Here is a 58492-nt window from a genome sequence, read left to right as displayed (position 1 = left end):
TGTCTTTCTTCCTTATTAATTTAGATGTGCTTCTTTCTTTAACAAGTATTTCCTGACCCTCACCTTTGGACTGGGTTCTCTGTTAGTCCCTGAGGGTACAGTAAGAGCGAATCAGACATGAAGCTTACTTTCAAGTCAGGGGAATAAGTAGTACATATATGTTTACAGAAATAAATGTAGCATTATGAACTATGTTAAATAGTCTAAAGAAAAGCACACAGTGCTATGGAAAAGTATAACAAGGGAATCTCCTTGGGATTTTGGAGGCTGCCAGTTGTTACCATGTAAAAATGCAAGCCCAGTTTTGTCACACCCCTCAAGTTCTCAAGAGAGGCCTGACAGATTTGTGTACAAAATTATGGATACAAAATTAAAATATAAAAAAACTTTAAAGATATTTTGAAGGTCACAAAAACTAGTCATAGTCTAATCTACTTATGCTGTTTATTTTTTATCATTATTGCCTTAAAATCTAGGATAATGCCATCTTGGAAAGGAAAAGATCAAGTGAAGAGAAGATGTCAAGTGTGTTGGTCCAATGCAGATTAGGGCAGAAAATTTTGAAGCTTTGGAGAAACTTTAGCACATTTTATGTTTGTGACTTCCTGGGTTATTTTTATATTATTACTTGTCTCAATGAGGGACAGAGGGACAGTTCCATGCTTGGGCTTTGGAATCCAACAGACCTGAATCATAGATGAGTTTCTAAAGCTTTTTGATCTTCCGTTCTCTAGTCTTAACATGGTAATAAATCTGTCTGGCAGGACAACTGGGCAGACTCACAGAGATCACTCAGGTCAAGCACCTATTACAACACTTGAAACGTAGTAAGGGCTCAACAAGTGGTAGCCAGTCATATAACTATCACTGCATCTCATGAATAATAATTACTTATTCAAAAGAATTAGATAACTTACCCAATGTCATAATTAATAAATGGAAAAATCAGTGTTTGAGATCAGGTTTGTCCTCTACATCTGAACCTGCTACATCATCTAGGTAGACATTGGAAAAAATTACAGTGGTTGGGAACAGAGACTCCCTGTGATCCCTGGTTCCCTAAGAACTTTATGCTTACCAACAGGAAGCTCATATGGGCTGCACAAGGCTGTCATTCATTCCCCATGTGAGCTACTGTAGGGGCAGTAATCACATTGTGGTTATGTTTCTTCCTGTTCTATTTACTAATGAGATTGTAGATTTCCTTGAATGAAAGGGCTTAGATTGCACATAGGTACCCTCCTCTCCTCACAGTGCCTAAGAAGGGCTGACCATGTGTTATACAGATTCCATATTTACAACCCTAAAATCGAAAAAATTCCTAGAACTGTATTTTTAAAAATCCATTGACAGCTAGACCAAATCTGACCTTAATGAATTTAGAGGAAAAATACCACCTAAATTACTGAGAGGCTGTGTATGTATAGTCCTTCTTGATCTCAGGTAGGATATTCATATGTCTTGTGCTTAAGTATTAATAAACTTTATGAGAAGCTTCAACCAGAACTTGCCAGATTACATGACTGTGTACACGGTGGATACACCACCAGTGGAGTATTTACTGTGAAGCTGATGAAGCATAGGTTTCAGGGCTTTTGTATATAATTTTGTATTTAAAATCTTATCGTCTTTTACTTGAAGAAGCAGCCAAAATTACATAAGCTTCAAGCCTCAGCAAGGATCAGCCCTTGTATGCCACATTAATGTTGTAAAATTTGAAAAGTTCTCATCCAAAGTACATCTCACCTCGAGGGGTATGGATTTGTGCAACTTAGCAAAGACTAAGGCAGCAGGAGGACAGAAGGAAAGGAAGGCATGAAGGAAGGAAGTAAATAAGGTAGAGATACTTATGTCATTTTTAGTGAGAAAATGCTGTAATGAATAGGTTTTAAAATTAAGTGGCTGAAAACATAACACAGCACATAAAGTAGCTAATATTCTGCTCAGTTAACTGCCCAAAGTGAAGGTTTCAAGTCAGGGGATGCTCTGCTCCACTGGATCATTAAGGGACCCAGGATGCTGTTGTTAACACGTGGCTTCCAGGGCTACTCTTATCAGTATCCCACAGGCCATGGGCAAGTGGAAAAGCAAGAAGAATGCATGGCAGTGTGTGTGTGTGTGTGTGTGTGTGTGTGTGTGTGTGTGTGTGTGTATTTCCTAAAAGTGAGGTTAGAAGTGTTGCATTCTATTTCTTTTTACACTTCACTGACTACAACTAAGTTTAATAGCCACCTCTTCCTGCAAGGAAGTGTGGCCATGACTTGGAAGAAAAGGAAGAATAGACTTTGGTGGAAGGGAAACAATCTCTGTCACACCAGCTGGTCTCCAAATGGGGCTTTGGAGACAGTGCATGGCTTACTGCTTCTCGCAGTCTAAACACCCAGGCAATCACTCTGGTTTCTCTCATCTTAGGCTCCTGTTCAGTAGCCAAATCACCAGATCATATAAAAATAGAACTAGACAAGAAGAAAGACCAATTACATAGTGCTTGAAATGTTCTTTGAGTCTGTGCTGGCCCATTGGGATAGTTTCTTTCCTTATTTGACAACTTTCCAATCTTAAATATGTAATTAAATAAGTGAATGAATACATGAATGAATGCATGCCCCTCTTACCAGCTCGGGGTGTGGAGTATGGGAGAAGGCTACAGTCTGAGTCTAATAATAACAACAACAGTAATAATAATTGCACCACACATTTGACTAGCAAGTCAGCTTACAAAGCAGCGCCCTGTGTAATATCATTTTGATCTTCATCAGAGTTCTCCACTGTAGGCACACAGCCCATCTTGTAGATGAAGAAACTTAGGCTCAAGGGGTGATATAGACAGGCTAGGATTACACAGTAAATACCCAAAGTAGGAACTCATCCTGGGCCTTCTGATTCCACAAACAGCATCCTTTTCACATTGTTATATTAAATATGTCCTTGCATTTTTGGCCCAAGCAAGAAAACACAAAATCTAGCCTCTGGAGCAAAAGGTGCATACAATGGGCCATATTGGATTTTTGTTTGCATCCAGTGGGCATCATAGACAAGAACAGAGCACCAGGATGGAAGAAGACATTTCAGAACCAGGCTTGAGCTCAGGATTTCTAAAAAATATATTTTCCAATATTAATTATGCCAAGTTCCATGTTACATGGGCAGGGTAGAGCAGGGGTCAGAAACTACGAGCCGTGGACAAATCTGGCCCACTCACTCACTGCCTGTTTCTATAAGTTACATCTTATTGGTAACACAGCCACACTCATTCAATGACCCATTGTTATGGCTGTTTTTGCAGTACAACAGCAAAGCTGAGTGGTTGCAAAAGAGACCATACGGCCTGCAAAGCCTGAAGTATTTACAGTCAGGCCCTGTACAAAAAAGTTTGCTAAAGCCTAGGCTAGGGCAGTGTTGAGTGCAGGGGACAGAGAAACAGGAAGTAACAATTCAGTAGGAGAGCCTGACAGTGGAATTATAACACAGACACAGAAGTGGAGCAGAAGGCGGGGAGCTATTTGGCTCCATTTGTCTCCATTTATCTCCGTAAGAGAAAGAGCGACAAGTGGCCTTCCTAACAGGGAAGGAAGTGCCATCTGAGTTGCATATTGAAGAATTGATAGTAGTTTGCAAAGCAGTGGGAGGACATTCTAGACACAAGGAGCTGTTCATACAGAAGTACCAAGGTAAGAATTTAATTGTTCTACTTGGAACATCATATTAAATAAGAGCAAGAAGAATTAGAGAAAACTGAACTCTATTGGGCACCAACTATGGGGCCAGACAAGGGATGTGTACCATCGCATTCAATCCTGAAAACAAACTCACCAGGCAAGTCTCAACCCCATTTTACAGAAGAGGAGACTAAAATGAAAAGAGATTGAGTAACTCACCTCAGTTTTCAGAATAGGGATGGGTGAGGTTTTGTCCCGGGCTCCTAACGTTTCTGTCTGGCCCTCCCCCACTCTGCCAGGTAAATCAGCTCTGCTCTGGCCTGCCTTGCCTCGTCCCAGCCAGCCACCGCCGTGCCTGCTCACCTGTTTGGCTGCAAGCACCATGACAGAGGTGGCGCAGCAGCAGGTGGTAGGACCTCTCCAGGCCAAACCAGCCTTTGCAGCAGCTATCATGACCAGATTTAACTTCTGGGATGTTGAGGCTGGCTCTCTCCTGTGTGGGAATGAGCCTGGATTGATGTGAGCAGGGGCCGGTGACCATTAATCATGATGAAAAGCAGCCACAGTCTCAAATTCAAGGTGAGCTCATTTTCCTGCAGCCCGTGCTGTTCCCTCACCTTATTTCTCCCAGCAGCGCAGCTTTCAAAGTCTGCAATCAACTCAGGCCTTAAGTAGCTGTGGGAATCCAAGCAGGTTTCATTACATCCACTTCACCTTCACACTCCAAATCCAGCAATGAAAATGGGTGAAGGAGCTACTCCTGATTTTCATATTAATGCATATTTAAAGGACCATAAAGGGAGATGGTATCTAAAGCAACGGACAAAGAGGATAAAACTATTTTTTGAGAATCTTAATTAACTTGTTTAAGATTTAAAAGGAGATCAACTGATTATCTGAAAATTTTTGAAATCATCATATTAAGATAGGATATAATAGTTTCTTTTTCTGGAAAAAGGAAAAAGGGGTGATCAGGCAACTTGATAATAAGAACCACGTTTGATTTTTATGGCTGTTTATTGTGGTAGAAAATACATAACAAAATTTACCATTTTAACCATTTTTAAGTATACATTTCAGTGGCATTAAGTACCTTCACAAAGTAGTGCACCAACCACCATCATCCATCTTCAGGACTTTTTTCATCTTCCCAAACTGAAACTCCCAATGTATTAAATGATAACTCCCCTTTCTAGCCTTCCCTCAATCCCTGGCAACCACCCTTCTACTTTCTTTTTCTATAATTGACTGCTCTAGGTAACTTACATAAGTGGGATGGAATCATATAATATTTATCCTTTTGTGGTGGGCTTAGTTCACTTAGCATAATGTCCTCAAGGTTCATCCATGTTATAGTATATGTCAGAAATTCCTCCTTTTAAAAGGCCAAATGATATACTATTGTATGTATATATTACATTTTGTTTATCCATTCACCTATGGATGGACGCTTGGGTTGCTTCCACCCTTTGGTTATCATAAATAATGCTGTTGTGAACATGAGTATACAAATATCAATTCAATTTTCTGCCTCAACTCTTTGGGGTATATACCCAGCAATGAAATTGATGTATTAATATCATATAGTGATTCATTTTTTAATTTTTTTAAGTACCACCATACTGTTTTCTATAGTGACTTCACTATTTTATATTCTCACCAGCAGTGTACAAGGGTTTCAATTTCATCATATCCTCACCAACACTTGTTATTTGCTGATTTTTTGGTAATAACCACACTAATGGCTGTGAATTTTGATTTGTATTTTCCTAATGATTTGTGGTATTGAGCATAGTTTCAGGTGTTCATTGGCCATTTGTACATCTTCTTTACAGAACTGTCTGTTCAAGTCCTCTGCTCATTTTTAAATTGGGTTGTTTGGTTTTTCGTTGTTGAGTTGTAAGTGTTCTTTATATATTTGGAAAATCAATCCCTTATTATATATATGATTTTCAAATATTTTCTCTCGTTTCATGGGTTGCCTTTTCACTCTGTTGATAGTATTCTTTGGGTCACAAAAGCTTTTAATTTTAATGGAGTCAAAATGTAGCTATTTTTTTGTTGTTATCTGTGCTTTTCCTGTCATATTTCTTGCCTTATTCCTGATCTTACAGGAAAAGCTATCAGTCTTTCACCATTAATTCTGATATTAGTTGTGAACTTTTTTATATACGGGTTTTACAATGTTGAAGTAGTTTCCTTCTATTCCTAATTTGTTGAGTATTTTTATTATGAATGTTGAATTTTATCAAGAGTGTTTATTTTGTGAAATGCTTTCTCTGTGTTAATTGAAACAATGATGTATTATTTTTTTCATTTTGTTAATGTGGTATATTACATTGATTGATTTCCATATGTCACACTGATTCTTTTTAGCCAATGCAAATTTATTTAGGTAAACTTCAAACTACTTCCACAATTGTCCTTTTAACAATATTAAGTACAATTTTTGACAACCCAATATAACCTTTAAAATTTTAAATAAGTCTAATTGCTGAAATGCTTATGCAAAATGCCTAGTATAATGGTTTATGTTATGGAGGACTAGTTAACAAAATCAAAATGCAATACAAATATAATATATGTACCATCTAGATAATTGTAAAATGCAAATAATTTATAGAATTCTTTATATATCATCTCTATTTATAAAATACAGTCCCGTGAAGTATAATGTTATACCATTAAGGTTCAATTTAAATAATCGTACAATCACTTAAATACCAGTAGTTTAACTAAAAGGAAGACACTTCAAAATCACTTTACTATTACTCTGGTTGTAGACCTTCAGAAGGAGGCACCTTGGAGGGTGAACACAGACCTGCTGGAGGCTCACTTTCAGAACTTGGTGGTAAGTGGGGACATGCAGTGCTTGGCAAAATGACAAGAAAACTCCTGTAGATTAAATAACATCATACGGTGAGACCCTATTCAATAGGACTGGTGTTCTTATAAAAGAAGAAAGAGACATAAGTGCACTCTCTCTCTTTCTCTCTCTCTCTCTCTCTCTCTCTCTCTCTCTCTCACACACACACACACACACACACACACACACACACATATACACACATGCAGAAAAGGTCTTGTGAGAACACAGACAGGAGGCAGCTGTCTGCAGGCCAGGAAGAGAGGCTGCACCAGAAACCAGCCCTGCTGGCATCTTGATCTTACACTTCTAGCTTCCAGAACGGTGGAACCTAATTTGTTTTCTCACAGTTCTGTTGTTTAAGTCCCCACTCTGGTATTTTGTTATGGAAGCCCTTCGTGGGGAGAGGGAAGAATAACAGATCCTCTCCTATGAACGGTCCCCAGGGATTAATTCCTAGTGGTACCTCCTAATGGCTCATGGAGTGGAGAATAAATCCTGCTTCATCTGCATCACTTTCAATATGAGAGACAATCAGGAGATTCTAAAATATCAAAGGCATCATTGCCACCATTTTTTAGGATCTTGGGTGATTTGTTCTGCTAAAACTCAAGTGTCCTGCTGGTCTGGAAAGATAATTGAGGTTGGGAACAAGAGGGTAAACTCTGCTCTTCCTTTTAGGAAGAAGAGTTGTTCCAGGATGTGCTTGCCTTGGTGGAGAAATCTTCATTGTAGGATCTGAATTCTGTGGAAGTAACATCTGGTCTACATAATACACCTTGGACCATGGGTGCCTGGGCCATCCCAGCTGAACATGCCCCTGGCCTCAGTAATCTGGTAACCTAGAAGATTCCCTTATTCTATTAAGCTTCTGCCAGATACTGATCAACAATTACCAAGATCTTGAATATCTTTTATAAAAGCCAAAATTTAATATCTGCTTCTGGGAATTTTGGTCTGCTATGTGCACTTTCTTTTCTAAATTCATTGGGGTTTATTTGACCAGTCTTCCCAGCCTAAACTTTCAACCACTTACTAGGAGTTTTTCTATCAAGGGCAATCTTTTGGCATTTGAAAGAATTAAAGAATCTTTCCATTTCTTCTCTTAGAGCTGTAGCTTTATTACTGGAGTTCTCTAGCTCTTTAGGGGCAAGACTCATGCTTCAACTAGCTTGGGAAATTTCTCTGGTGTTCTCTAAACTGTTTCTCCCCTCTAGAGTTAATTTCTTATGAGATCCCCTTCATTTTCTTGAGAGAAATCATTCATTCATTTAAGTTCCTGCTGAAACATTTAAACCTTACTTTTAATCTCACATTTTGTGATTTGCAAAAATATATTCTTCCTCTGGAAAAATTCACTGTAATACCATATGATATTATCTTTAAGTATTAATACTTTTTAAATTTTATCTCCTCTAGCTAACTCAATATTTATTTGGTTACTTTCTTCTTTGAGTTCTTGTAAGGAAACATTTATTATAATCTTTCTTTATATTAAGTCATATTAAATAACAAGATTTATTATAATAAGTTTTATTACTTATTGTAAAGTTGGCTGTTAGCAATAAGAAAGCTGTAGCTGCCTGTATTGCCAGATCGCAGTAAAGCTCCAGCGACCCGAGCCTGGACTTCATGCAACGCTGCCCCATATTTTTGCTTGTCATGTTTGTGAATAATGTTATATATATTTTTTAAAAAATGTGCATATGAAGTACCATTTTAACCATTTTCTTGATCATCACATCAAGAGAATTGTGATCCATATTTGCAATTACTGGTGAAAAAATTTCTGTGTTTAAGAACAAAAATGAGACCCTGAGGCTGAGCGTTGTGCTGCAGCCTCTCCATGCATCTGCAGCTTGTCCAGAACCAGGGTGATTAGCTTCTCAATTTGACTCAGATGGAGGGTTTCCTTGGAATGAAGGATTTTCCATACTAAAACCAGAGAAGTCCCAGGCAGTTTAGGAGAACTTGGTTACCCTATTTAGAATTCATGACAGCACCTGGCAGCCAGGACTGATTAGCAGGGAGAGGTTCAAGGCAGGGCAGGGGTGACAAAGCACAGCGTTCTCACCATTTTCATGACACAGCTAGACACTGTGAACATTCTGACAAGTTCTGTGGGAAGTGGGCAGGGCTGTCCTGGAACAGAGGGACAGGCGCATGTCACCCGCTCTTTACTTGTTCACCGTGGAATGTTAGGACAAATGTCATTCTTCTTCATTCATTTGATACCCTCTGACTGAGAGAGCAAGGTCCCTGATGAACAGAAGAAATGGCCACGAAGGGGCCTGGCAGGTGCTATGCTTCTGGGGGCCAGGCTTCCACATTACCCCTTCTGCCTCTCTCTTCACTCATGCCCACAACAGACTCCCGGGACACAGACACAGAATTTCCTCTGGAGATTGTTTCTGAACAAACCCATAATAGAAGATTTCATGGCTGAGAAACTGAAGACCTTATAGCAAGAGACAGAGTTAGAATAATTGAGATTATGCCTGCATAGCTGTATAAAATAAGAAAGAAGCTCACTAAGACAATATACGCATTTTACTTAATGCATATTCATGTTACTTAAGGCATATGCATTCTACTTAAGGTTCACATAAAAGTGAGCGTTTTCTAGCATATTCTCATTACCATCCCTTGCTCATTTGTTTCAATGAGATGCTTGTGAATAATGTTGTATATTTTCAAAAATGTGCATATGAAGTACCATCTTACACCATTTTCTTGAATATCACATCAGGAGAATTGTGATCTATATTTGCAATTACTGGTGACAGAATTTCTGTGTTTAGGAATAAAAATTAGACAGAAGCAACTCAATGTTTCTGTACTCAAATATTCCCAAATCGCCTAGAAATGTAGGATTCCTTAAATACTCCCCAAATATCTCCTATAATAGCAGGGCTAATATTTGTGAAAATATCTTGGTCTTTCCGTGATGGTCACAAGATAATCACCATAGCTCCAGCCATTACATTCAGGAAGGAAGAGGGAGGAACAGAAGACATAGAGAAAGAGGGAATAGCTCCTATAATTAGGAAGCACAGACTTCTCCCAAATCCCCAGCAGACATCTGCTTGAGCGTATGAGTCTTTAGCTTCCCAGACTCCACAGGAAAGGAAGGGAGGGAAGGAAGCAAAAAGTTTGGATGAGTATTGAGTAACCTACTCTATAGGATCTACCTTGAAGAATAGTTCAAATGGAAGGTCTGACACCTTGTTCTTAGATATTTTCAGACGCTTGTTCCTATAGGGGAGTTTCAAAGGCTAAGTCCCTCCATAGATCTTGTTACCCATCTTGTTGTTGGGATCCCTCCTTTGTCTCTGGAGATCCCTTCCCTCCCTCTTTCTTCTAACTCTAGGCCCCTAAGTCTTCTCTCCAGAGGTTCTCAATGAATTGAAAATTCCTGTTGTAGGCTGACGTGTGTCATTTTAGGCCTCACTCTGTCTAGTTTACCTTGAATGGCTAAATGAGTTCAATAAGTTATCTTCTTAAATACAGGAACAATTTTATACATATTATAAATGATGTTTTCTGTATAGATCAACCAGTTTCTGTATAGACCAAACTGTAGTCAACTTTTATCTTCTACTTATACATATTTACCAGAATTCATAGCTGGCACGGTAGTGCCATACTGAGGGTAGTTACTATTGACGGCTCTCTCTTACAGAGAAAATCTATACTACAGCCTGACACCTCTCAGTTCATTCTGACTGAGCAGTTCTCAACCTCTGGGCTGTGAGAAGCTTGAGGAAGGAGGGAAGGAAGGAAGGAAGGAGGGAGGGAAGGAAGGAAGGAAAGAAGGAAGGAAGGAAGGAAAGAAGAAAGGAAGGAAGGAGGGAGGGAAGGAAGGAAGGAAGGAGGGAGAGAGGGAGGGAGGACAGATCAACAATTACGGGCTGTCAGCCTGTATGTACACAGTCATAACCTCAAAAGAATAATATATTGCTTTTGTATTTACTCATTGATTTTCAGAGCTAGAAATTTAAAGCATTTTATGAGTTTAATGCATTAACAATCTGTGAGTATGTGTGTGTTTGTAGCTTGAATAAAATTGCTTTATCTCTTCTTAGTTATTGGCTCAAGTTCAGTCAAGGGCAAAAACAAATTCCTTTGCAACTGACCAAAACAGAGTGTAAATCTAGTGAAAAACAAAATAGTAACTTTCACTAAGTTCAAAATCAATGGGGTTAATATAACTTACTGATGTTTCTTTTGATCTCAGGGAAGACTCTTTTTACCTCCCATAAATTGAACAACTATATTTGCCAGGGTTCTCCAGAGAAACAATCAACAGGATGAATATATATATATATATATTCATATATATATATATATGAGAGAGAGATTTATGAAGGGAATATATTCATATATATATATATATATATATATATATATATATATATATATATATATATATAGGAGAGAGATTTATGAAGGGAAGTGGCTCATGCAATTATGGAGGCTGAGAAGTCCCAGAATATGCTGTCTGCAAGCTGGAGACCCAGGGAAACCTGTAATGCAATTCAGTTTGAGGCTAAAGTGTAAGTCCCAGAGTCCAAAGGCCATAGAACCAATGTCCAAGGGCAGAAAAATGATGTCCCAGCTCAAGAAGAGAGACAACAAATTTGCCCTTCCTCCACATTTTTGTTTTGTTTTGGCCGTCAAAGGATTGGATGATGCCCACTACCATTGGTAAGGATGATCTTCTTTATTCTGTCTACTGATTCAAGTGCAAATTCTTGCAGAGACACCCTCACAGATACACCCAGACACAATGTTCTACTGTCTCTTAGTATCTCTTAGTCCAGTTGACATGGAAAATTAGCCATTATAACAACTTTGCAGGCACTAGTACCTAGGCTCTTCTTCTCTTTCTCTTCCTCTCTGTCTCTCTTTCTCTCTATGTGTGCATATGTTTAAATTAATATAGTTTATTATTTACAGAAATATTAGATTTCCTAAAAAATTGAGCAGAAAGTACAGAAAATTCTCATATGCTTCTCCTCCTCCTTCCTCAGTTTCCCCAATCATTGACATTGTGCGTCTGTGTGGTACTTTTGTTGCAATTGATGAACCAGGACCAATCATTATTATCAACTAAAGCCCATAATTCACATTAGAGTTCACTCTTTGTGTTGTACAGTTCTATGGGTTTTGACAAATTAAAAATGTTATTTAACCCCCAGTATAACACTCTTTGTGTTGTACAGTTCTATGGGTTTTGACAAATTAAAAATGTTATTTAACCCCCAGTATAACACCAAACAGAATTGTTTCACTCCCCTAAATATCCCATGATTCATCTATTTTCCCTTGCACACTCCTCCTCTTATTCATGGTAAGCACTGATTTTTTTTATTGCCTTTATAGTTTTATCTTCTCCAGAATATCAAACAGTTTGAATCATAAAGGCTTTTCAGATTGGCTTCTTTCACTTTGTAATATTCACTTACCATTCCTCTATGGGGTTTTTTGTTTGCTTGTGTGTGGGGGGGGGGTAGGGGGTGGCTTAATAGCTCATTTCTTTTTTTATCACTGAATAATATCCCATTTTATGGATACACCATAGTTTGTTTATCTATCCACATATTGAAGGACATCTTGGTTGCTTCCAATTTGGGGCAATTGTCAATAAAGCCACTATAAAAATTTCTGTGAAGATGTTTTTGTGGACATAAATTTTCAACTCAATGGAGCACAATGCCAGATCCTGTAGTAGGACTAAGCTTAGATGTGTAAGAAACTGCCAAAATATCTTTCAAAGTGGCTACACTAGTTTGCATTCTACTAGTAATGAATCAGATTCATTTGCTGTTGTCAATGTTTTGGATTTTAGCCTTTCTTGTAAGTGTGTAGGGATATCTCACTGTTTTTCACTTGCTTCTTATGATATATAATGTTGAACACCTTTAATATGTTTATTTGCCATCTATATATCTACTTTGGTGAGGTGTCTTTTCAAATCTTTTGCCTACTTTTTTTTTAATTTCAGCGTATTATGGGGGTACAAAAAGTTTAGGTTACGTATATTGCACTTGCCACCCCACCCCCCGAATCAGAGCTTCAAGTGTGTCCATCCTCTAGATGGTGTGCATCGCAATCATTATGTATGTATACACCCATCCTCTCCCCCCCCACATCTGCCTGACACCCGATTAATGTTATTCCTATATGTGCTCTTAGGTGTTGATCAGTGAAACCAGTCTGACGGTGAGTACATGTGGTGCTTATTTTTCCATTCTTGGGATACTTCACTTAGTAGAATGGGTTCCAGCTCTATCCAGGAAAACACAAGAGGTGCTATATCACCATTGTTTTTTGTGGCCGAGTAGAACTCCATGGTTTATAGATATCACGTTTTATTAAACCACTCATGTATTGATGGGCACTTGGGTTGTTTCCACATCTTTGCAATTGTGAATTGTGCTGCTATAAACATTCGAGTGCAGATGTCTTTATTATAGAATGTCTTTTGTTCTTTGGGGTAGATGCCCAATAATGGGATTGCTGGATTGAATGGTAGGTCTACTTGTATCTGTTTACAGTATCTCCATATTGCTTTCCACAGAGGTTGCATTAGTTTGTAGTCCCACCAGCAGTGTATGAGTGTTCCTATCTCTGCATCCACGCCAACATGTATTGTTTTGGGACTTTTTGATAAAGGCCATTCTCTCTACCATATCTCAGTCTGGTTCTGATGCTTGCTTTGTTTCTTCAGACTGTGTTTCTGCCTTTCAGTATGCCTTATAATTTTTTCTGTGGAAAGCTGAACATGATGTGTGTGGTAGAAGGAACTGAGGTTCCTTTAGTGTGAGGTTTTGCAAGTACGTGGCTGGCAGTCAGGCTGCTGGCTGCTGTACCTGTGCTGTAAAAGGCTAAAATTTCTTTTAGGGCACCCACAGTTTTTGTCTCAAACTGTTGTCATTGGGTTTCCTCAGAGAATCTTGCTGAATAACATCTGAGGCTTGCAGTTCCTCTAGTGATAATTTCTATTGTTCTGCAGGCACCCTGTGCATGTGATAATGAGGTATGAGGGCAGGGGAAGAACTGTAGGACCACAGGACCATAGATTAGGTTAGTCCTGTGATGAGGTTTCAGTTTTCAGTTAGCTTGTGTCCCAAGACTGTAGCCTTCATGAGTGCTTCTCAGCTTCCCTCTTCCTTCCTGCTCAGGTGAGACATAAAGGCTAAAAGCAGCTGGAACTGGGTATTTCCCTTCTCCCTGGCTGGTGGGCTCTGGTAAAATAGTCTCCCTTGAGAGTAGGGAGTAATAAAGAAACCCGAGAGCTCTGGGCATATTTCAAAATTTCTGCAATTTTATTTCTCCTGCTGGAAACATGAGGAACTTTTTCTCCAAAATATTAATATGCCCTGAGGACCTGTGGGCTTGGAGGTAAAGCTCATGAAAGTGTGAGTCTCCTTGAAGACTGCCCCCTCCCTAGAGTTTTTGCTTCTCAAAGTAGTCCACGCTGAGTCTCCAGCCATTTGTCAACTATAATTTAAAATGTTCCTAAAGATATTGGTTCCAGCCATGGGCTTCTGCCCTCACCAAGTTGTGATTCCCTTCTCTCTGTTATTTCAGTCTTAGGGGCAGCAGTTTGCCCTGTGACTTCAATTCTCTGATGGATCTAAGAAGAGCTGTTGATTTTCACTTTGTTTGGTTTATTTGTTTGTGGGGATGGAAGTGACAACTCCCAAGCCTTTGTACGTCAGACCAGAAACTGAAGTCCCCTGTGTGTGTCAATTACATTATTTTTAAGCATATAAATCAAAGTTTCTTCCTGAATTTGAGTTGTGAAAATAGAGCGTACTTACAAATGAAGTGTCTTCCCAAACTCAGAGACAAAGCAGGCTGCTTGGCTAATGAACACAGCAGGGAGGGAGAGGGGATTACTCTGGACTTAGAGTTGGTAGAATCAGGTTCACACCACAGCTCTGCCACTTCTCTTGGGGTGACCCAACTTCTTTGACCCACACCTTTTAAATCTATAAAATAGAGCAAAAAGGGATAGTGGTTTAAGGAGAGCTTATAATTAATCATATTCTTCCTTCCTGTGTTATGGATTTTTAACCAATAAAGAAAAAATATGAGTCTTATGATGATAAAATACGATAGCAATGTTATTCCTGGTTGAACAATAGCATTAACACAGACCAGTGTAAAACTATGTCTTTAGCATGTTTTGAGAGGGGGCAAAAGGAACAGAATTGTTCTTGTAAGACTATTTCTTCCTAGTAAATTCAGAAGAAAACCCCTCCCCTCAACTTCTATGGGGATATAAGGAAGAAAATAATGAGTACCATAGCCTCAAAACCTGCATTTTACCATCATTGTGAATACTAACTAAGACAAAGCACTGTGTTGGTGATGGCGATGGCTGGAAGAGCACGCTATTAATGTCAGGAAGAGCCCACAAAACAAGTCCACACGTTGGTAAAGTCCTGTTATGAGTCAGTAAATAACCACACACTGTAATTCCAGGCTTTTAACTCAAAGTCTACACAATATCTCCATCTCATTGGACTTTTGGACTTTCCTTTAAAATGCATATTTCACAACCAGAAGAAAAAATTAAAGTCTGTTTGGTTTAACACTTGAGAAGGTGACTGGGGACAGATGGATCCCATCCAACCCAAGTTGGAATCTAAGCTTCCCCTCAAACTCCTTTTAGGTTGGTGAGTAAATTGTAGTATGTTTGACACAAAATCAGTATCTGTCATGCACTCTTAGGCAAATGATAATTTTCTACTGAAAACTATTTCCTTAGTGATGGTAAATCTTCAACCACTCTTGACAGATTCAATTTTTGCAAAGTGCCAAAAAGTCTACAACATGTAGGGAAGTGTAATTCAGCTTAGCAGATATTATTGAGCAGTTACTGTCATTTGCTTGTTTGCTCTCCGGTTCACCCCCTCCCTGCCTTTCCTCATGAACAGACCCTCCACGCTTGACTTCGTGAGTCAAGTTCACCCAACAGAAAAACTGCCAAGAGATAGGAGAGCAGGAAGTTGGGGTAGACATTGTTGGTGCTCCGCTCAGATCCCTGGGGGTCCCTTTTAAGTTTGGGGTGCCCATCCCCCTGCTGATTTGTTGCTGCTGAAGGCTCATAGCTACCACCAATCTTCTCTGCAGGATGGGCCCTTAAAAGCTACAGCCATGTGTCTGGAGGTGCCTGGAGGTTTCACAGCCCCCTGGGAACACTTATCTGATCACTGACTTGTGTGGGGTCAATGATTAGATAAGGATCCCTCTCCATTGCCTCATGGAAGGACAAACACTGACATGCAATTTGTACTCTGGAGCTCCCTGCAGGATCTGGCTAAGGTTAGACATCGCTTAGAACCCCATCCTTGCTTAAATCCCTTCCTCTTGCTGGCATGCTTTCCTAGTCATACAGATCTCCCCCTGGGAGCTTCTCTTAGTAAATGACGTGCACACACTTCCCTGTTTCAGGATCGGATTCCAGGACACCAGCCTAGGACAGGGGGAGAAGCCAGGGTACGTCTTCCCGTTTTGCTCTGCTTCTGGTGGAGTCTAATGTACTGGTTCTGGCTTCCTCAGTATTCCAGCTCTCACCCTGGTGAGCTCACACTAATTCTAGCTCCCTCCTGGTCATTCTAAATCATGTGACATAACTGTGCTTTGTGGTTTCAGTTTCCTTCTGTAGATTCATCTCATGCCAGGTAGCACTGTGCGCTCAACAACTTGGCTGGATCTTTGGAGGCCCCTCTGCCAAGGTTCGGGCTCTCTCGGGCAGTGCCTGCACTTGGGTGTTGATAGCATCACTCTGCTCTTTGGCCTGCCAGCCCTGGGGGTGGCCACAGCTTCCTGCAGCTGCTGATCTCTGGGTTGCCTTACCTTCTCCTGGTTTCTGCTTTTCCAACACTTCTGTAACCAGTACCTCATGTTGAATTCCCTCTGCTGAGCTCCGTGGTGTGGATTCTGTGCTCCCTGTATAGTCCACTAGGACTCTTGCCTTGTATGGGACCATTTTTTTCAGCCATCCTTCCAATTAGGTCAGCCATAGACCGATTTTTGGGCAATGAAATGTGCACAGAACCTGTAAGCCCTCTGAGCAGCCCTCTCCACTTTCTTCACTCGTCTGCTGACAGATGTGTGGGGTCTGGGGGAACCCTCTGGGGCCCTGGGGGCATGGCAGATACCCAAATGGAAGGAGCCTGAATCCATGAGTGACTGTGTAGAGCAGAGCCCTTTCTCACCACCCCCACTGTGATCTTCAACAGACTGTGGCATGCATGAGAAATAATGTATTTTTAATTTGTGATGCATATCGGAAAACAATAGAAAGCAAAACTCAGAAGCTTTGTGTATTGGTGAGCTATTCCTGCATTAACGCTGCATGATTAAACAATCCCAAACTCAGTGGCTTATGAGCACATTTATTCCTATGTTCGTGGGTCTGCTGCCAGCTGCAGTTCAGCTCGTGTGGGCTGGTCTCTGCTGGCAGACCTGCTCCAGGCAGCAGGCTTGGCTCCAGGCTGCGGTTGGGTCTGCTCCGCCTGTCTTCATTAGGGGGCCCAGCCTGAAGGTGCAGTAACCTTCCTGGGCTTGAACTTCCCAAGGCAAATCACTGGAGCCCAGGAGCCCAGCCAAACTATGCAAGCACATTTAAACAGTGCCTGCATTATCTGCTCTTATTAAATCTGCTCACCTTCTGGTGTCCAAGCAAGAGTTAGTGGAGTGGGAAAATAGCCACCCCAAAGCGCAAGGGAGGGGAGTGAATATTTTCTGGAAAAAAAATCATCTGATAAGAGATGTGGAACCACACATAATTATCACTGTCACAGCCTCTGGTCTTAGATTCTCCCCAGCAATACCTCTGGCCTGATTCTCCCTTCTATCCTGAAGGAATGAGTGCAGTGAATTCCCCTTTTCCCAGATTCTGCATTGCTTTAGTTTTTCTTTAGTTCCCAACCTCCTCCAACCCCATTGTGACATAAATTAAGGAAGCATTCCAAGCATAACCAGCTCTCAAACTCTGTGACAGATAACGCAGACAGTGGTTCCCATGTCACCATGGCTCCTAAATCATGCTGAACGAATTATAAACACACCCAATTTTCTCCCACATTATAAAAAATATTCCTAATACAAATAAAGGAATGCAAATTTATTAAAAAATTGCTCATTCTGAAGCATTATATTTGAATAGTAGAAAATGACCCGTAACACCTCTCCTAACTGGTATATGCACATCAAAGTATTTTCACACAGTGGCAGGTATAGGTTGAACCAATCCTTTCCTTCAGAAATATTTTTTAACTGAAATAAGTCTGACTACACAGTCGAGGAAGGGTGGAGGTTGAACTAGAGTCCCCTCTGGAGCCGGTTTTCTCAAGTTTCGTGTCTCTGGACCTCACATTCAATAACTCTCATCTCAGCAGGCTCCTGACCATGCACAGAATTTGCAGAAACAAAAATGTCTAGGTGTCACACCAATATTTGCTCAAATTCCCTCCATAGTAATTAAAATTTTAGCCAGGTACATGGTGACCCAGCTCAAGACTGCGTTTCCAAGCTTCTCTTAGAGCCAGTTCCCAGTCAGTGGAAGATAAGCTGAAATAGTGTAGTAGCCTCCTGTATCCTTCTTCATCCACTGAAACATGTGGATAAGATGCAGAGAGCTGGGACAGCCATCTTGAACCCCAAGGTCAGATGGGCTTCAAGACACAGGGAGCCCAGGTCCCAAGTGCCATCGAGATGCTGGACCAGCCCTATACTCTTTATGTTCAGACTGTTGTAGGAGAGAAAGGTAATTGTCTCACTGTTGTATTTGGTCTTTATTACCTTTGCCAGAACCTGTGTCTTAAATAACATACCAACCATTGTGTCTTAAATGGTAAATATTTTGTACTTTGATAGCCACATACTTAGTATTCTCCTTAAGGATGGGCACTGGATCTTTCATTCAACATTCAGCGAGAAAATATCTGTTGAGCAGCAACTCCACACAAGGCGTTGAGCTGTGTGCTCTGAGACAAGAGTACCCGTGTTAGGCTCAGTCTCCTGACCCTCCTCTGTCGTGTTCTTGGAGGCCTAGCCACGCCATCAGTCCCCAGCACACCTTCAGACCTTTACACAGTGGAGCAAGCTCTTCCATCGGCCTGGGGTACCCCACTTCCCCTCTTAGCCTAAAGAACTCCTACTCACCCTTCAAGGTCCTGCACCAGGAAGATTTCTTCAATTTCCAGTGTGGAGTAAGATTTTGGCAATTCAAGTGTCTACCACATTTTTAATATATAGTTTTATTATAGAATTTGTTTGATAACTTTGCTAAAATGCAGGGTCCTCAAGGGAAAGGACTCTACCTCCATTTGACATTCAGCGAATACTGATCGGACTCTTGGCATGTGCGGAGCCTCACACTAAACACGGAGCCAACACAGACACAGCTCCCATTCTCATGAGGCTTATGGGTTAGCAGGTGAAATAGTACTTAAATAGCACACCCAGTATAGACTTCTAACCTTCACAGTTGCAGAGAAGAGGTCCTGGTCTTATTAGAACTCATGATAGGAGATCCAGTCTGAGCAGAGATTTAAGCACAGAAAAAGCTCCCCCTTGAATGTGATGCTTGGGTTGAATTTGAAGGCTCTGCTTCACCTTTGGACCATGTCAAGTACCTAGAAGAACACTTAGCACACAGCAGGTGCTTAACAAATATTAGCTGAAGGAAATAGTAATAGGCTATTGATAAATGTTTTAGCTGATAATTACATTTACATAGCATTGCAGTTTCGGCCCCTAGCAGATTTTATTTTATTTAATCTCACAGTAATAAAATATATCCTGTGATTATTATTCTCATTTTATACATGAGGAAACTAAAACACAGAGAGTCTAAGTAATTTTTCCAAGGTTCTATGTCCAGGAAGAGGTAGAACTGGAACTTGAACCCAAGCCTTCTGGCTCCAGAGTTCCAGAATTCAGCTACATTATTGGAGAAGAACATCTCTTTTCTGTGCACCAGCTTTGCGCTAGTCATGAACACCCTGAAGCAAATTCCCATTTCCTTATTACTCTCTACCTTCATGTCACTTTCCATTTGTAAAAAGCATCACATTCACTTGTAATACTGTCTGATTAGAAGCTGGATCTATTTTCCCACGCAAATATGAAGCTGCCCATAAGATGAAAATGTTATAGGAAATTACCTGTACTGAATGAAAATGTTTGAAGAAAACTTATAAGCTGCATCTGCAGGTTTTAAATCCAGGTTTTTTTTTTCCAAATGAATGGAAATAATATTGAGCTATTGTCAAATGCTCTAAAAGGTGTGTGAGTAGGAAAGTTAAAGAGGGGGAGGCTGAAATCTGTGCTGACTCAGCTCCTGAGCTGCAAGATGAAAGGAAAAAGACCTAAGCTGTCTCCGTAGATTCCATACCAATCATGTTAATTGGAAACTAGAAAGAGGAAATGGTCACAATCAATAAATTTATCACCCAAAGGGCTGAACAGTTCATAAATTTAATCCAGCAAAGGAATTGGAAAATAGAATTGATGCTTGTAAGAACCAGGGGTGGGGAAAGCGGGGGCCTCTCTAAACAACCTTTTGCAGCCAGATGGCCAGGAGTGCTTGAACATATTTTATTTGAAGCTATTAGAAATATGAAAAGGCGGCTTCCTCCAGGCCCCTGGCTGAAGTATTGTAGCTTATTTTTTATGGTCCTTATAAAAGAAGAGCAATAAAGAGACACAAACAGGGTAGTTAAGTTTAATGGCAGTAAAAACCAGACACCTGAATATATGTAATTTATTTTCCTAAGAAAATCTCACCCGATTGGGGCTGCTATTAATTAGCATGGAAATGTATTGCACAGCCAATACTGCATGAAGTTTGTTATCCTGGCTACTTTACAAAAAGGAAAAACAAAACAACCAGAAAGACCTTTGTCACTTCATTGTAAAAGGAGGGGGAAGAAAATCATCAAAATAGCTTGGGGGCTTCATTTGGAAAAATAACTGTGTGAGATGCCAGATCTCTGGAATTCAACCAGGAGCCTTCCTCAACCACCGATCAGTGTAGGGGAAGGGGAAGCTCATGTCAGCTAAGAACCTATGATAGCCAGAAGCAGGGCCAGGCACTGTGACTATCTGCATTTCTCAGATGACAAAACCGAAGCTCAGATAAGAGCCTTGGCCCAGGTGCTGATGCTCATTAAGGAAAGAGCCAAGATTCAGACACAGGTAAGCTGATTCCAAAGCCCATATTTGCCTGGCGATTGGTTGTTTCTCAACACACAGTCTGGATTCCACTGCCCTCTGTGCTTCGCTTGCTTCCAAGCTGTCAAATAGATGATTTACCCGGTTACTGGAACATCAAGGAAGCAGGACCTGAAAATGACCAAATGACTGTACATCTAAAACCTTCATATATCTGTCTGTGAGATGAGTAGAGTTATCCACTCACCGCTTGTTTGTTTGTTTTTTATTTTTGCACTATCCATTATCACAGGACTGGGTGGAGATAAGGAAGTCAATAGAACTCGTTGAAGAACTACAGATTCTCTGGCAAGCTGTTGTTCAATAAATATTCAACAAAGGATGTGGTCAGAGCTAGAAAGATTCTTAAAGGGATCTGATCCAACCATATTATTATTATTATTTTTAATTTCAGGATATTACTGGGGTAGAAACATATGGTTACACGAATTGCTTTTGTGCAGTTTGAGTGAAAGTTAAAAGTGTAACCATCAGCCAGATTGTGTGCCTTGTACCCATCAGGAGTGAATTTACCCATCCCTTCTTCCTCCTCCCACCTGTTTTATTTCCATTGAATTTTACTACCATGTGTGCACATGAGTGTTGAACACCCAAACTCCTGTGGATCACTGGGTTCACTTCACTGTTCCTATTTAGCTGCTGTGCCTGGGCTCATGGAGGGTGGAAGGGCCTCCAAAATGTTTTATGTCTCAATAGTCACTGAAGGTACCTATGGGGGGGAGAAGCCCACCTCCCTACCGTTTCCCTGAGCTCCAAGCCTCTCTGAGTTCAAACGATGCCACTGTCTTCTCTTCTCTTCTCTATCTTCTTCTTTCTCAGTTTTGCAGTTTTTCTCGGTTGGGTCCCCAGATGTCTCTGTTGTCTCTTCCTGTGACCCACACCTGAGCTGCAACTGCTCTCTGCTTTCTTCAGTTCAATATTTTACCTTCCAGCTGGGACGATCCAAAAAGCAATGTCTCAAGTTGGCCATCTTGGCTCCCACCCACCAACCACATTATATTTGCATCCTTTTGATAGATATCCCTTACTGAGGTGCTTGATTTTATTTGTTTGTTTGTTTTAAAGAGGGGCTGAAACGTGCCTTTGGTTTTACCAGTATGACTTAGTGGGAAGTGCCAGGCTTTGTCAGGGGAAAGAGAGGTTCAGGCCTCATCTTTATTGCTCATCTGCTGTGTATCATTGAGCGAGTTACTGTCCCTCCTCACCCTCAGGTTTTTCTTATGATAGAATAAGAGCAATAACTCAACTTGGTGTTTTGTGTGGTTCAAATAAGAGAACACACACAAAGGTGTTTGGAACTCTGCCAGATCACAGTAAATACTCAACAAATGTCAGTCCTTCCCTCAGGTGCCATCTCAACCTTTGGGATAGAATATCTACTACTAAAGTTCCACAGTGTCTTATGCAAACTGTAAATTGGCTTCACGGCTTGTTGCTTCACCTGATACTCACCCCAAACCTTTGACGTTGGTAGGAAAGGAACAGATGCCCCAGTTGCACACATAGATGAGCACATTGAAGTGCAAGGAAATGAAATGCCTGTCTGAGGCCACACTGCAAGTAAGGGCTGCACTGGGCTCTTCCTAGGATCCATGCCCTGCAGTACCAAGTGGACTCACTTCCATCGCTTCACATACGACATCCACTCCACCTCCTTCTGTTCATGCTGACCCCTCTTTTGCCTCTCACCGCCCTGCTTCCTCATGTGCAAAACGGCAACCATAGCTCAGCCTCGCAGAGTCATTGTGCAGTCAATTGGCCAGTATATGCAATGACCTCAGCACCGTGTCGGGCGCAGCGCTCAACGACAGGCAGGATGAAACTTACTATAACTTGACATACCAGTGATTGTCCTGTGGTCAATAAGTATTGATCCTTGCATTTAGACACTGACAAATATCCTGCCTATAACTGTTTCTGTCTCATACATGAATATATATGCACAGAATTAAAAAACCAAAAAAAAAAAAAAAAAAACCAGGCTCTTTTGGCATATAAATGAAATCATCACTCTGAAAAACTTCTCTGCTTCCTCAAATTGAGAAAATGTTAACAGTGCTACAAATTGAAGGAATAATATAATACCTGCTGAGGAAGGTGAACGTTAAGGAGCTGACATGTGGCAATCACCTGGTATTAACCTCTGATTTGCTGAATGGTATATTCCTTCAGATAACAGAATTTCTTGCCAAAATAGGCAATAGAAATGTTCCCATAAATAACAAGGTGCCAACAATTGGCCAATAATTCAGAGAGTCAGCAAACATAGCTAACAGCTGACCTGAAAACATTGGGAAAACAATTTATGAGCCTCTGCCCAATTCAGAAGGAGAGACGATGCAAGTCCTAGCATAAAAACCATATTTCTTACTTGCTTTGTCCAGAGAAAAATCTTACCTTAGATTAAGAGGTGGCTTCCTTGTTGCTCCTGATTAGGGAAACATAAACTCTTCTGTGATTATCTCTGCAATCTAGTGGCTGCTGGAGAGAAAACAAAGCAATATTGTTCTGATGCCATAAATATCAATAACATTATAAACCAACTCTTTAAGGATGCACACTAGTTCCAGGGCCCTGAAACACAACCATATATTTCAGATGAATGATAATGCAACTTCTGATCAAGCTAATCATTAGATAATCAATAGAGCTGAATTACAAAGGGGAGATAAAAAAGGAGCAAAAGGAGGAATAATGTATGTACTAGAAAAAAAAGTGCATAAGGAAAATAAAAGGAGAAAGAGAAGGACAGAGAAAGGGTGAGAATGAAGCAATTAGAAAGAAGAATAGCTCTCATTTACTAGGCATTTATTATGGTCCAGGCAAGTTGTTAAGGACCTCACAGACATTTCTCATTTAATATGAAAGGCAGAACTATAAGTTAGATACTGTTATTTTACAGAGGAGGAAATAGACTAAAGCAGGTCAAATAACTTGACCAAGATCATTCAATAAGCAACTGGAGGAAAAAGGATTAAAACCCAGGAGGGAGGAGAGAAGGAAGAAAAATGAGAAAAAGGAAAGAAAATCAGTCTTAGAGAATGACTGGTAGAGGCCACCAGCCTCTGTGTTGGAAAATTAGTGGCTTTTCTATCACAGGAGAATGGGCATAAACAAAGAGGCATTTTGTGCCAAGCCTAACTTTCCACTCCAGAAAATAAAACTCCAATTAGAATTGGGACTGGGCTGGAAGTTCACACTCCTAACGGGGAAGAGAACTCCCTCTTGATGGCCCAATGTGTTAGCAGGGACCCCTGTATACAAATTCAAAAGCCTGGAGAAGGATTTTTACAAGTTTCCACAGATCCGGGGTTTTCCTTGCATGCTAGAAAGAAAAACTCCGGATAGCAGGGAACATAGCATCTCAAAATACCATCTCAACATCTATTTAGTCAAAAAAGCTAGGAATATATGAAGGTTCTAAATAATCACCCTTTTCTTGGGCTGGGGGAGAAGAGCACTAATAACACAATTACACTGTAATCACAGTAGATTCATTTTTTTTCCCCTAAAAATAAGAAGAAATAAAAGGAACAAAGGAATGGGATTGCATAAAAGCAGCTCAGGCTTTCTTTGGTCCAAGGAAGAAAAACTCTAGTAGAAGAAGAACTGAAAAAGGGACCAGACACAAATATGCACCCATAATGTATTCTTCCAATGACAGTGGCAAGTCGCTTCTCTAGGCACTGGAACACTATCTCTGTCCTCAGGGAGTGTATCGTCCAGGTGAGTGTGGAGCCACCATTCCCACCTGGGTACCCCGAGCTCCAGTGTCAGGGATGTTGCTTGCTAACTGTCATTGATCCTGTCAACCCTAACGCTCAGCTTTCCTTCAACCAAATATTTGATATATATATATATATATATATATATATATATATTTGGTGTCTTTGACTGCAGCTTCTTATAAAACAGAAGATTTAAAATGTCCTCATTTATTTATTCAGTATAGATTTGTGGAGCTCTGGACACTGGGGCCCCGCAGTGCATAAGCCAGACAAGGAGAGGGACATGGAAAGAGACAGAGACAAAGTCCCAGGGACAGAGAAATGGAGCTGCAACCAGAGGCACATTCTGAAGGACAAAGGCAGGTTCTGAGATGTTCTGAGATGGAGACTAACCGGGGCGGGCAGGTGGGCTACTTTAGCAGGGTGGCTCAGATCATCTCTCTAAGGGGGGCGCATTTAGTGGATGTCACCAGGATGAGAACAAAGGCTGCAGCACCGCCATCTCCCCATCTCCAAGACAGCATGGGCGAGGTCCCGAGGTTGGAACGGTAAGCATACAGCTGGAGCCAGAGACTGTGGCCTGCTCTCTGCTCATTCCTCCTCCTTCAAGCCTCATGTCAGTTTAAGTACGGGGCCTACTTCAGAGATGACACAGAGCAAAGGGCCGCTTGGGGTCCACAGCTCTCCATGAACACCCTGCAGATAACGGGGAGAAAGTGTCAAACCTGCTGCTCTGTCTGGGCTCCTCCGTTGCCTCTCGACACTAACATTGGGTGACTTCACATCAAACAGTTCCAGCTCAAAGCTCTTTGGCCACATTAACATCTCATTTTGGAAGGTGGAGGCTGTGATTTCTGTCCTCAGCTATGCATCGGCCTTCCCGGCTCAATCCCAGCCCTTCATCCTTTATGGTCACTCGTCACCCCCACAGGGCTCTGGGCGCCTCCTCTCTCTGGCCCTGACTTGCAAACACAGCACAGGCACATGGCCGATTTTCAGCTCACCTCTGGGGAGTGAGGCTGGGAGGAAGGAGCATAACGCACACCTTCACGCCCAGTCACTCTGCCCCAAAGTCACAGCCTGCATTCTTAGGAGACTGTTCTCTGCACCAGGCAGAGAATGAACACTGGGAAGAGCAAGCACGGCCAGAACTCGTGCTCCATCTGGGCCTGTCCGCGCCCCCACCCACCCTCCCTCTCCCTCTTCCTCGGAAGCGCACGGCTGCCACACTAATGAACACATTCCCTTTGTCGGATCATCTTCCAAGAGGGATCCTGCCTTCAGACATCTTGCTCTCTCACCTGAAGAACTAATCTGCGCTGGCAGCTCATTTACTTGCACATTTGGTGAGTGGGTTAATGGCGTTCCCAGGGACTCATTCACTTGTGCAGTTGGAGGAAGCTGGGAAGGAGGTCTTAGCACAGGTGCGGGGGCAGGGGGAAGTCTGAAGCCCAACCTGCATGACAGTTTTTCACATTATTGGAGCTCCTTTGCCCAGCGGATGGCAGGCTGGTTACCTTTGTCATTGCTTGGAGGTGGCTGAGGATGGGACTTTGGACTATGAGACTTGTGATGGGCAAAATAAAGGCCCCTCAGCAATGCCCACATCCTGATCCCTAGAACCTGCAAAAGTTTCTTTATATGGCAAAGGAGACCTTGTAGATATGATTGAGATGAAGAATTATCCTACATTATCCAGGGAGGCCCAGTGTAATCACAAGGGTCCTTATGAATGGAAGAGGGAGACAGGAGGCTCAGAGAGAGACTTGACAAAGCCACTACGCAGCTGGCTTTGCAGATGGAGGAAGGGGCCGTGAGTCAAGGAATGCAGACAGTCTTTAGATGCTGGAAAAGAAAACAAGTTCTCCCCTGCAGCCTCCAGAAGGAATGCAGCTTCCTGACACCCTGATTTGACCCAGTGAGACCCATTTCAGACATTTTATCTCCAAAACTATAAAAGAATAAATTTTATGTTGTCTTAAGCCTCTTAAGTCTGTGGCAATGTGGTACAGCAGCAACAAAAACTAACATAGGAGTCTTAGTGGACATGGCTGAGTCCTCAAGCCAGGGGTGTTCATTCACTGTCCCATTCGTGTGTTCTGTCATCTGGCACATCATAAACTGAGTGCAGACTCCATGCGAGGCCATCTGTCAGATGCTGGGGCAATGATGATGTGTTTACTGCTCCACACTGTGTTCAGTCTCTAAGGGAAATGTACAGGCTAATGGCAGCAAAGGGCAGTGTGTGCCAGAACACGGGAGTGCCTGAGATTACGGGCAAGCACAGGATGGGTGCAGTGGAGGGGAACTTAATTTCACTTCAAAGAATTCAGGAAGGTTCCGGGAAGAGGTGAAACATGAGTAAGGCCGGAAAGGGTGAATAGATACCAGTCAGGTGTGAACGGAACAAAGGTATCCAGGCAGCAGGAACAGTGTGTACAGGGGCATAGAGGCATGAAAGATCTGGGCCTTCCCAAGGAGATTGGTGTCACGGGAGCACAGAGTGCTGCGTGGGTGGAAAAGTGAGAGTGTGGGGCTAGACGGGAAGGCAGGGCCACATCAAAGACAGTCTTGTTCAAAAGACTAAGGGGCTGGAATTTTCTCCCCCACTTGAGAGCCCCCAAAGTAGAGAATTATGAAGTTTCAGAAAGAAGTAATCCAAGTAGCTCAACACAAGCTTGAAATGGATTTGAAGTCTGCCATATTTATTCTTAAAAAGCAATGTACATTGAGCATTCATTTCTTCAACATCACTGTATTTCTTTTAATTAAAATCAGTTTTCCACCAAGATCTCCCAGAAAAATTTATAATCCAGAAAGATTTACCTTCTCTTCCTTTAACTTTGTGTGCCCTGGCCCACTCTCAGCCCCTTGTTGTCCTAGTTTGGAAACTTGCTACTGGCATGGGGGTCCCTGATGGGCTGTAGGAAGATGACCCAGGAGAAGAAAGTGTGGGAAATTCCAGGTTTAACACCTGCCACATGAGAGTCAGATGAGAATGCAAGGAGCAAGGCTGAACGCACATGAAAGCAGAGCCAGAGGGCGTCAAGCTTAAAGCTGTCGTCCAGAGCACAGAAGCTCCGTAGAGATGTGACCAAGAGAATGCAGAGGTGGCCTACTTGACTTTATTGAACTCCAAATCAGATGGGTCAGGCCTGCCCATTCTGGGTGTAGTGGGTTGAAAAGTGCCCTCCCACCCTCTAATTCATGCCCATCTGAAACCTCAGAAACCTTATTTGGAAATAGAGTCTTTGCCAATGTAATTATTAATAGCTAAGATGAAGGGTGCACCGTCTGGGGGATGGACACACTTGAAGCTCTGACTTGGGTGGGCAAAGGCAATATATGTAACCTAAACATTTGTGCCCCTGCAATATGCTGAAATAAAAAAAAAAAAAAAGATGAGGTCATAGTGGGTTCGGGTGGGCCCTGAATTCAATGACTAGTTTCTTACAAGAAGAGGAGAGACACAAACACTCAGCAAAGAGGCCACGTGAAGACAGAGGCAGAGATAAAGAGGTGCAGCCGCAATTCATGGAATGCTGAGGATATCCAGGAGCCACCAGAAGCTGGTAAGAGGCCAGGGAAGATTCTCCCCTGGAGCCTTTGGAGGGAGCCTGGCCCTGCTGACACCTTGACTTCAAACTTCTGACCTGCAGGACAGGGAGAGACTGCGTTTCTGTTGTTTTAAGCTACCCAGTTTGCAGGAATTTGTTGCAGCAGCCACAGGAAACTCGTAGTCTGGGCAAAAGGCTCAGTCCTAGCTTCTGGGAAAAGGTGTCAGGGTAAGGTTCCCGTCTGTAAAGACTAGCAGAGATGTTGCAGATTTGTAGGAGTTTTTTAATTTAAAAAAATGCTTATTTAGCCCCTGTATGTGGGCAGCAGGGCAGTGTCAGAGAAGGGTGTGGAGGAAAGATGGGTAAGTCAGAGCCTGCACCCGACAGTTTAGTGCAGTCTTGTGGAGAGTTCCCCAAAGTGTGGCCCCAGACCCCCTTCGTCAGCATCCCCGAGGGCACTGCTGCTCCGCATGTGATCCACGGGCCACGGCATCAGCCTTACCCAAAGCTGGTTAGGCATGCTTGTGCCTGGCCCCATATCAGACCTACTGAACCAGAGTCTCGGGCTTAGGATCCAGGAATCTGTGTTTTGTAGAGGGTCTCAGCTGGTTTTAATGCATACTGAGGTTTGAGAGTCTCAGATCTAGTGCTGGCAGTTTAATGGGGTGAGACAAGTTGGCCTAATCCAAGGGAAAGTAAATCCCAAGCTGAAGGCAGCCAGACTTTTTCAAGAACCACCCCCTTCCTGACTGGCGAGTGTGGTTTGGACCAGGGGTCAGGACCTGCTGAGACCATCAGTGACCATCTCTAAGAGGACAGAGGGCTCAAGAGAGAGATTCCTACTGACCAGAAGCCTCTGCAGTTTGTGCCCAGATCTGTCACTCCTGGCTTCCTCCTTCCCCCAACCCACTTGCCATTCAGTTTCCACGGAGCCTTGCAGCTGAGCGCGCTGAGGAAAACCTGCCGTGTATAGCAACGGAGACCACCACGCTGCAGCGCAGGGTGGTCATCCTCTTGTGCACCCAGCTTCTGCCATTTCTCAGGCACCATACGCAGTCATTTCATACACATGATACTGTTTCAGTAATCCTCACACGCACAGGATATGGATGTTACTGTGTTCACTTTATAGATAAGGAGATCAAGATGATACAGGGATTAATTGCCCAAAGTTACAAACCCAATAAATGACAGAACTGCCTTACACACTCAATCTTCCTGTCCACGCCTCTCCCTCTAGGCTGTATGACTGAATACAATGGCAGAATAAAGGACATAATTCCCTCCAATCATGGAATCAATGGAATCAGTGCTTCTCAAATTGTATCTGCACAGGAATCACCTGGGTCCATCTTAGAAGCAGATTCTGGTTTGGCAGGTCAGGGTGGGCTCTGAGGTTTCACTCATCTAACAAGCTCCCAGGGAGGCCAACGGAGCTGCTTCCCGGACCACACCTTGAGTAACAAGGAATTAGATCATTTCCAGTAGACCTCATTTCTAAACTCGGCGGATGAGAAGGCTTATATCTTGGTCAATAATATGGCTGAGGTCACTGGACCCATCACTCGTACAACCAGGCTGATTTTCAAAGTGAGGGTGCTGTCAGAGTCAAGGAAAGCAAAACACATTAAAATGAATCGAGTGCAGAAACTCAGATCTTGTTAGTAATTCAGATGTTGTCAGTTCCTCTTCTCCCCATTCTCTCCCAGCTAGTGCTAGTCAACACCTTCCCAGAAGGCACTGCCCCATCCATCCCTTGGCTGATAGAGAGCAAGGTGTGTGCAAAGATGGTAGTGACTCCCACCTCTCCAACAAATGGGTTTCAAAATTAAAGAAATGCCCTCAGACCAGGGCTGCTGGCTTCTGCTCAACCCATGGCCTCTTGTGTGATGTCATACACCAGAGACCAGCCACCTGAACATGTTCTTAGGTTTTGTGACTCAATTTCCAACTTGATCCTCTGATTTCCTTGCCCTGGGCCCCACTGCTCTCGCCACCTACAACACAAAGCCATGTTCTCCATCAGGAGTCATAATGCTACTACCTGCCTTGCTTACAGCATGGGTTCCCAGCTGCCCAGGGTCTTCTTCTGCCAGGTTACATCCATTATATCCAACTTTCTACACTGAAGTGTTCTTCTGCTTCCCCAAGACACTGCTGTGAGGACCCCTCCCCTCAAATCAGCTGCATAATCAGCTGAGTACCCTAAACTCTAAGTCTAGCAATCTTGACTTCTCCCTTCTCCTCAGCAAGGGGTCATTCAAATTACAGCAGTCTTTGCAGATGACACCACACCCCGAGGTAGAATAAAAGAAGCCTCTTTGTCCTACCATGGTGGCTCAAATAAAAAGTATTAGAAAAAAATCTAAACATTCATTCCTTTAATAGACAGAAATAACTGTAGATCATTCTTAAGCATGAAAGTGGTGATGCATGGTAAAATCTCAAGGAAGTTACATTTTATTTAGATTTCGTTGCTTTGATAAGTTTGTGTGCACACAGAGATGAAGTTTATTGTTTTATGATAAGGTAAGGATATCTACAGTCAACACCCCAGGACATGATTGACTACATTCCTTCAGATGAAATATGAATGTTGTTAGAGCAGAAAAAGGAAGGAGGAAAGAAAAGTCAGTTTTTAAATGTAGATAACGTACCTCATATTTGATTGATTTATGACTAGCAGCAAATACAATAATAGGATGAACAAATAATTGAATGGCAAACTACAAATCAGATAATTTGCTAAGCTCAAACAGTTTGCACTCCACTCATTCATCTTTCCAGTCACTGGTTCAAGTGTTGTATGGGCATGGCCTTGGCTCTGTGGCACAGCCTTGTGGAAAGGAGTATAGAATAAATGGATTGAGGACGTGGGCCCGGTATCACAAGGGCTTGAATTCAAGTCTTACCCATATAAGCTGGATATTCTTAACCAAATTACATAAATTTTCTTAGTCTCTGTTTCCTAATCCTAAAAATGACAACAATGACATAACCAATCTCTGGTTATTGGGAGAGTGAAATGAGATATTTTAGCAGAAGGCTCCAGAGCATGCCCTGAGACATTGCCTAGCCCAATCTAAACCATCTTGTGTTGATAACCAACCCTCCTTTTCCCCACTGCTCAGACATAAATCCAGAGAAACCAAAGTGGGGATCTTGGGCGTGCTGGCAGGTGGCAGTCATCTGAAGGGCTCAGGTGACAGAGCCTTGTGTGTAGCCTGAAACACATTCAATATGAAATCGATGATAATTACTATTTTTAACATGGAGGAGTCATAGATCTACTTTGGGGGCTTATATATCAGAAGCCTTTTGCAGCACCCTTAAAAGCAGAGATAAAAGCATGCACAGAGAGTGAGAAGTAATAAGAGAGACGAGGCAGCACCTCTTTGTCCAACAGAATTTTGCTTCGACTTCTATAAGGAGGTAGAACCCTGACCCCAGAATGCCTGGGTTCAAATCCCAGCTCTACCACTTAATAGCTGTGTAATCTTTGGCAAATCGTTTAACTACTCTAACCTCAATATCCCCATTTGAAACAGTAAAAAAATCAGTACCTGCTTCTCAGTGTTGCTGTGAGAACTAAGTGAGTGAACTCAGGGAGTCTTTTAGCTGACATTTTATTATCCTGTCCCAGGCCCTGAGACACATGCTGGGAAAAGCCATGTTGGGGATTGAATACTTGCTTTGGAATCTGCCTCTCTATGTGTCTTCCTGTAAGCCGAGTATTTCTGGTGAGCTTTTCTCTGCTGCCGCATAATTTGAGTTTCTGCTTATGGCGGCACCCCAATTTCAAACCTCAATTTCTATACTAGAGTTAAGGCTGAGTTTAAATGGAACTAAAAACCTCCAAAGCAAAAGACATAAAAGAAATAAAAATTTATGTCTATCTATACGATAGATCTGAGGTGACTGCACATGTCTGTGATGGCTCCTGTAAGGAATCATATCTGACTGCTCTGTCCCTGTAGCTGTCCTTGTCTGCATGCCTGAAGCAGGGTCACCGCCACGCTCATGCCCCAGGTTGTAGGAAGAGGAGAGAGCCTGGAGGAACAGACATCTGTGTCTTGAACATCCAGATAAAAAAGAGATACAAGTCACTTTGGCTGGCATCCCATTGCACTAGCTCAGTCACATGACCACACGTAGCTGCAAGAGAGGCTGGGAAATGTAGTCTCTATCTGAGCAGCCATTAGCCCAGCTCCTACTCAAAGGAGAGAGTAGATTTTGGGGGCTGCCATGTGCTTTCCTCTAGCTGCCATCCTTGGCCCTATCTTCTCCTGAAGCTTGCTCAAAGGGCACAGGTAAGAAAGGCAATCCAAGCTCAGAGATGTGAATAAGCAAAATTCGTCTATTTACCCACTTTCAAAATTGAGTAAGAGTGTGGTAGGGAAAAAATAAAAGAACATTTGCAAAGGGACAGACACGTAACTTGGCACATACAGCACACACAGCATGCTTAATCACACTTAGCTGCCTTCTCCCACACCCCTATAGCATCTATCTATATTTTTGTTTCTGGTCCTTAACGCTCAAGCACAGAAGTTCCTGTTATGGTTCTTTTAATTTGAACTTCTCTGGAACATCTTGGCATGTGGGTTCTGACACCAGCACCCCAGTATATTCAGGAGAGAATCCAGCCACACTGGCCCCTTGCTGTTGTGGAGCACGTCCTATAGGCTTATGTTCCATGTCTCCTCATTTGGGCAACCTCTCTTTGCCTATCTAAACCCATAGAAAGGCTCTGTACCTTTAAAGTCCAGCTTAAAAGCCTTCCTCCATGTCACCACAGCCATTTGCTTGACTTTCAAGTGAAATTTTACCCTAGCTGGACAAGTACTGTCCTTGCCCCTAGGAGCAAAGTGGTGCTACAGGGCATGGAACAGCAGTTCTGCGCTCACTACTGATCACACCCTTGCTTGAAGCCAAAGCACTTCCATTATTTCTTTGAGTTCTCTCTACAGTAGTTTTCTGCAGCATTTTCACTCTGCCAGGAAAGGAATGTACTTCCTCCTTTTTAGTAGTGGGGCCAATAAAATAATAAACTACAAATTAGGGAGTTCCATAATCACACCTTCTTCATTTTCTACATCTGATCCCTTCTGGCTCTTGTCCCACACCACTGTGTAGAGGAATCACACACACATATGCTCTTAAACTTGCCAATAATGGGGAATAACTCACCATCTAGTTTCCTAAATTGTGCAAACTCTGGTCATCACAAGGCTTTCTGCTGCTATTTGTTGCTAAAATCCAGGACTGAGGGAGCATGAGGGAATTAAGAGACTCTGCTGTCCTCCGACTTTGCCCCCACGTGTCTGGTCGGGTCATTCCTGTCTTGACTCTGACTCTCAGTCTTGGGCCCCAGATGTGGCAGCCTCAGCTCTCAGCAGGACACAGGCCTCACGCTGGGCTCCTGGCTCTCTACCCTCAGCTACCATGTGCATCCCGCGCCCTATCCCCACAGCAAGCAGAAATGTGAAGCCTCTTCTGTACCAGACAAAGCCCAGGGCACTGGTGCGTTTGCCTCTGGCTGTGCCACTCAGCCCCAACTTCCTGCTCCAGCTGCTGGCTGCTGCATGCTGGTGGGGCACTGCCCTGTGAGGGGCCTCGCCCTATAGTCCTAATGGAGAAATAGGTTTCCAGAACTTCTCATCCAGCTTTCCCTTCAGCCTCTCTGGGGTTTCTGTCCTGGTGTTGCCATCTTGGACCAAGTTCAGAGAAACGAGTGATACAGAGTCCCTGAGATCAAAACAGACTCTTCCCCAACTCTCTCCCCTCTGAATCATCCCCTTGCCTGACACAAGAGATGCCCCCCACCCTTAGGGTTGACAGACACAATTAACCGGATGTGCAATACTTCTATTTCCTAAAACTGGCCGCCCCGCTCACCCTTCTCCCGAGGGCTGGGTGCTCTGTGCAAGTGAGGGGCTTCTCCTAAGTTTTATGCTTCTCTCCCACCTGACCCTTCTTTTTCCATGAGCCCCTAAACTTCACACCTTAATAGCAGACAAGATACAGGGAGAGAAACCAACTTTTTGAAAAGTCATTGCTGGAGGTATTATAAGCGTTACAAATAGCCTTGAATTGCAATGCATAAAGGCTTATGGGTAGTAATCTAAGGCTAATTTTGGGGAGTCAGGTACACTGAAACTGCAATCTTGGGAAACTTTACCTATTTGAGCCTCAGTTTTCTTGTCTATAAAACAATGATGATAAAAGCATTTGTCTAGTAAAGCTGTTGCAAAGACTGAATATATATGAAGGAGCTATTGAATAGTAGGTGATCAGTACATGTTTTTTGAAGAGATGAATCTTCCTGATGATTCTGGAGTCAGCCCCATCAGTGTTAATAAGGATGCCGTGACTTAGCTGAAGCTGCTATAAACTAAACAGGACTTTCCTTCAGCTATTTTCTTTTATGAAAGTTAGTGTGAGCTCCAGAAAGAAAGGAAAGCACACATTGACCACATATCAGACCTAGGCACGTGAGATGCTGCATGTGGTTTAATCCTCCCAGCTATCCTGTGAAATGAGTGATATTATCCCACTTCACAGATGGAGAAACCAAAGCTTAGGGAAGGCCAGCTGGACGACTCCCAAACCTGCACACCCGCCTGTTCTCTGGAGGAGCAGCCAGAGAGCCTCTCCCCAGTGCTAACGGGTAAAGAGGTGCTTTGACACAACCCAGGTGGACCTGCAGAGTAATTCAACCAGGCCCTTTGCCAAAACACTCAGCGGCTGGCCAGTTGAGAGGCACTGAGTTTGTGGAAGGACTGACGCAAATGGAGAAACACGAGGAATCCACTCTAAGCCAAAATCCCAGCCCTCCTCAGCCTGCCGGTCACCTGGGGCCGGCCTCTTGGTCCTGCATTATACCCTCGTTATGCACATTCAAACAGCGTCTCTGTGTAGTTACTTCCAGGGTGTGCCTTAGACTGGAGCACACGTATTTTTTATTTATCAAAGTGAGATCGTGTCTCTTCATCTCTAAATTGAAGACAAAGATCCTGCTGTGTGCCTGTCCCCTCCAGTGGCCCTGCAAATCCAATGTAATCACAGTAATACGAACAGCTAACACTCAAACTCCTCCTACCATGTGCCAGGCATGATTATGAGAACATACAGCAACCCACGGAATCCTCTTCTCAAGCAGTGTGAGACCCTATTATTAGCACTTTCATTTTACAGAAGAGGAAAGTGAGGCACAGAGAGATCAAGTAACTTGCTCAAGGTCACACTAGGGGAAGAGCCAGTATTTGAACCCAGGGAGTCTCTGATCACAAGCTTTGTGCTCTGGAGGGGGTCAGACCTGACCTCACTCAGCCTGATTGCTCCCCTACTGAGGAGAAGTTTGACCTACAGGGTTGTTATCTAATCATTACCAGTGCAGTCTTGGTAGCTCAGGTCCTTGGAAATACTGCTATTCTTTGCTATATTGTAACATGTGTAATAGTCAGATAATGCTCTAATATTTAAAATGGTTCCCAATGCCTCAAGAATAAAATTTCAGCTACTTCCCATTGCCTGGGGTGCTTTGAAGTAGCTGTTGCCTCCCACCCTCTCTCACTTCCGCATGTGCTGGGGGGAGCTCACCTCTGCTGTTATTTGAATGTACTGAGCCCTTCCCCTGCCTGGGAGAGTTGTGCTTGCTGCACCATCTGCTTGAAATGCTCTTCCCTGCCTCTGCCTCAGCCTCCCGGTCTACACGGCCTGCTCCAAGACCCTTCCCCTTCTTCCCCATCACCTGATGCCCTCTGCTCCCTGCCTCATCAGCTCACTTGCTGCAGAGACCTGAAGCTAGAGCTGCCTCCCTGGCTCACAAATTATATCCTTAGGGTTCATATAAATCTATCTGGATAAAATGTGTATTTTTTAAAATTATGGTAAAATACATATAACATAAAATTTACCATCTTAATTATCTTCAAGTGTACAGTTCAGCAGTGTTAACTACACTCACATTGTCGTCCAACCAATCTCTAGATCATTTTCATCTTGCAAGATTGACACGCCATCCCCATGAATCAAAACCTCCCCAGTTCTCCTCCCTGCAGCCCCTCTCACTACCCTTCTACTTTCTGTTTCTATGATTTTGACTACGGCAGGTACATCATACAAGTGAAATCACAGATTATTTGTCCTTTTGTGTCTGGCTCATTTCATTAGATAAAATGCCCTCCAGGTTCATCTATCTTGTAGCATGTACCAGAATTCCCTTTCTTTATAAAGCTGAATAATATTCCGTCTCATGTATGTACCACAGTTTGTTCTCTATTCATTCCATCAGTGGGCACTTGGGTTGCTTCCACCTTTTGGCTACTCTGTATAGTGCTGCTGTGAGCATAGCGGAACACATAACACGTGTTTTAAGCTCCTGTAGTCACGGCTCGGGCTATGGCCCTCATGGGGTCACCTGCACACACTAGAGTGTTCTAAGTCCCCGACTTTTCCAGGCACCCCCTCCTCTCCTCCCCACTGCCGCCACTTCTCCATGCCCCTGGGGAACTCTCGATAGAACAATATTCTCCTGTTAGTTTTAGGATATTCCTTTTGGTTTGACTCACCAGATGTGTAAGTGGGGTGGAGAACAGCATCTATAGTGTGGTTTCTGAGGACTTGGGGGACATTACATTATCATAACGCTTATATAAAAACCCTCCTTCTAAAAACTCTGTCCTGCCAGATGACACTCTACTTCTTGTGATGAACAGATTTCTTTACCACACTGTGCACTTGCTGGGGAACTGAGACCTGTGAACCCAGGGGCATTGTGACCTAATGGCACCAAGGAGTCAGTGGTGCTCAGCCCGAGAGAAGGTTCCGGAGGGAGTAAGTGGGAGCAGAGGAGGAGCAGGAGGAGGCCTCTGAGAGGAGCACAAGAGACCACAGACACCAGATGCGATTGTTGATGTTGGGACTGCCATTTCCAGAAGGAGAAGCACGGAACCATCTAACCATTTTCATGAGAAGTGAGATGCTAGGACCAACTCTGGGCACAGCATGGGAAGGAGAGGGAGACCCAGGTGTGGTTCCTCCCTTGACGGCTTAGCTGTTTACAGATGTGTGAACTTGGACAAGTTACTTAATATTCCCAAGCCTCTATTTTCTCTTGTGAACAAACCAGAATAATAATATTTATTTTACAGTGTTTTGTTGGTAAAAAAAAATTTAAAATTGTACATGAGTGGGCTAAGGAGCATGCCTGGCACTTTGCAGATGTTCAATAACAATTTTCCATGCTCCCCTGTCTTTCCTTGCATAGCTCACATCTAGCGTAGTTCTTTGCCCAGAATTATCCCTTGATAGGTATTTGGGGTGCAAAAAGGGAAAGAACGATGGTGTTTTATCTCCATCAGTCCCATTCTTGGGGATTTTGAATCTCCAGTCTGGGAGATTTACCGAACACCTCATCAGGACTGGGGATTCCTGGAACGAATCTGCACTCCACAGTTGAGTGTTTCCAGAATGAATGGGAGGTGGGCGTTTCCGGACATGGGTGAGGCAATGTCTATTATTTGAATTAACAAGGACAAGTAGACACACGGTTCACAGTATTAATAAAACCGGAGACATTTCCTCATCAGCAACCTTCATATTGTGAAAGAGTCCACAAGAGCCTAAAAGACATTCACAGACCAGCTGTAATGAGCAGATCTCTCCGCACCAAGGACTTTCTTTCCTCCCTATCGTGTTACTAGAATTGAAATTCAGCATCAGATTTGAAACTCAGCTAGGAGTGGCCCCACTCAGAAACGCAGTGATCTGGGGTGAGATTGTAAACACTGGGCCCCTGTGCTGGATGGGATTTTCCTCAGCACATTTGTGGTATTTTCTGTTCCTCTTCAGTTCCCAGATGAAATGTTGCACAACCCAGCTGTCTACTCTGAGAGAGGTCCCAGAATGGCAGTGTGGAGAAAGGGTGTAGCCTGCTCTCGGAAAGGCCAGTGACCCCTGATCTCCTAAGGAGTCAACTACTTAAAGGAAGGGGAATGCCAGTGTCACCAGACCCGTTCTTCTTCCCCTAAAAAAACAAAAACCCCGCAAGGCTTAGCTTGACAATATTGAAGAAATCAAGTGGGAAACACTTATTTTCTGCCCATACCTGTGCTCTCCTTATTTGCCTTTGAAGGAAAAATAAAAGAGAATTTGATTTAGATTATTAATTATTACCATCATTATTGTCATCATTGCAAGGAATTAAAATATCACAATGATATATCTAGGCTGAGTCTTAATAATTGAGGAATAAACAACTAGACAGAGAAGGCAGATAAGGACCGAGGGAGTCAGGGAGCTGGAAACGTCGCAGGCAGAGAGTGCAGCGTGCACCAAGGCATATTGTTCATGCTAATCTCTAATGCTGCCCCTTTGTGTTTGTTGTTTGGTTTGCTCATGTCTTTGAACCGCTGCTTCAGCTATTCGACCCACTTCCTTTCCACTAATCTGTTTCTGTGTTGATACTTAACTTTGGATTCCATTCTATTTCCGGTTAGCAAATGCTATCCTTGCAATTCATCATTCCTTCATTCACTAGGACGCAATGTCTGCTTACCTGTGAGGTAAGATGTCTGTTACCCATGAGGCACCACTATAGGTACTGAAGGAATGTGGAAGAATAAGACCTGCCTCCCACCCTCAAGAAAACCACAATCTAGTAGAGGAAGCAAACATGAATTAGCTACCTGATTTATATCAGCAATTCATTCATTCATTCATTCATTGATGTATTCAACAAATATGTACAGAGCTCCTGCTATGTGCCAGGAACTGCGCTGTACCCTGGAGATACGAGCTTATTTTCTGTCCATGACTCCGCTCTCCTTGTGAAAGCAAAATAAAAAATAATTTGATCTAAATAATTATTATGATTTAGATCATAATAATTGATCTAAACATCATTGATATCAACATCTTTGAACAACAGTTCATGAATAAACAAGAGGGACATGGTCCCTGCCCTCGTGGAGTTTATAGTCCATTCAGAGAAATATGCTATGACCAGGGTCTTGGAAGACTCCAAGAGGAGGGGTCATAAGAAAATTGGGGGGTGTGAAGGAAGTTTTCCTTCTCCTATTGTCTGCTTTTCTGTAAGCACTAACTGTCAATTTCTGCAACAGATGTTGGTTACCCATGGCAACATCTGAAGCAGGCAATAAAGAACTGAGGAAAGCACACGTTCACACCCTGACATTAGCTTACCCACGTGGCCCTCCGAGTGTGCTGATCAGGAGCTCCTGGCTCATTAGAAACACTCGAGTACTTCATCGTTAGTATGGGTGTGTTGACTTTGGAGAGGATTTTTAAAAATTTCTTAAATTTTGCCCTAAAATTTGCAAAGTGTGCTATTTTAATAAACTGAGTTATTTATAATTTTGGAAGGGGAAAAATACTTAGATTTTTTAAAGTTTAATCAAACAATTTCCTAGTTCTCCGAGAACAAAGTCCAAACTCCCTGACAACATTTATTAGGGCTTCCATGACCTGGGCTCAGCCCTCTCTCCAGCCTTATCCTATCCCACTTTTTTCTTTTTGCCTTTGTTTTGTTGAAAAGTCTTCACATTCCCTAATAGCCTTTATTCTCTCTTTCCCCTTGGACATTGCATGTATTATCCCTTTTTTTCCTGCTTGCGACCTCCTTTCTTCCCCTATCTCTCTCTCTTTCCCTAGTGTCCTCGTATTCTTGTTTCTAACATTGTTTTCTCTTCAGATAGGACTAATTCAGCTCTTCCTTTGACGATAATCCTACAATGGGATGATGGCCTTGCTATGGTTTCCATTTCCTTCAATGACTCTCCCCGCCCATCAGCGCACTAACAATGTGTTGTTATAATACTTTATTTAAATATCGTCTTTCTCCACTAGGCTGGGAACGCTATGACAACAAAGCCGTGCTTGTCATGTGCACAAGTTTATCAATGAGCTCAGTACAGTAATTGCCAAATAAATATTAGTTGAATTAACACATCAGGATCATGAGCAAATATAGTTTATACTGATTGTAATCACACTAGTCAGCTATTGCAACATAACAACCCACCCCAGAACTCAGTGGTGTGAAACGGTAAGCTTTCATTGTCACACTCACATCTCTACAGGTGGCTCTGGTGGCTTTGCAGGGCACCTGGGGCAGGATTTTCTCATGGCAATGACAGAAATGCAAGAAGCAGAGCCCAACCACACAAGAGCATCTCAAGCCTTTGCTTGTTTTATGTCCATAACATCCCATTATTAAAGCAAGTTACGTGGCGAGGCCCACATTCACATATGGGAACTATACTCTGCCCACAGGGAGTGGGTGAGGGGACTGAATATGTGCTTAACAATAATCCAAGAGATCATAATTACAAAGGATCAACCACGATCTAGACACTATTTATTTGATAGAAGTTTTTTCTTTTTCCTATATTCAATTATTCAGTAAATTTTACTCAATGCACTATGTAGGTTGCTTGGGAAATTCATAATTAGAAAATGAGTCATGTAATCTGCCACTAGCAGCATGCAGGTAAGATAAAACATGAATACAAATTATTACTCTACCAGAAATTGTATTATATACTTGATAAAGATTACATTTCATAGTGGAGATAGCAAATATTCTGCTAGCAGAATAAGATGGTTAGCAAGTGGGTTCCACTTCTTGCTAACCATCTGATTGTGGGTAGTTGCTTAAATCGTTTGTTTCCTTCACCTCCCCTGTAAAATGGGTGTGATAACAGTATGGAGCTCATAGAGTGGCTACAAGATAAAACAGCACCTGCTGTGTGTTACACCTGGCACAGAGTAAACACTCCACACGTACCCACTCATTCTCTCTGCATGCTTCTGCTCTATTATGCCCTTGTTAAGGCCAAATTACAAAGCATATAACCCCATCATCTGCTAGAAATTGTGGATGTCATTAACTGCTTTGTTTTATCTCTATTTGGGGGCCCCTTTGATGTGTGATTCATTAAGATGAAATCTTCACGGCACGAGGTATGAGTTAGACCTCATTTCTTAGAGCCTATCATATTACACATCCAATTTGCGTTACTTTTCCCCTAAGCACATCATCTTGCTTTTAACAACTCCAAAGAGCTTCTAAAACAGCTCTGTCTATTTATGACTTTTTGTGCCCCCACGCCCACTGTCTCTCCATGGGAGGTATCACTCACCACACACTTTCAACTCTCACCTCTGTATATGTGATACCTTAACCTATATCAAAATCCAGAGATACACATCTACATGTCAAATTTCTCACTGGAGTTTTCTAAATGAGAATCAGCCTCATATCTCAAATACAATGTATTAAACACTAAATTTCAAGTTGATTCTCCAAGTCTGCACCTCTCCAGTGTTCCTTATCTTGGTAAACAGCTTCATAATCCATCCAGCCACAAAGGTTAAAACCTCACGATTGTCTTTGATTTACATCTTCCCTCACCCTCCTAAGCCATCCAGTAAGTAGACTGGTCCAGATGATTTGGGCTATGAAGTAACATAAAACCCCGACATTAATCAGGCTTAAATGTAACAATTAGAAAGAATATAACAATTAGTTCAGAAGATGGCAGGGCTCCAGAACCACTTTACCCCAATTTTCTTGGCTTCTCTAGTTCTGCCCTCTGTGTGTAAGCTTCATTGCCACACTGACCACAAATTGGCTCTAGCAACTCTAGGCATCGTTGTCTATAAAATATCACCAAGAGCTTCCAGTGGTAGAACTGTCTTTCTTAGGAATGAGAACACCCTTCCTAGATGTTGCCTGATATTTCACTGGCTCATAGGTCAATCACCAGCAAACACCAGCAACGAGGATGGATTTATCATACTGGGTGTACACTACCACACCAATTACTCTTAATCCCATTTCTTTGACAATAAAATCTAATGAGTCCTACATATTTTAGCTCCTCAGTTCCTTGAGCTTGTTCCTGCCTACGTTATTGCCTTAGTTAAAACATTCTACAGAAACTATCAATTTTTGCCATACTGGTTTTTACACCCTTGAACTCACTACAATTTTTTAAATACATTCAGCAAACATAGGTTTTGAAGAGAGTTCACATTATGTCATGTCTTAGAAAATATTCATGCATGCTTTCTCATAGGATGGAATTCATATTATACAACTGAGCATTCATACTCCTTCAAAATTTGGCACCTTTTCTTTTCCAATGTTATTTTCTGCAAATCTTAACAGTTTATATTGTGGCTGTATTAGTTTACAGTAGCAAGGCACTATGCTAAATCTTTTCTGTGCATTATCTGAATTACTCTGCACAATTCTCTGCAAAGTAGATACTATTGTCATTGACAAATAAAAAGTTACAGAAAAGGAAACTAAGACTTAGGCATGTCAAGTAATTTTCCCAAGGTCACCTAGAGAGCTGTATGTCTGAAATTAAGATCCAGGGCTGTCTAACTCCAAAGCCTGTGCTTCTAACCACTAAAACATATCACCTTTCTCTTGCCTCCACCTAAATCCTACATCCACATCATCCCACACTTTTAAATGTTTTTTGAGTAAGTGATGCTAGGTACTACGTGATAAAGATATTGAAAGCATAATTGCTACCCTCAAGTAGTCTTCATTCTAGTGTGAGAGATAGACATACAAACAAATAATTTTAAGGGTATAAGGATGTGCAGGCTCCAAGGTGCCATATAAGTATATCTTTAGTTGAATTAATTTCAGTAATGTTTTCTGTAGATTTATAACATTGACCATGTTAATCCTTGACTGGTGAGATAAGAGCTTTGCATGTACCTTAAATAAATCAGACTTAATTAATTTAAAAAGTTTCTCCATAGCAAAGGAAATAATCAACAGATAAATAAACAATCTACAGAATGGGAGAAAATATTTGTTAACTGTATATCCTACAAAGGGCTACTCTCTAGAATCTACAAAGAATTCAAACAAATCAGCAAGAAAAAAAACACATTAAAAATGGGCAGAAGATATGAACAGAATTTTTTCAAAAGAAGATATACAAATGGCCAACTGACATGAAAAAATACTAATCATCAGGGAAATGCAAATTAAAACTGCAATGAGATACCACTTTATCCCTTTTAGAATGTCCATGATTAAAAACTCAAAAAACAATAGGTGTTGGCATGGATGCAGTGAAAAAGGAATGTTTATACACTATTGGTGGAACTGTAAATTAGTACAATCTCTATGGAAAACAGTGTGGAGATTTCTCAAAGAACTATCATTTGATACAGCAATCCCACTACTGGAGATCTACCCAAAGGAAAAGAGATCATTATATCAAAAAGACACACCTGTACCTGGATGTTTATCACATTCAGAACAAGTCACAATTGCAAGGATATGTAATCAACCTAAGTGCTCATCAATTGATTAGTGGATAAAGAAAATATGGTATATATTGGCCATAAAAAAGAATGAAATAATGTCATTTGTACCAAATTGGATGGAACTGGAGAACATTATCCTAAATGAAGTATCTCAAGAATGGAAAACAGACACTACATGTTCTAACTAATAAGTAAAAGCTAAATAATGAGTACACATGCTCATAAAGTGGTGTAAAGGACACTGGAAACTAAGAAGGGGGAGGGTAGGAGGGGATGAGGCATAAAAATCTTACCCATTGGGTACAATTTACACTATCTGGTGATGGGCACACTAAAAACCCTGACTTCAGCATTATACAATTCATTCTTGTAACAAGAACACTTATATCCTCTCATATTTTGAAATAAAAATTATTAAAAAAAGACATAGAGTGGCTGAATGGATAAAAACCAATACCCAACTATATGCTGTGTACAAGAAACTCACTTCACCTATAAAGACACACAGAGACTGAAAGTGAAGAGATAGAAAATGATATTCTATGCAAATGGAAATCAAAAGAGAGCAAAAGTAGCTATACTTATATCAGATAAAATAGCCTATAAGTCAAGAATGATAAAAAATAAAATGGCAAATAAAGCTATTATACAATATTAATGAGGTCAATACAGCAAGAGGATTTAACAAATATAAATACATCTGCACCCAACACTAGACCACCCAGATATAGAAAACAAATATTAGTAGACCAATTAAAGAAAAAGATTAACTACAATACAATAATAGTAAGGAATTTCAACACCCCACTTTCAACAATGGACAAATGGACTCAGACAGAAAATCAGCAAAGAAACATTGGAGTTCAAGTATACTATTGACCAAATGGACCTAATGGACATTTACAGAACATTCCACAAAATAGCTTTGCAGAATATAGCTCAGAAACATTTTTCTCAATGACAAATGGAACATTCCTCAAAATAACCTTATGTTAGGCCACAAAACAAGTCTTAATAAATTTTTAAAATTGAAATAATATCAAGTATATTTTCTTATTGTTATAGAAAGTTCAGTTCTTGTCCCTGAGGCTGAATCAGTGAGAATGAAGAATGAGGACAAGTGGTTTAAGGAAAAGGAAAGAGAAGTTTATTAATTTTCTGGCAAATAAGGAGGTCAGTGGACTAGCACCCTAGAGACTCCCATCCTGACTTTAAGCATAAATACAAGGTTTTTTAAAAAGGGAGTTTTTGTCAGTTGGGTTCAGAGTCTACATGCCCAGTGTCACATGTCATGGCTTCAGGCTGTTGGTGTTTGACTATATAACTGGTAGTTTCTGTCGACTTTATCTCTGGTGATGACAATCTCCTGACTTTTGTCTGGACAGTTCTGTTGAGCTATCTCCTGTGGTTTAAGATACTGGAAAACAAACAGCAAAGAACATTTTTCTGCCCCTTTGATTACTGGTCCTGGACAGGAACACAGGTTTTAATTCTCAAAACGTGGGGCAGGGGTTTAAAGAGACAACTCATAAAACATTTCATTATTCTTTTTCAGACCTTTATCTCTGTTACATTACCACAATGGAATAAAATTAGAAATCAGTGACAGAATGAAGGTTGGAAAGTACAAATTCATGGAAATTAAACAGCATATTCCTGAACAATGAATGGGTCAATAAAGGAATTAAAAAGGAAATTTAAAAATTCCCTGAGACAAATGAAAATGGAGCCACAACATACCAAAACCTATAAGATACAGCAAAAGCACTTCTAAGAGGGAAGCTGATAGCAATAAACACCTACATCAAAAAGGTAGAAAGACTTCAAATAAACACCCTAACCATACACCTCAAGAAACTAGAAAAGCAAGAACAAACCAAACCCAAAAGTAACAGAAAAAAAAATAATAAAGATTAGAGCAAAAATATATGAAATTGAGACTAAAAAAGAATATAGAAGACCAACAAAAGTGAAAGTTGGTTTTTTGGGAAGATAAAAAAAATAGAAAAATCTTTAACTAGTGAAGAGAGAAGAACTTTATCTAGAAAAAAGAAGAGAAGATACAAATTGTAAAATCAGAAACAAAAAAGGACACATTATAAATGATACCATAAAGAAACAAAAGACCTTTAGAGACTATTATGAACAACCATATGCCAACAAATTGGAAAACCTAGAAGAAATGGATAAATTTCTAGACATATACAACCTACCAAAATTGAGCCATAAATAAATAGAAAACCTGAATAGATCAATAATAAGTAACAAGATTTAAGCAGTAATAAAGAGTCCCCCATCAAAGAAAAGCTTAGGACTGGATAGCTTTACTGTTGAATACTACCAAACATTAAAAGAAGAACTAATATCAATTCCACTCAGACTATTTCAAATAATTGGAGAAAAGGGAATACTTCCAAACCTATTATATAAGGCCAGCATTACCCTAATACAAAAATAAGACAAGGACACAACAAAAAGAGAAAACTACAGGTCAATATCCCTGATGAACATAGATGCAAAAATCCTCAGCAAAATACTAGCAAATCAAATTCAACAACACATTAAAAAATCATTTCATCATGATCAAGTTGGATTCATCCCAGGGATGCAAGGAAGGTTTAACATATAGAAATGAATAAGTGTGTTACATTACATTAACAAAGTCAAGAACAAAACCATATGATCATTTCAATTGATGCTGGAAAAGCATTTGATAAAATTCAACATCCTTTTATGATAAAAGCTCTCAACAAAACCTGGATATAGAAGAAATATACCTCCAAAAAATAAAGGACATATAGAACAAACCCACAGCTAATATCACACTGAACGGGGAAAAATTGAAAGCATTTTTTCTAAGATTTGGAACAAGACAAGGATGTCCACTTTCACTGCTTTTATTCAAAATAGTACTGGCAGTCATAGCCAGAGCAATTAGGCAAGAGAAAGAAATAAAGATCACTCAAATTGGAAAGAAAGAAATCAAATTATCCTTCTTCACAAATGACATGATTTTATGCATGGAAAACCCTAAAGACTCCACCAAAAATAGTTAGAACTAATAAACAAATTCAGTAAAATTGCAGGATACAAAATCAACATACGAAAATCAGTAGCATTTCTATACAACAACAGCAAACAATCTAAAAAAGAAACCAAGAAAGCAATCCATTTAAAATGCCTATTAAAAATACCTAGGAATAAATTTAACCAAAGAAGTAAAAGATCTCTACAATGAAAACTACAATGAAACACTGATGACAGAAATTGAAGAGGACACCAAAAAATGGAAAGGTACCCCATGTTCATGGATTGGAAGAATTAATATTGTTAAAATGTCCATACCACCTAAGGCAATACAGATTCAATGTAATCTCTATCAAAATATCAATGACATTCTTCACAGAAATAGAAAAATACATCTTAAAATTTGTATGGAATCACAAAAGACCCCAAACTGCAGGAGCCTTCTTATACTGAATGCAAGTGTGGCTCAGAAATGTGGTAGGCTAAGCACTATCAGTGGAAAACTACAACCAATCTAAAATGGGATTGCTTCAGTGGACATATCCGGGTGGTCATGACACTGTCCCAGCAGAATCATGTCCTGTTGATTATTTTGCTGAAACATGAAAACACGCCCTTCCATTGGCTATTCATTTTTCCCCCTTTCTCATTCTCCTCACTTCATCAATTCTTTCTGGAAGATCTCCCAAATAAACTGCCTGAACCCAAGTTCTCAGGCTTTACTGTCAAGAGAACTCAACAGACAGAAGACATGTGGACAAGGTTTATAATCCCTCTCTCAGCTCTGTATTCTCAGTACTGGTTCTGTTTTAAGAGAGCTCTCCCCAAAGCACATGAAAAATAGTGTGAGTCACTCTGATTGGTCTTTGTGCATCTTGAATTGAAATCTTTTTTTTGTTAATTTCACAATATTATGGGGGTACAAATGTTTAGGTTACATAAATTGTCTTTGCCCCGCCAGAGTCAGAGCTACAAGTATGACCATCCCCCAAGCGGTTCTGGATCAGAAACCCAGGACTCCAACCTTCCAGTTCTGGTCTAGTTATACTGAAAAAAACAAGGTGGTTCTGTTTATCCATCCCTCCCTTATAATGGCTGCTTCCTCAGAGAGTCTTGCAGCTCTGAATTGTAGGGACTACAGAATTATACTTTAAAAACATCACATTGTTATAAAAATGATAGACTTGGCTCCAGGACAGGTCCCTTTCTGGATTTACTAATTCATCCCATTAAGTCTAATCTGTGTCTACAAAGAAAAATGTTGACTCTTGATTTACTTAACATATAAGACTATATTTCTTGATACCCACAGAGTGCCTGGGACAGTCCCTGACTCAGCTCTCAGCTGCCCTGCTTTCTTGATGATTTAGGAAACAGCAAAGAACAGAGGCTTGAAAGGAGGGAAAAACATATTTGGCTGGAAGCCTTCCCAGCAGAGCAGAGCTTTTCTTTGGTTTTGAGGACAGGGCAGACAGATTAGCTGAAAGGAGGCATGGGGTGGGGGTAGAGAGATGGAGATTAAAGTATTCAGGGGAGGGGCATCTTGTTTTGAAGTAAGGACAAAGGAATTGAGTTTGAATGAATAAATAAATCACAGAAGACTTGGTTAGGGTAAAGAATATAATATAAATATGAACATCCTTGACAGCATAAAGTGTTGCCTAGAGAATAAGGCTACGGAGGTGGAGGGGAGGAGAAGTGGGGAAAGGAAGGCTAAATTTAACAGACACTATCAAACAGAATAGAAAAAGAGTTTAAGCTTATTATTAGACTTACAAAGACAACCAGCAGAACTTAAAGCATAACAATAGTACTATCAAACGCTGGAAAGAGGATAGAGTGAAAAGGGAAGAAAACAATAAATCAGGAAACATAGTTTCAAATGTCGTATATCAAGTCGTGGAGGCCAACAATAGAATAAATAAAAGCAAAAATGGTAAGGAAAAGAGGCTGTTTCTGAGAGTGGCATTAAGGATGAGGAGGGGGAAGTTTTCAATTCCACCATGAGCTTTTCTGTATTATTTGAAGTATTGCCATGTGCATCCACTGCTTTGAAATTTGCAAAAGAAAATGCCACAATTCTGCAGTTACTTCATTAGCATGAATCTTGTGCCCATTCTGTAGCAGGCACTGCACTAGGGTTTGGGAATTAGAAGATGGCTAAGACAGAATGCAGGGTTAAGTGTTAAAATGGAGGAGTCCTTCTGGATGGGAGAGGTGTAAGAAGGACATGAGAGAGATTTCCCAAAAATGTAATTTAGAAAATGGATATTAAAAAAGGAACAAGAGTTCACCAAAGACTGCAGCAAGAGTACTAGAGGCAGAGACCAAAATACCTGAAATAACAGGCATGGAAAACAATGAAATCTTTGAGCAACTGCAGACTGTGTGATATGACTTGTGTATTTGGTACTGGATTATAAGGCAACAGGGATAAATCAGTGCAAATCAGGAAGAGTCCACATGCCCCATTAGGGAATTTGAGTAGTATTCTGCAGAGTAGAGGCCACAGATTCAAATACATAGAGCAGCTGAAAATAAGAGGAAGGGGAACGACAGTGGTAAATGAGAGAACACATGCCTGGGTTGGCTAGCAAGCACAGCTATTGCAGCAGATGGTTGGCATACATGTGTTTCAATCCAGTATCAGAGATTTTCTAGTTCTTCAAATAAGCTGGGAATCAAGATTTTTATGTGCACCCTCTTCATTTTAAAATGTTGGCAGTTTTATTAGTTAGGCTATGTTACGCTGTGCTGTGAAAACTAAGAAGCCCCCAATATTTGGTGGTGTAACATTAAGAAAGGTTTATTTCCTGCTCACACAGAGTCCAATGTGGATAAAACATCTCGCTTCCATGTTGTAGCTATGTCAGCAGGAACCCAGGGTCTTCATGGTCACTGAAGCAGGAACAGAGGATGCATGTTGCCTCTTAACAAACAGCCTTGGCCCAGGCATCCGCTGGCTGGAATGAGTCACTAGCCCTCAATCTAACTTAAAGGGAGACTAAGAAGTATCACAGCATACGTGGGCATTTGATAAGCACTCAACTGTGTTTGTTGCAGGAACTAATGCAATTTTTTTTGTTTCTAAATACCACATGATCCTATTAATGATGGTGGGTTTGGGCAGCGGGATGCCAGTTTAAGAAGATCTCTGCCATAGTCAAAGATTGAACATTCTTAAAACAAAGTATCACATTTTCATTTTATGAAACATAATTCCAGAAGCTGTGTGGAGAATGGACCAGTGGCAGGATGGTTATTGAAATTACTTTAAGGAAAAACACTGATGATCTGAAACAGGACAGGAACAGTTGGAATAGAAAACAAGAGATGTTCATAAAGCAGTATGAACTGTCTTGGTTTACAAATAAAGAGGACGATGACCACAAAGTGCGTGTGAAGGGCCCAAGGTTGCGAAGTTAATAAGCAGCCATTCAGAACCTTAGTCCTGCACACTTTTTATTCCATTGGCAAAATGATAGAAGGAAAACTAATAGAAATATAAAATCTTTGACTTTGAGAATTAGGCTTTGGGGAGCTTATCTAATGCAAACACTCAATGCCATCAGATTTTGTTCATAACCGATTTTAAATGTGAACCTCCTCAAAGATACTACGTTTCTCCTTAACTTATAAGACCTGCCAATGGGTAAACATCAAACAGATAATGTATTCATTTTTTAACCTTGATTTAGACTCTTTTCCTATTACCTTCTGGGAAATCCTCAGCTTAAGAAAGAAATATTTTTATCTTTCTCACCTCTAAACGTGTCCTAGTGCTGGAACAGTAAGCATTCTAATCAGCGTGGCTCCCAACCATCTGTGATGAGATTTCTTCGGGAAGATTCATCTCAGTCTCTAATGCTCAGAAGTAGTTAATCCACTTGAGCCTAAAGCAGAAAGAAAATAGAGAAAGGAAAATTGTTGGGAGGGAGGGAGTAATAGCAAGGAATGTGTGTGGGGGGAGAAGAAGTAAATGGAGCAGTGCTTTTTCGCCCTAAAGCTTCAGAAAATGAGAACATAATGCATCTGTATAAGAGCACATAAAAAAATTAATGTTAAGCAAAAAGTTCTAATATTAATTATATGGAGGTTTTATAGCAGGTACCGGGCTGGTCATTTTACATGATCATTTCAATTAATCTTCCCTGTTTCCCCATGTGATGGTTAATATGCATATTTTGCAAATGAGAAAACTGAGACTCAAAAATATATCAGATTATAAACTACCAGAGAGTCCTTGTTATTTAAACTCAAAGTCTGGTTTTTTTTTTTCTCTTTCCAATACCATTAGTAACAGTCTTATATTTGAATTCAACAAATATTTATCAAGTATTTACCATGAATCCCAAATTATGACACAGTTCATTTTATTTCATCCTTAATCCTATGAGGTTAGTATTATCATTCCAAATTATTACAACAAAGAGAACTGAGGGGCAAATAAAGAGGATGAAATGCCTAAGGCTTTATTCTAGGGGCCAGTGGAGATACACACAGGACAGGAACTCAAGTTTCCAAAGAACTGGACCTCTTAAAGCCAGCACTTTTCTGCTTTCTTTGGGAAAATCTTTCTGAAAACGAAAACTCTCCAGGCTTCCTAGTCTTTTCTGGTCTTTCTTCCTTTGTCTAGAGGACCTATTGAAAGAGATATTTGGTAAGAAAATTACTTAATTATTACAACCATTGGGGGACATATATGTTATCTGTGTTTATCCTTTCAACAACAACATAAGACGTATGTCAATAGAATAGCTATTACATGCTGTCCTTAAGGTCCATTACTTTGGTGAAAAAATAAAAAGATCTGGACGTGAAGTTGGTCTCTAAGCCATCTTTGTAATGAAGGTTTGGGTAAAAACCTAAGGAGACGTGACAACTAAATGTAATATGGTATCTAAAGAAATGTGAATGAATTACAGACTTTAATATGAATGTATCAATATTGCTTCATCAATTATAACAAATACATCATATTAATGTAAGGTGTTAATAATAGGGGAAACTAGGTGAGTGGGTGTATGGAAACACTATATTCTATCTTCTCAATTTTTCTATAAATCTAAAGGTTTCTTAAGAATAAAATCCATTAAAGTCTTAAAATAACCGATGCTATCTATATTTCCCATTCTAAATAGTTAGAATTTAATTTTTAAACGTATAATTTAGAATATCAATTTTAAAATTCCCATAAAAATGTGTAATAAATATATACTTGACTTCTACATTGAAAAGTTCAAAAACATTTTAAAAACAAATTAAATAATACTAAACAAAGAGAAATATATAGCGTGTTCCAGCATTAAAAACTCAATGCTGTAAAGATGACAATTTCCCAGATTGATTATAGAGTGAATATAATTCAAATCAATATTGCAGCAGATATTTTTGTAAAAATTAAAAAAAGATATTTCAATAATATGTGTGGAAATGAAAAGACCCAGGATTAGTTCCAAAACAACTCTAGAAAATAAATTAAATTCAGAGGACTTATTGTACCAGATTGCAAAAGTTATTACAATGCTAAACTAATTAAAGGAGTCTACACTGGTGCAAGAATAAACAGTGGAACAGAGTCAGACCCACCCAGTTCTTTCATTATGAAGGTGACAGTGCAGTTCAGTTGAAAAAGAACAGTCTGTTTAGTCAATGGTACCGAGTCAATCTGGCATCCATATAAAAACAAAACCAAACAATCAACCCCCCCCCAAAAAAAAACCTCCAAGACAAAACAACCCTTGACCCCTACTTGACACTATACAAAAATTCAGTTCCAAGTGGATTGTAAATCTACTATATGCAAATTGTAAAAGAAAATAATAAAGCTCCTATGAGACAACATAGCAGAGTAATTTAGTGACCTTTGGATATGACAAGAGTTCTTTAAGTAAGACATAAAAGTCATTAATTTTACAGGAGAAGACTAAATAATTAGATTGCATTAAAATTAAGAACATTGGTGTACATCAATAAACATTGTTAAGAGAACAAAAAGAAAAGCCAGTAAATGAAAGAAGATACTTGCGAGACATATATTTGCCAAAAACCTGACCCAGAATATGTAGACCGGGCTTACAAATTGATTAGTAAGAGACAACCCAATAGAAAAGTTGATTAAAAAACTTGAAGGTACTTCAAAGAAAAGGCAATAAGGATTAAAAAGATGCTCAATAAATGACTCATCAGAGGCATGTAAATTCAAACCAAATGAAATATCACTACCTAGCACCAGAATGGGTAATGTAAAAAAAAAAAATTAACCATAGCAAGTATTGTTAAGTATGTGAAACAATTTCAACTCTCATTTCACTCTGGAAAATTGTTTGGCAGCATCTACATAGTCATAAACTGTGACCTAACATTTCCACTTCTTATATATATTCAACAGAAATACATACCAATGAGCAATGAAAGTCAAGTGCAAGAATATTTATAATAATTTTTTTATAAAATTGAGAAATGGAAATTTCCATCACAAATAGAATGGGAAAAGGAATAATTCATCAAAAGAAATATTATATATCAATGAAAATCAATAAACTACATATATGCAACAACAGGAGTTTAAATCTCAATATACTATTGAATTTAAGAAGCCAGATACAAAGGAGTTAATACTCTATGACTCCATCAAAATATCTTGCAAAAATAAGCAAAACTGATTTGTGTTGCTAGAAGTCAGGGTGGTGGTTACTTGTACAGAGGAAGTGAAAGAGGATTTTTGGGAGGGAATCCAAGGGGGATTTCTGGGGTTGATGATGACATTGTTCTAGTTCCTGATCTGTATTGTGGTTACATGCACATGTTTATTTTTTGAAAATTCATCAAGCTTACACTCATTATTTATGCAATTTTCTATATACATGATGTAATTCAGTAGAAAGAATTACAAATGATAGAAAATAAAACAAAACCTAAAGAATACAGAGGCAGAAAATGATAAAAATTAAGCAAAATTCATGTGAGAAAAAACAGAAATGATAAACAAAGTCAACAAACCAAAAGAAAGTCAACAAACCTGCTTTTGGGGGAAAAATTATATAAAGGTGAAAAAATAATACAAAGGCAAACCTGTAGCAAATCTACTAAAGAAATAAACAGAAATAATTTTTAAAAGATAATAATTTTTACTATTATTTTAAATTTTAATTGTATACTTATATTTATTTATATGATAAGTACATAATGTAATTAAAATAATTATTTTTAAAAGAAATAATGTTTACTCCAGAAATAAAGGGAAATTTAAAAAGGAACGCTATCTTTGTCCTTCCCAGTTTGTGCTATAGCTGTATTTGTTTGAGACATCAGTTTGCAAGCGCTTTTAAACCAGAGCTAAGATTTATTTTCATCTTTCTTTTCATTAATCCAAATAGAAACGGTCTATTGTTTCTGACTCAAAATTCTGGGTTTGCATAATAGAAAACATGCAATTTGTTTAAAAACCTCAGAAAAATATTTCAACGCATTTGTCTTTTTCAGCATCATTACCAGTTATGACTGATATCACGAAAAAACACTAATTCTAAAATAGTCCCAGATATTTAATTTAACTTGCAATACATTTGCCTCTACTCAACAATAGCTATGTGTTTAGCTCCTGGTTTTTGTGTGTCATTTATAAATTCCATCAGCACATACTGAGCTTCCAGTAGGTGCTGGCCACAGGACTTGACCCTATTATGGAACAGTGATGGAACATGATTCTCTCCTGAAGGAGCTCTAATTCTACAAAGCCAAGACACAGACATGCATAAACAAATTACATTACAGAGCTCTGTATGCCGCAATAGAAATATGTCTAAGGTCATGTGGTAGATGCAAGGAAAAGAAATTAAGTTTGTTTGGAGGACAGAAGAGGGTGCAAGGAAGATTTCACACAATCTGAGCCTTGAAGAACATGTGAGTTTTGTCTGATAAGAAACAGGGGTGAGCTGAAAGTACCACAGGAAGAATCATTAGTGTGCAGTCCTGGGCAGGTATACAGGGTACAAGAAGGCTCAGGGATCATTATGGGTACAGTCAAAGGACCCCATTGGTGAAAAACCTAGCAGGTCATGCTGAGCTGCTCAATTGCAGCCTACGGAGGAAAGCCCTACGGGGTTCTAGTTAGATGGATGAGCTTGTCCAACGTGATTCTGAAGGACAGCATTCTGTTTGCTCTGCTCTCCAGGCCCCGTAAGTGTCTCACCATCGTTAGACTACGCCATGAATGTTCTTTCAAATCTTCCTGTTTTGGCCGTGCAATGTTCTGTACTCGTCTGCTTCTAAAACATTGCCTGCCAACATAAAAGTCACATGCCCTTGGAACTATTTCTGAGCCTCCTGGCACAGTTACTTTCTCCTTCCACAGTATTTGTGTGTTGCTTGTACGCAGGCTATGACACGCTTCACCGCACTGATTTGTAAGTATGTTTCTAATCCTTCCCTGGATTTGGGGATCTCTGGTGATGGTGGGCCTTGCCTTCTTGTGTAGAGCCTTAGTGCCCTGAAGAGCTCTAAGCACATAATGGGTGTTAAATCAATGTTTGTTAAATGTACCTCTCAATCATACAGTTAATCGCATTTAAGTAAATGGCCCATCAAATAACCTGAATGAGCCAGAAGAATTTTTGTATTTTGAAAGATCACTCTACAATATTTTTGTTTGATGATTTTGCATTTTCTAAATCAGTGTCTGCCTTGACAGAAATTCATAAATACTTTGAAAAGAAAGCCAAGAAAGGATTTACTGGGCACTTACTAGAAGCAAATACTATGCTAAGAATATTTTGTGCCTATGTCATGGTTAATCGTGTCTCCTTGCCTAAGCTATGGTGACTCGATGTTGATTAAACACCAGTCCAGATGTTGCTGTGAAGTTATTTTTTTAGAAGTAATTAACATTTAAATGAGAAAGTAGACTTTGAGTAAAGCATATTTCCTTCCATAATGTGGGTGGGCCCCATCCAATCAGTTGAAAGCCTTAGGAGAAAAGACTGAAGTCTCTCGAAGAGGAATTCTGCCTTCAGACAGCCTTCAGACTCAAGACTGCAAAATCAGAAACGTCCACTCTTGCTAGAATTTCCAGTCTATCCATCTTTCCTGCACATTTTAGACTTGCCAGCCTCCACTATCATGTGAGCCAATTCTTTAGAACCAATTAATTCCCCCAAGTCCAGTAATATTGCATGACATCATTTGTGTATCACATTGCATATTGCATGACATCATTTGTGTATCACAGAGGCTTATGAGGTCAGCTCTGTTCCCATTTTCTGCACAAAGTTACTGGAGCTCAGAAAGGTTAAGTATCTCACATAGTGGATGTGGAAGACAGTAGTACCATTCAGCAACTATCCGTTTCCCCTAGGGTGAGTAACTGGTCAACTGTCCTGTTTTTAGAATGTGAGAGACTTCTAGTTCCAAGCATACCAGGACACTTGGTCACCTTTAGCCCCAGTCCCTTACCTGGTCATCTGGGGGGAATTGTACCTCTGCCCCTTGGCAAGGCCATGTCCTTGCTTTGCTCAATGCAATGTGAACAGAAACGTGGGCTGTGAGCTGCTTCCCAGTGGAAGCATTTAATTGCCAGTGTTAACACTCCAGATTTCTCACTTGTCCCGTAGTGGGGACAGTTGTGACTGTTGGGATGGAGGTGCAATGCTGAGCCACCATGAAGGACACTTGCCTGGGACTATCTCCCAGACCGCTAGCCAACTTTGAGGTAAGCCACTCAGATTTTGGTGTTGTTACTTCAGACTGTCCTATTCTATCTTGAACAGTATAGTGGGAGTCTGTGTAATTTTTCTATAGCTACCCTGTAATTAGAAAAGGCAGTTTTTGTTTATTTCAAGTGAGGGAGGAAACTTGTATATTTTTACATACAGAGAGAAAGGAGCCATTGGAGATACACAGACCAAAGATGCAAGAGAAAGGATGTTTTGGATGGCAGGCCCATGTGATTAGAGGATGTAGTTAGAGAAGGAAGCTGAGGAAATCAGAGACATCAGCCAGGAACTGAGGGCTGACAGCTCTTCCTCCAATGGGTTAGGGAACAGTTGACAGAGACCTTCTTAGGATGAGAGAGGAGAATTTTCCACAGATGCTGTTGTATTCAGAAGAGCCCTGCACAGGGACTCCTTAGTTAAAATCCTTGAATAATTCTTTCCTCTCTCAAAGCCTCAAGTCACCCACGTGTGAAGCAAAGGTGCGGGCCACGATCTCACCAAGGTTCCATTCAGCTCTGCCATGCTATGACTGTGGAAACCCTCCTCAGTATCATTACAGACACATCCCCTAGATTTTCTTTATCATCTGAAGGCAAAGGAGAAAGTGGAAGATAAACCCAAAGTGCAGGCACAATAAAGAAGACACGAACAAGTCTGTCAGGGCTTCTTAATCAGCAGAATTCATTATGGCGAATGTGAACAGCTTTGTGGAGTTCCTAATCTCCTGCTTATCTCATTAACTATATTTGTATCACAAATGACTTGGCTTTTAGTTTGTCGGCAAGAATAGGCAAGGGTAATTAAATGATTATAGACAGTAAATGTTCTTTACTGCAAGGGAGCCAGACATGAGGCACAACAACATGAAGACAACCCAATTCCAACCAGAGCTCTTTGTTGGTGGACTTCTCACCTGGCAGTCTGAGTGTAGACAGTTCACACCTCTCACAGGTCTCCTGGCCTTGATCTGAGAGCCACCACCCAAATATAGGTGTCCCTCAGCATCCTCTTTCTGTCAGCACCCGGGCGGATTTGAGTTTCTTCTATCGTAAAGTATGTGCATTTTAATAGCTTTTTAATAGAACAATTCTCTAAAAATGCAATTGAAGTTTCCACATTATATGCTTTAATGTTCAGACACGCAGATTTATTTATGTTGAATTCTTGGATGTCAGAATCAGAAGTGTTCTTTACAGATGAGTCAACAGACTCAGAGAGCTGAACTAATTTATCCAAAGTCAAATCACTATTTATTTGCTAACACTTGGTACCTGCACTTGGTCTATATGAGGGGCTGAAAATGGCATATAGCATGTTCTCTACCCTCTGTGAGGCCTGAGCTGTATCTGAACCCTGAACTGGTCCTTTAGGGCAAGGAAGAGAAATCAAATTCTGCCTGAAATATGTGGTGAAGGTGTTAAAAAGGAAATTTGGAGAATCAAAAAGAATTCTCTTTTCTGTGCAGAGAGGGAACACACATGCCAAGCCCTACAAGTAGACAGAGCATGGTATTCTTAGGAAGAAGAGAATTTTCAGTGTGGTTGAGAACTCCAACTATGCATGATAATATCCTGGGGAACTATAAAAAACATGGATGCTAGGCCCCATCCCCAGACCTTCTGTCTTTATTGAAGATAGGTCCAGATTCAAACTTTTTTACACTTTTCAACAGTTAGGATTGAATATATCAATTACTTATAAAATGTGGAAGAACTAGCCCTTCAAAAAAGTCTCATACATGCAGAAAATCTTGCAGGCCTTCATATCCACTCCTGTGATTTTACGGACAAAGAAGATGAGAACTAAAGAGAACTTAACTGTTCATAAACATACTGGAAATGTCAATCAAAGCTGGCATACTCTCAAAAACATTTTTAATACTCTTATCTTACAGGACCCATTGGACAAATTTGGGCCCCATAAATATCTGCTGATTAGCAACATTTATGTTACAGCATGAACATCTGTAGTCCAATAATCGCCCATTCTTACCCAGTATCTATGTTAACCAAGGTTGGTTTGGTTGACTCAACCAGGCTTCCCTTGGAAAAAGCTGTTTTGAATGTGTATTAGTCAGCTCTGGCTGTCATATCAAAATGCTATAGACTGGGTGGCTGAAAAAACAGAAACGTATTTTGTCACAGTTGTGGCTGCAAGTCCGAGATCAAGGTGTCAGCAGGGTTATTTTCAGTTTGTGGTGAAGGCTCTCTTCCTAGCTTGCAGACTGCCACCTCCTCACATGGCCTTTTCTTGGTGCCATGTTCCAGTAAAGTTTGATGAATACATTTTATCCTCACAGCACTCACGAAGTGAATGGAGAGAGAGAGAATGAGCCCCTGGTGTCTCTTCTAATAAGAAA

General features: G+C 40.7%; 1 long non-coding RNA gene across 1 annotated transcript; it reads right to left on the bottom strand.

Annotated features, from left to right (window-relative positions):
• Positions 1–6028: 6028 nt before the first annotated feature.
• LOC123644795 lies at positions 6029–50306 on the bottom strand. Its single transcript, XR_006737267.1, has 4 exons — positions 50184–50306; positions 23182–23265; positions 14355–14525; positions 6029–6554 (listed from the first exon to the last, which is right to left on the bottom strand). It is a non-coding gene; the product is annotated as an uncharacterized LOC123644795 (long non-coding RNA).
• Positions 50307–58492: the final 8186 nt, after the last annotated feature.

Source organism: Lemur catta, chromosome 9 (genome assembly GCF_020740605.2).
Source record: "Lemur catta isolate mLemCat1 chromosome 9, mLemCat1.pri, whole genome shotgun sequence".
Taxonomy (NCBI): domain Eukaryota; kingdom Metazoa; phylum Chordata; class Mammalia; order Primates; family Lemuridae; genus Lemur; species Lemur catta.
Note: the sequence above shows the minus strand (reverse complement) of the source record. Positions and strands in the feature narration are given on the sequence as shown.